Genomic DNA, 72,089 nt, shown 5'->3' on the forward strand with positions numbered 1-72,089 from the left:
GTATCCAGTACCTGGTATCGATAAGCTTTGATAAGCTCTGGGCTTATCCAGTACCCGGTATCGATAAGCTTTGATAAGCTCTGGGCGTATCCAGTACCTGGTATCGATAAGCTCTGGGCTCATCCAGTACCCGGTATCGATAAGCTTTGATAAGCTCTGGGCTTATCCAGTACCCGGTATCGATAAGCTTTGGGCGTATCCAGTACCCGGTATCAATAAGCTCTGGGCTCATCCAGTACCCGGTATCGATAAGCTTTGGGCGTATCCAGTACCCGGTATCGATAAGCTTTGATAAGCTCTGGGCGTATCCAGTACCCGGTATCGATAAGCTCTGGGCGTATCCAGTACCCGGTATCGATAAGCTCTGGGCGTATCCAGTACCTGGTATCGATAAGCTCTGGGCTCATCCAGTACCCGGTATCGATAAGCTTTGATAAGCTCTGGGCTTATCCAGTACCCGGTATCGATAAGCTTTGGGCGTATCCAGTACCCGGTATCAATAAGCTCTGGGCTCATCCAGTACCCGGTATCGATAAGCTTTGGGCGTATCCAGTACCCGGTATCGATAAGCTTTGATAAGCTCTGGGCGTATCCAGTACCCGGTATCGATAAGCTCTGGGCGTATCCAGTACCCGGTATCGATAAGCTCTGGGCGTATCCAGTACCTGGTATCGATAAGCTCTGGGCTCATCCAGTACCCGGTATCGATATCTGCTATTTTTTTTTATCATGAAAATCTGGAGCAAATCTTTGAATATATATTCTTTCAGAGCGAACGTTTTTAACACAAATCTTTGCTTCTGGGAGGGGGCGGGGGGGTCCCTGGAAATATATATTTTCAGGTTGAAGGTCCGCGGCCAATTACAGATATTTTTGGGCTCAGAACACATGCAGCGTCCAGGGTTCATGTACGGTTCATATAGCAGATCTATAGAACATGTTGTCCAGGCCTCCAGGGTTCATATAGTAGATCTGTTATCATCTACAGAACACAGAGTCCAGGCCTCCAGGGTTCATAATGTAGATCTACAGAACACAGAGTCCAGGCCTCCAGGGTTCATAATGTAGATCTATAGAACACAGAGTCCAGGCCTCCAGGGTTCATAATGTAGATCTACAGAACACAGAGTCCAGGCCTCCAGGGTTCATAATGTAGATCTACAGAACACAGAGTCCAGGCCTCCAGGGTTCATAATGTAGATCTACAGAACACAGAGTCCAGGCCTCCAGGGTTCATAATGTAGATCTACAGAACACAGAGTCCAGGCCTCCAGGGTTCATAATGTAGATCTATAGAACACAGAGTCCAGGCCTCCAGGGTTCATAATGTAGATCTATAGAACACAGAGTCCAGGCCTCCAGGGTTCATAATGTAGATCTACAGAACACAGAGTCCAGGCCTCCAGGGTTCATAATGTAGATCTACAGAACACAGAGTCCAGGCCTCCAGGGTTCATGTGGTTCATGGACGAATCAGTGGATCAAATCTTTCTCTCTTGACTCGTTCAACCATGAGATGGAAACTATTTAAATTCATATCATGATGTTCTTTCTGTGGTCTGACCGCTGTGGGGGGGGGGGGGGGGGGGGGGGGGGGCTGACCACTAACTGCAGGTTTCTCTGCCTTCCATCCCTCACAGCGCATTGTAACGCCATGCGTTGTGATCTACAAGCTCACAGCGCATTGTAACGTCATGCGTTGTGATCTACAAGCTCACAGCGCATTGTAACGTCATGCGTTGTGATCTACAAGCTCACTGTAACGCATTGTAACGCCATGCGTTGTGATCTACAAGCTCACAGCGCATTGTAACGTCATGCGTTGTGATCTACAAGCTCACTGTAACGCATTGTAACGCCATGCGTTGTGATCTACAAGCTCACAGCGCATTGTAACGTCATGCGTTGTGATCTACAAGCTCACAGCGCATTGTAACGTCATGCGTTGTGATCTACAAGCTCACAGCGCATTGTAACGTCATGCGTTGTGATCTACAAGCTCACTGTAACGCATTGTAACGCCATGCGTTGTGATCTACAAGCTCACTGTAACGCATTGTAACGCCATGCGTTGTGATCTACAAGCTCACAGCGCATTGTAACGTCATGCGTTGTGAGCTTGTAGATCAGCTATCTTGGCTCCCCAGGGACCTCTGGGGGTCCATGGACCACCTGGAACCTCCCCAGGGACCTCTGGGGGTAAGGAAAGGAAAGGTACTATGTTTACCCAGGGTAACTGGACTAAGGAAAGGAAAGGTTTACCCAGGGTAACTGGACTAAGCTCAAGAACTTGTTTACAGCCAGGCCCTGCTCATAGAACATTTCATGGTAGTGGTTCACTTCAGCGGTGGTCATTTTAACGTGCCGGTCCGGGGATACGAACTATAGCGACCTTCCGATATCAAGACCGCTCCGCAAACCGTTCGGCCACCGGACCTCTCCTGGAGAACTACCGACTTTGACGAAAAAAAAAAACAGATTCATGTAACTTTACCAAAATGTCACCCCCTTCAGTCCTGGAGTCGTGTGTGCACCGTAACCTCTGTGAATATGATTTTACAGTGTTTGTTTCTGCTAGAATCTTTAATAAATGTTGCAATAGTCAAATTTAAATAAATATGTGTTTGTCACTTTATTTAATTAAATCTGTTAATCACAGATAGTCAAATGAATAAAGATGAGTTATTTCTACTCTGCACATAATTATAATAACACTTTATTTAATTAACCTACCGTAGTCTATATGGTAAATATTAACAGTATTTAATTAACATTCTATATGGTAAATATATTATAACACTTTATTTAATTAACCTAGTCTATACGGTAAATAATAACACTATTTAATTAACATATTCTATATGGTAAACATGGAATAATAATAACACTAATGAATTAACATATTCTATATGGTAAACATGGAATAATAATAACACTATTTAATTAATATATTCTATATGGTAAACATGAACACTTATTTAATTAACATATTCTATAATGGTAAACATGAATAATAATAACACTATTTAATTAACATATTCTATATGGTAAACATGAATAAATAAGTGTTACTTTGATTCACTCTTTATATTTAATTACATCTATTAATCACAAACACTAAAGTCAGTGAAATGTTAATTATCCCTGAATAATAAACATCTGTATTTATGACTATATAAACATTATATAAGGACATACTTATATGTTTATTAGGACTATAAAGGTTTATAATGAATCATAATGATTAAGGTGCTCTATCTATTTCAATATAATTGTTAGGTTTATCACACACACACACACACACACACACACACACACACACACACACACACACACACACACACACACACACACACACACACACACACACACAGCAGTGCTGCCACCCCCTGGTGGATGGAAGTGGAGCCACAGGCCCGGGAAAGCTTGAATTATCCTCTTTCAATCTGCAAAGTGTTTGTTTCATAAACATTCACCGTAGACATGTTATAACATGTTATAACATATAATAAGCTAAGTGTAGACCAGGGGTGAGCAACTTTGACGATGGAGAGCGCCACTATAGTTCCACACTCACTCCAGAGGGCCACTATAGTTCCACACTCACTCCAGAGGGCCACTATAGTTCCACACTCACTCCAGAGGACCACTATAGTTCCACACTCACTCCAGAGGGCCACTATAGTTCCACCCACTCCAGAGGGCCACTATAGTTCTACACTCACTCCAGAGGACCACTATAGTACCACACTCACTCCAGAGGACCACTATAGTTCCACACTCACTCCAGAGGGCCACTATAGTTCCACACTCACTCCAGAGGGCCACTATAGTTCCACACTCACTCCAGAGGGCCACTATAGTTCCACACTCACTCCAGAGGACCACTATAGTTCCACACTCACTCCAGAGGGCCACTATAGTTCCACACTCACTCCAGAGGACCATATAGTTCCACACTCACTCCAGAGGGCCACTATAGTTCCACACTCACTCCAGAGGGCCACTATAGTTCCACACTCACTCCAGAGGGCCACTATAGTTCCATACTCACTCCAGAGGGGCCACTATAGTTCCACACTCACTCCAGAGGGCCACTATAGTTCCACACTCACTCCAGAGGGCCACTATAGTTCCACACTCACTCCAGAGGGCCACTATAGTTCTACACTCACTCCAGAGGGCCACTATAGTTCCACACTCACTCCAGAGGACGACTATAGTTCCACACTCACTCCAGAGGAACGCTATAGTTCCACACTCACTCCAGAGGGCCGCTATAGTTCCACACTCACTCCAGAGGACCACTATAGTTCCACACTCACTCCAGAGGGCCACTATAGTTCCACACTCACTCCAGAGGGCCACTATAGTTCCACACTCACTCCAGAGGGCCACTATAGTTCCACACTCACTCCAGAGGGCCACTATAGTTCCACACGTCTAAGCCGACTACTGATCAGTGGGTAGATTTTATTTGCGTTAACAAAGCAAAACATGAAAATGAAACTTCACAGAAAAACAAAAACAAAAACAAACAAATATGATTCGTCTCTAGAGGATAGCTGTACCGTTTCCCTTAACAAAATGTACGGTATTAAAAATGTATTCACTAATTCCGTGTGTTGCTCTTCATATTCTTAAGGATACTATTCTGTAATTAATTATCTACATGATTTAATTTAACAAGTACAGGCATCTTATGGTAAATGATATTCATCTTCATGTTATGATAAAGATTATTTTTCACACGATAGTAAAATAAAAAACAGACGCGTAGTAAGTGAACGCGGCTGGAAGGGGGCGATCTATTCACTGTGAAGTGAATAGACCCCCAGTGGTCCTTGAGGGAGTTCCAGGGGGTCCCCAGCTAAATGATAGTAAGGAACCAAATGGACCCTGATGGGTCTGTAACTCAGAGAGAGTTAAATTAACATTGATTTTACAATAATAAATTGGGGGGTCCCAGAGATAGAAATGCCATTAAATGGGGGTCCGTAGAACTAATGCAATGTCAAACTGGGGGTCCTTGTAATTAAACGGATTGAGAATCATTGCTAGAGCCGTAAGAATCTTCTCTTATGGGGGTCCCTGGCATGTCTCTTCAAATGGGGGTCCCTGGCATGTCTCTTCAAATGGGGGTCCCTGGCATGTCTCTTCAAATGGGGGTCCGTGGGGCTAATTAGTGTCCATTTGGGGGTCCTAGTTTGGGAACCACTGGTTTAGCCTATTAGATATTATTTGTCTCGTTTTACAGCAAAGTCACGGAAAAAAAACAAAAAAAACAATAAGACGTTTGGCATTAGGCCTACATAAAAAAAGTACCTGCATCAGTGTGAAGGGGCGGGGTTTAAAGTGAAGGGGCGGGGTTTATAGTGAAGGGGTGGGGTTTAGACCAATAGGGCGGGGCTTAGTGTTAGGGGTGGGGTTTGTAGTTTTCACTGTGTTTCAATTTGCGGTTCAGATAAATGTCACTTTATAGATTCATTGAAAAACTAAAATAGATGATTATATTCTGTATATGTTTTCTGTACATCTATAGTTTCCCCCGCGATCCGACTACGGATAAGCGGTTGAATATGGATGGATATTCTGTGTTTTCAAACACGGCAGCGACTGGCGCGCGCCTGGTAATTAAGTAGAAAGAAAATGTCAGTTAATTACTGACATTGTAAGTTGCCCTGAAAAATGAAAAGTCCTTGAGAAACTGCAGTGTGTGTGTGTGCACGCGCGCACGTGCCTAGCTTGCTTCTATTTACACCGTTAAGAGTTACATGAGGGTTTAAAGCAGCACTTATCAAAGGTTAGCTAGCAGAACGTTTCCTCTTTAGCCGATATATACGATTATTATTATCTTATTTAAATCTCTGCTACGTAGAAAGAGATGATTATAACTTGATTTAAATCTCTGCTAGAAAGAGTCCCGACATAAAAAACGAAAACAGTAAACAAAGCGTTCATTGAGAGAGTTGAGAATTTGAGATACCTGAAATTTCCTGTTGATTTTCTCAGCCTTGTTTTTTCTCCATGGAGGTGTAAAGTGGATCAACTCTGTGTTCACGTCAGAGGAAACCTATTAAAATAGCAGATCTACAAGTTCATAATGCAGCTTGTAGAAAATACGGTGCAAATCTTTGAATATATATTCTTTCTGAGCGAACGTTTTTAACTCAAATCTTTGCTTCTGAGGGGGGGCTGCCAATTACATAATACAGTAGTACTTTTTGGGCGTTCTTGATCAAATATAGTTTGAGAACCACTGATTTAATATTAGCTAAAAGCTAACTGGAGCGCAAGTTTTTCCGAAGACGATTCCCGTTTGACGCGAACGCAGAGTTGAATCTCTAAAGCCCAGCCCACTGAAAAGCCTGTCGGCCAATCAGTAAACTAGCTAGCTGGCTTAAATTTGCATATAGGACCGTTTGTTCATACACTGTAAAAAAAAAAAAAAAAATACAAATAAGGTAGAAGTACAATTCACAGCACTGTAAAAAATGAAACAATGTAACAGATAAAACCATCAGTTCAACATTTTAGCTTTTACGTTCTTATACACTTTGTTTAAATATGTAGTTCTATTTACAGACGGAGACGCAGTCATGGAAACCACTTCCTGTGGAGCACGGTAACCACTTCCTGTGAAGCACAGTAACCACTTCCTGTGAAGCACAGTAACCACGTCCTGTGAAGCACAGTAACCAGGGACGGAACTCCAAAACCAAGACCCCAAAAGATCTGATAACAGCTCATCCAGTACCCGGTATCGATAAGCTTTGGGCTTATCCAGTACCCGGTATCGATAAGCTTTGGGCTTATCCAGTACCCGGTATCGATAAGCTCTGGGCATGTGGAACAAACATGTGGGTCTAAAAGTGTATTGATACCTGTAGTGACTCCAGAGGGCCACTATAGTTCCACACTCACTCCAGAGGGCCACTATAGTTCCACACTCACTCCAGAGGGCCACTATAGTTCTACACTCACTCCAGAGGGCCACTATAGTTCCACACTCACTCCAGAGGACGACTATAGTTCCACACTCACTCCAGAGGAACGCTATAGTTCCACACTCACTCCAGAGGGCCGCTATAGTTCCACACTCACTCCAGAGGACCACTATAGTTCCACACTCACTCCAGAGGGCCACTATAGTTCCACACTCACTCCAGAGGGCCACTATAGTTCCACACTCACTCCAGAGGGCCACTATAGTTCCACACTCACTCCAGAGGGCCACTATAGTTCCACACGTCTAAGCCGACTACTGATCAGTGGGTAGATTTTATTTGCGTTAACAAAGCAAAACATGAAAATGAAACTTCACAGAAAAACAAAAACAAAAACAAACAAATATGATTCGTCTCTAGAGGATAGCTGTACCGTTTCCCTTAACAAAATGTACGGTATTAAAAATGTATTCACTAATTCCGTGTGTTGCTCTTCATATTCTTAAGGATACTATTCTGTAATTAATTATCTACATGATTTAATTTAACAAGTACAGGCATCTTATGGTAAATGATATTCATCTTCATGTTATGATAAAGATTATTTTTCACACGATAGTAAAATAAAAAACAGACGCGTAGTAAGTGAACGCGGCTGGAAGGGGGCGATCTATTCACTGTGAAGTGAATAGACCCCCAGTGGTCCTTGAGGGAGTTCCAGGGGGTCCCCAGCTAAATGATAGTAAGGAACCAAATGGACCCTGATGGGTCTGTAACTCAGAGAGAGTTAAATTAACATTGATTTTACAATAATAAATTGGGGGGTCCCAGAGATAGAAATGCCATTAAATGGGGGTCCGTAGAACTAATGCAATGTCAAACTGGGGGTCCTTGTAATTAAACGGATTGAGAATCATTGCTAGAGCCGTAAGAATCTTCTCTTATGGGGGTCCCTGGCATGTCTCTTCAAATGGGGGTCCCTGGCATGTCTCTTCAAATGGGGGTCCCTGGCATGTCTCTTCAAATGGGGGTCCGTGGGGCTAATTAGTGTCCATTTGGGGGTCCTAGTTTGGGAACCACTGGTTTAGCCCATTAGATATTATTTGTCTCGTTTTACAGCAAAGTCACAGAAAAAAAACAAAAACAACAATAAGACGTTTGGCATTAGGCCTACATAAAAAAAAGTACCTGCATCAGTGTGAATGGGGCGGGGTTTAAAGTGAAGGGGCGGGGTTTATAGTGAAGGGGTGGGGTTTAGACCAATAGGGCGGGGCTTAGTGTTAGGGGTGGGGTTTGTAGTTTTCACTGTGTTTCAATTTGCGGTTCAGATAAATGTCACTTTATAGATTAGTTGAAAAACTAAAATAGATGATTATATTCTGTATATGTTTTCTGTATATCTATAGTTTCCCCCGCGATCCGACTACGGATAAGCGGTTGAATATGGATGGATATTCTGTGTTTTCAAACACGGCAGCAACTGGTGCGCTACTGGTAATTAAGTAGAAAGAAAATGTCAGTTAATTACTGACATTGTAAGTTGCCCTGAAAAATGAAAAGTCCTTGAGAAACTGCAGTGTGTGTGTGTGTGTGTGCACGCGCGTGCACGTGCCTAGCTTGCTTCTATTTACACCGTTAAGAGTTACATGAGGGTTTAAAGCAGCACTTATCAAAGGTTAGCTAGCAGAACGTTTCCTCTTTAGCCGATATATACGATTATTATTATCTTATTTAAATCTCTGCTACGTAGAAAGAGATTATTATAATTTTATTTAAATCTCTGCTACGTAGAAAGAGATGATTATAACTTTATTTAAATCTCTGCTACGTAGAAAGAGATGATTATAACTTGATTTAAATCTCTGCTAGAAAGAGTCCCGACATAAAAAACGAAAACAGTAAACAAAGCGTTCATTGAGAGAGTTGAGAATTTGAAGATACCTGAAATTTCCTCAGCCTTGTTTTTTCTCCATGGAGGTGTAAAGTGGATCAACTCTGTGTTCACGTCAGAGGAAACCTATTAAAATAGCAGATCTACAAGTTCATAATGCAGCACTACGTGCTAGTAGAAAATACGGTGCAAATCTTTGAATATATATTCTTTCTGAGCGAACGTTTTTAACTCAAATCTTTGCTTCTGAGGGGGGGCTGCCAATTACATAATACAGTAGTACTTTTTGGGCGTTCTTGATCAAATATAGTTTGAGAACCACTGATTTAATATTAGCTAAAAGCTAACTGGAGCGCAAGTTTTTCCGAAGACGATTCCCGTTTGACGCGAACGCAGAGTTGAATCTCTAAAGCCCAGCCCACTGAAAAGCCTGTCGGCCAATCAGTAAACTAGCTAGCTGGCTTAAATTTGCATATAGGACCGTTTGTTCATACACTGTAAAAAAAAAAAAAAAAATACAAATAAGGTAGAAGTACAATTCACAGCACTGTAAAAAATGAAACAATGTAACAGATAAAACCATCAGTTCAACATTTTAGCTTTTACGTTCTTATACACTTTGTTTAAATATGTAGTTCTATTTACAGACGGAGACGCAGTCATGGAAACCACTTCCTGTGGAGCACGGTAACCACTTCCTGTGAAGCACAGTAACCACTTCCTGTGAAGCACAGTAACCACGTCCTGTGAAGCACAGTAACCAGGGACGGAACTCCAAAACCAAGACCCCAAAAGATCTGATAACAGCTCATCCAGTACCCGGTATCGATAAGCTTTGGGCTTATCCAGTACCCGGTATCGATAAGCTTTGGGCTTATCCAGTACCCGGTATCGATAAGCTCTGGGCATGTGGAACAAACATGTGGGTCTAAAAGTGTATTGATACCTGTAGTGATAGATAGTGTATTGATTCCTGCCAACCAGCGCTGTCCCGGGAAACGACATTACGCTTTTAAAGTGACGGTACACACATTAACCAGTTACGGCCAAGCTACACCAGGCATGTGTGCGTTTGACGTAAGCGCACTGCGCGCACAAAGTATGCGTGCGAAATGGCCCGGCTACACCAGATCTGTGGCGCGCGGCAGATTTGTGCGGGACCTTCCGGGAGGATATATAGATACGCATGCATGGGGGCATACGCACGTAAAAAAATTAGAACCGATCCTATTTTTAGAGCACGTGTAGGATGGCCCGCGGTATCCGTGCGTCTGCTGTAGCTGGTATCATTGACATATATTGGTCCTATCCAAACGCACTGTACGCGCGCAGTAAACTTATACGCATGCGCGCAAGATTGCCTGGTGTAGCTTGGCCGTTAACAGTTTCTTTAATATTATTTTATCGGTAAACTTCGGTCAATCGCCTTCTGAAAGACGGGAGTCTTTCCACAAAATAATGCTCGATAGTGGTCTGGATAAGAACCCGGCTCGATAAGCCTGATCAATAAGGTGCTCATTATCAATAAACATTAACCCATTCTGAACGGGAACCCATTTTGGTGTTAAAAAAATAGCAGATCTACAAGCTCGTAGCTGTAGGTCTGCTATTTTTGAAAAATCGAAGAACGACTGACAAAGAACCACCATTCTTCTGTGCGTTAGAAATTCTTAGAATCTGATCTCAGGTCAGAATGGGTTAAGGAGCTCCTGGCCTGGGCCGTGGCTCAGCGGTCCAGGCAGCGTGCCGCGGGTTCGACTCCCGATCCCGACGGTCACTCCCCCAAACCCATCTCTCTCCCGTTTCCTGTTTCCTGTCAGCCTCCATAAAAATATAAAATAAAGGCGAAAGCCACAAAAAAAACATAAAAAAATTAAAATTAAAAAACATTAAGGAGCTCCATCCCTAACAGTAACTAAGTACATTTACTCCAAGTACATGTACTTGGATACTGTGTTTAAGTGCATGTTTTGGAGTATCCGTACTTTATACTCGAGTATTCCCTCCTTATTTTGGAAGCTTATGACTTTCTCTCTAGGAAGAGAACTCCTTTTTTTGATTATCGATTTTAAGTACATTTAAAAGCATGTACTTTTTGGAGTATTTGGTAGTTTTTACTCCGCTAAAAATATCAGTACTTTTACTCTGAAGTACTGTGCTGCACCACCACTACTAAGACACTTTGTTGTTGTTTGTTTCCTGTCATTCGTCACCCGTCCATATATGGAGATATGGAGCTTTTTCATAGTTTAGTTTAACAATAATAAAACAAACAGATCGTTTTTAAACCGTCTCTTTAAGTGCTTGAAGTTGTTTTGGCTGCTAAAGGTCATTTAAAAGGTCACGACCTTTCGACCTCTTGGCCACGCCCCCCCCCTCCCCCTCTGTTCCCGTCGCTTTCCAGGAAGTGACGCCACGCGTCCAAATATGGTCTGTGACAGCTTCCTGTGTTTGTCCAATCACATCGTGTCTCTCATGTCTGTCGTCCAATAATATTCCGTCTCTCGTGCGTCCGTCACAAAACGCAGCGCCCAATGAGAACGCCGGGACGCGGCGCGGCGTCCAATGAGAAGTGTCCAGAAAACACGATGAAGTTCACCTGGCTATAAAAAATATCCAGATACGATAAACGCAAAGACGTTCATGTGTAACAGTAATGCTCCGAGTGTCGCATTCGACCAATCGGAGTGGAGATTATCTGAGTGTTGCTGTATTGCGTAGTGATATACGAGGTATAAACTGTGTGTGTGTGTGCGTGTGCATGCGTGTGTGTGTGTGTGCGTAGTGATATGTGCGTAGAGGTATAACTGCGTTGTGTGTGTAGCTTATATCTGACGGTTCATTTTAACAGCGGGCGACACCGTTGTTCGCCCGCTGTTAAAAACGTATAGGGTGAGGTTACATTGTGTCAAGTGATTGTAGTTTGTTCCTGTGTGTGTGAGTGTGTGTGTGTGTGTCGGCATCGATCTCGTTAATATAAAACAAATCATTTATTTACACGCTAAGAGTTCCGTCCAGATTCAAGCCGTCTGTCTGCTCTGGAGTTTCTGTGCCAACTAAAGAGTTTTCCTCTTTTTTTTTGTCAAACCCCTTAAACGAGTGGTTTTAAACCCTTTTCACATCAAGGTCCGTTATGTATTCTGCCACGGGCCGACATCATACCGACACCGATACCGGACCGATACCGGACCGATACCGGACCGATACCGATACCGGACCGATACCGGACCGATACCGACACCGATACCGGACCGATACCGGACCGATACCGGACCGATACCGATACCGTTGTCGTTGGATAAGATTTTGTCGTTGATCAAAATAACAATTCTTCTACATTCTCTAATTGTGTCGACTTCTGGTACATTAACCCATTCTGGGCGGGAACCCCTTTTGGTGTTTTACCCCCTCAGGCCGGGAACCCATATTTGGGTTCTGTACAGTATGTACAGTATTAAAAAAATACAAAAAAAAATTGATGCTGCTATATAAATATTTTAAGTTTTTCAGAAAACTTAGGTCAGGCTTTGGAAGGCGTTTTTAGAATCGGCCTTAGGCCTACATGGGTAAAGTCATGCAGATGTTTAACAATAATTAAAAAGCTGGAGGAAAGCTTCCGCTGGAAATAGCAGAAAAGAAAAAATAAAAGGAAAAAGACACGAGCACAGATAAGAGCCCTGAGGAACTCCTCGTTCAGCGCTTAAAGGGTTAAAGAGGTGGGCGTGGCACTCTTAACGAGCAGACAGACGGGAGCTGGCTGATGATTGGCTGTCTGATTGATCACAGATTGTCTCGAGGCAAAGATAACAATAAGATAGATTTATATTATATATTAATAATAATAATAACAATAAGGATACTGCATTGTTTGGTTTGTGAGGTTGTTGTCGGAGTGCGTGTGGTTCGTTCGTTCGTTCTTTCAGTAAAACATTCTCAGTTTCCGACGTGTCGCGTTGTTCCAAAGCTCGCTCGGCATTGTCGCCGTTTAGCGTAATTTTACGCCTTCAACCCACCTGCTGCCCCCTGCTGGACACAGAGCCAACCGCAGACTGCCGAGCCGGGTGGCGATCTTAGATGCTAAATAAATAGCGTCAATGCTAGCGAGCTAAAATGTAGCCATCCTTGCTCTAGAAAGCGCCCAATAACCATCTAAACCACCGGATAATCAGCAAAGACCTCCGAACATCGCGCTTTTTATCCAAACCATGGAGAGCTCCGTAGATTAGGAGTTATTCAGCTTTATAGTCAGCCTGTATAATGGGAGGTGGACGGCAGCTCCAACCCCCCCCCCCCCCCCCCCCCTCCAAAAAAATTAATAGAAATCAGCGATCCGGTTTGATATCAATAATAAAGCTTATCAGACGGAGCATTACGCCACAAGCAGTTGCCGGTTGTATTCCAACCGGCGGAACCTTCCGTCAGAAGCAGTACATTTGTTAAGAGGAGTCTGTATCGTGTGAAACATGCCGCGGACCGCGTAGACTCCAGGTTGAAGAAGACGAGACGAACGGCGTCAGAAGTGGACTCGACTCGAGCAAGTCGAGCGACGTCCGTCAGGGGCGATTTGGCCGTGGGAGTCGGACGTCCACAACATACGACACGTCGGGAGTGAGAATGCAGACGTAGTTTTTTAGTTACCTGTAGAACATTAAGAGCTTATCAGTTTTAAGAGTTGTTGTCATCAGTTTATCAGTTTTAAAAACATGTGTTTTTCGTGTGGTTTTGAAGGTAGGTGTGGTTTCTGAAATCACTGTTTGTTTGTTTGTTTGCATTGATTGTGTAGCTTTGATGTGAGGAGAAGGACTCACGTCCTCCTGTCCCCCTAAGGAGACCCTAAGGGCCATAAGGAGACCCCTAAGGGCCCTAAGGAGACCCCTAAGGGCCACAAGGAGACCGCTAAGGGCCCTAAGAGACCCCTAAGGGCGAGTCTGAAGTAACGCGTACATGTCTTTGAAGGTCCCTGACGTGAATCACGTGGTGGGGAACGGACGGAGGTATCTTGTGTTTCTGAACCTGTTGTTGTTTATTTGTGTAGTCGAGGTTTGTAGTACAGTTTGTATAGTTAGTATTTGGAAGTCGGCTTGTTGTGTCTCCTCCAAACTCCCGCCGGCTTCGCGGCCGAAACTGGGATGAATGAATGTCGAGGAAATACCGCTGGAGTGCCGAAGTGATTTCGGGCACCGAAGCGCCGACTCTAGGACGGTTAAATGGACCAATCGGTGTGGTCCGTTAGAAGGAGGAGACCTCTGCTCTCCTCCAGCAGCTACGCAGTGTTGATTTTGTCGACTAAAACTGTAACGAAGACTAAAATGTTAAGGAAGTAGTGACTAGTGGACGAGCGTTCCATAATGAGTCACGGATTTACCATGAAGCTTGTAGATCGGCTACTTTCAGCGTAAAGTGTCTAACATCAGCCGTTTACGACAGCATCAAGGCAACGAAGCCCGACTAAATGATATTTAGTCGACTTAAAACTACAACACCAAAACGTGACTAAAACTAAATGAAAGCTACTCAGGAGGAGAGATTATGTAAAAATAAAAAAATTGTGCAAAATCAACACTGGAAGGAGGTCAGCCGCGGGAGGGGGGGGGGTCACGGGGAGGTCACGGGGAGGTCGCGGGGTCAGTCGGGTCCGGTTGTGGAGACGCCCGAGGCTTGGGGCGTGTCACCCCCTCCTCCTCCTCCTCTAGACTCCGCCTCTTCCTCCTCCCGGCTGGGGGGTGACCCCGCCTCCTCCTGGCTCTGATTGGCTCCCCCTCCACCCCCGGCCCCTCCCCCTCCCCCCCCCCCAGCGGAGGAGGACAGGGAGGAGGTGGTGGTGGTGGTCTCCGGGGAGGCGGTGCCGGTGGCGCTGTGAGGCGTCTGCTGCTCACAGCGCTCCTGCTGGTGGGGAGGTGCGCTGCAGCCCGGGTGGTTCTTCCTGAAGTGCTGGTTGAGGATGGCCTGCAGAGAGAGGGGGGGGGGGGGGGGGGGTGAGCCAAACAGTCCTGTTAAATCATTGGTCAATAGGTTGAGGGGGAGGAGCCAAACTGTTCTGTTACGTCATTGGTCAATAGGTTGAGGGGGCGGGGCCAAACAGTTCTGTTTCTATGTTACATTACATCATCTGTAATAACGGAGGTCCATATATGGAGCTGGCCTGTTACGACATCATTCTGATGTCTGCATAGACTCCATATTTGGGCATAGACTCCATATTTGGGCATGCCTGACACTGTAGTTACCTGGAAGGGGAAGCTCTTTCCACACATGTGGCAGTGGAAGGGTTTGTTCCCGGTGTGTTTGCGGATGTGGTATTCCAGCTGGTCTTTGCGGGTGTATTTCTTGCCACACATCCTGCAGACAGAGATGGAACGTTAGGCTGAAGGGGTTAGGGTTAGGGGTTAGGGTTTAGGGTTACCTGCAGACAGACAGAGATTATGATATTTATCACAATGATTTTTTTGGGGGGAAAACGAAATGATTTCTACCCACTGTTGGATTTCTACTCAATGACTGTTGGACTAAAATAACACATTTTCATTTCTATTCACTATTCAGGACTGACAGACGAAGGGCGTGATGCCCATGTGCAGCCTCATGTGTCTGTTAGGGTTAGGGGTTAGGGTCAGGGTTAGGGTTTAGGGTTACCTGCAGACGAAGGGCGTGATCCCCATGTGGAGCCTCATGTGTCGGTCCAGGCTGCCCTTCTGGTTGAAGGACTTGCAGCAGTAGATGCAGGTCAGACGAGGGTTGTACCTGAACCACCGGCTGTCCCCGCCCACCTGCTCCCTCAGGTACTCCTCGTACCCGCCCACTTCCAGAGGCATAGGCTCCTCCCCCTGGCCGAAAAAAAAAAAAAACAGGAAGCAAGACGGAAAGAGGGCCGTTTAGTTTAAACACACAGACTGCCACCGGCGAGATATGTTGTCATTTTCGTATCGTTTTGTAGCACAACCTCAGTGTCGAGAACGTTCCAGAAGATTGTAGCACGACCTCGTTTCAGAACATACTGGTCAGCGTGAGTCATACATGTGATCGTTTCCATCAGAAATAGAAAAAAACTACAAACTTGAGGGTTCCCAGTGCTCCCTGCCTGTACAGCTCATCGTCAGAAAGCGTGTTTTAAGACATTATGTAAGCTGGCAGTTATTCAGTACGGTCTGGAGCAGTCTGGACTCCCACACAACATCAGGTGGGAACTTGCAGCCATGACTAGCAACAGCCAATAGGAACTGGCAGCCATGACTAGCAACAGCCAATAGGAACTGGCAGCCATGACTAGCAACAGCCAATAGGAACTGGCAGCCATGACTAGCAACAGCCAATAGGAACTGGCAGCCATGACTAGCAAAATCTGTATCTGAAAATATACTCTTCCTGGAGTTCACAACAAACATAACAATACATATAAAAGAACAAACAAACAAAACAAAAAAAAACATTCAAGACAATAAATAAAAGTTCAGAAAATCACACCTGTGTGAAGTGAGGGGCGCTAATATATTAAAGTCTACCTCATGTTGATTAGGTGATGTAAAACAAACATTAAACGCCATTAACAATAAAGAGACAATATGACGTAACGAGGGACATTATGACGTAAATGTTCCCTTCATTGTCAATGGCGTTTACTAAACAAACATTGAACTAAAGACAAACATTAAACCTGTTTATAGGAGGGGCTAGCACCCCTCAAAAACAAATAAAAGGCCTATTCATAGTCTGGATTTTCGGTGGTGAGCTGACCACCGCGACCACCGCGAAATAACGTTGAGCGGTGGTGAGTAAAGGCTCATACATAGTCTGCATTTTCGGTGGTGAGGTGACCACCGAACTACAACATAACGTCACTGAGGTGACCACCGAACTACAACATGACGTCACTGAGGTGACCACCGAAGTACAACATGACGTCACTGAGGTGACCACCGAACTACAACATGACGTCACTGAGGTGACCACCGAACTACAACATAACGTCACTGAGGTGACCACCGAACTACAACATGACGTCACTGAGGTGACCACCGAACTACAACATGACGTCACTGAGGTGACCACCGAACTACAACATGACGTCACTGAGGTGACCACCAAACTACAACATGACATCACTGAGGTGACCACCGAACTACAACATGACGTCACTGAGGTGACCACCGAACTACAACATGACGTCACTGAGGTGACCACCGAACTACAACATGACGTCACTGAGGTGACCACCGAACTACAACATGACGTCACCGCTCCATACCTTCTCTCTGTTTTTACTCACCACCGCTCAATGTTATTTCAGCCCAGGTGGTCACCTCACCACCGGAGCGGTGGTCACCTCATCACCGAAAATCCAGACTATGAATAGGCCTTAAGAACAGAGAGAAGGGCTGGAGCGGTGGCGGTGGTTTGCTCTTCACCGCGGCTCGTGACGTCATGTTGTAGTTCGGTGGTCACCTCAGTGACGTCATGTTGTAGTTCAGTGGTCACCTCAGTGACGTCATGTTGTAGTTCAGTGGTCACCTCAGTGATGTATGAGCCTTAAGCATGACAGTCCATTAAATGTGGTGCCGAGCGACAGCCTCCTCTTATAATAATACTAGTGTTTATACCTGTGAGCTGGGCTGGCGTGTTCATCCATTATAATAATAATAATAATCCAGTGTTTATACCTGTGAGCTGGGCTTGCGGTGTTCATCCATTCTGCCTGGAGACTCACTCTTAGCTCTGTGTCTGTCTGGGAGCACCACCACACTGCCTGTTGGACTACACACGCACGCGCGCGCGCGCGCACGCACGCGCGCACGCACACACACACACACACACACACACACACACACACACACACACACACACACACACACACACACACACACACACACACACACACACACACACACACACACACACACACACACACACACACACACACACACACACACACACACACACACACACACACACACACACACACACACACACACACACACACACACACACACACACACACACACACACACACACACACACACACACACACACACACACACACACACACACACACACACACACACACACACACACACACACACACACACACACACACACACACACACACACACACAAAAATCATTAAACCTACAGTGGTTTTTAAACTATTTCATGTCAAGGACCCCCAGAGTTATGTGTAATTGGTCGCCGACCCCCATCTGAAAAAATTTAGATATGTAAATATGTTTGTAGAATTACAGTACATTTCAAGTACAACTCAATACAACAACTGTTAACTGTGAGTGGACGACACCATAAAGCATTACACTTGTTTACAAGAGGGCCCACCATTTTCAATTCATCAAAACATTTAGACGTATGAATGTACACAGTCTATTCAGTCTATTCAATCATGAGCTGTCGATTATTTTATTTGGCTGATGGTCACTTTCTGGCATCCCTAACATACATACATACATCCATACATACATTAGGGCTGACCTTCGATCACGCTTTTGATGATCGATGCTTTCAAATCTCACATTAACCATGTGTTAAAAAAGGTTAACTTCGGAATAAATGCTTTATATAGATCCAGAAACTGCTTTTCACTCAGTGTACGTAAGAAACTGGCTTTGCAATTAGTACTTCCACTATTTGACTATTGTGATGTGGTTTACCAAAATGCCTCAAAATCAGATCTTGTGCCGCTTAACACTGCATACAATAGACTCTGTCGATTTGTCCTTGGCTGTCCTTTTCTCACACACCATTGCATAATGTATGAAAGACTTCAATGGACACCTTTACATATAAGAAGACACATGCACTGGCTTCAACTGGTTTTTAAATGTATCTATCTCAATTATCCTATTTACCTCAAACGTTATTTAACTTCTATCCCTTCAACACAACGTACCAGACACTCCACTTTATACCAGACACTCCGTTTATTTTAATGTTCCTTTGGTCAGTATTGAATTTGGTAAATATGCCTTTTCCTTTAAAGCCCCGTCAGACTGGAATACTTAACCAAATAACATTAGATCCATCTCATCATTCCCAGTTTTCAAAAGTGCACCGTCTTCCTACTTCAAAGTCTTGTGTTCTTGCTTTCAGTAAATATGCCATTATATCACCATGTTTATTCCTTTATTTAATTATTCCTTTATTTAATTATTTTATTTTATTTTGTATTACTACTATCATTATTTAATTATATTTAATTTTTGCACTCACTGTATATGACATAGAATCTTCATATTGTGCTACATTATATTATGGGATTCAAAGCCGTAATGAGGTTGTAGGTTTTCAAGGTTTCAAGGTTTAATGTTTTGTGTTTTGTGTCCATGTTAGGTGTATGTAATTTGTTTTGTTTTACTGTTTACATGTACAAAAAAGTTGTGACATGTATCTGTGTTGGGAGCCCCTCGAAAACGAGATGGTAAATCTCAAGGGGTCTTTTTCCTAATAAAGAAACTTTAATCATCATCATCGACGCTTCTAAATAAATTTGTTTCGATCGTCGACGCTTCGAAACCCAACGGGGGGGGGTTGTGGTGCGATGCGAGGCGAGCAGTGGCAGTGGCTTAAACAACGATATAGCAGAGAGAAACGCATGCTTGGATTGGTCTCATTTATTTTAAATGATAAGCAACAATTGTTGCTTTCGCCCAATTGTAGCAGCCTTCAGGAAAGCAGTGACGCACAAATAATTAGGCTTACAATAAAACATCCGACCGTAACGATGTACCGTACCTCTCAAATAAAAAAATATATAATCCAGAAATTGTAAACGAAAGGCATTTTGCTTCTCTTCAGATTGAAACTCAGATGTGAAAACACGGGAAAAAAAGCACCACCCGACCGTAACATGAACTCTTTATTTTTTCTTCTCCTCTTGCCGTAAATAAAGCGTCATTTAATCGAGGCCTTATTACTTTTGATGAATTGAACATGCAGGGGACCCTCTTGTAAACAAGTGTAATGCTTAAGTGGGTCGTCCAGTTAACAGTCTTTGTATTTAGTTTGTGCTTGAAATGTACTGTAATTCTGCAAACTGTTAATACATATTTCAATCAATCAAACTCACAGCAGCAATTGCGAGGCGCACGCATGCGGCTCACAGAGCAAACATAGACTGTAAAAAATATGGACAAAGCGTTCCGCGGGTCTAACATGAATGTAAAATGAAGCCTGTCTCTATGTGTCAGTCCTTGCCATGGAGGCAGCCATCTTTCTATATCCGGGCCCAGGCCCAGCTGGCCCATTGGCGGGACTTCCCCCCTTCTTCTTCGTTGGTTTTTATTTTGACTCGAGTGGGTGGGGGATCCCGTTCATAGACTGTAACGGTAGCCACGCCCCTCAGAACATGCGCAACTTTATGGTCATTTTTTTTATACATGGGACCATAATTTTCCAAAAAGAATATTATGACATTAGAAATGAGACTTTAAACTAGTGACTGGAAGCAAAAAGTATTCATGGCCATGTTTATTAAGGTAATACAGTCTAGGTGAAGTTAGGCCCAAATACATGGACTTCTATGGGGCTATGGGTTTTTATGGGTCCAGTGTAGGCATGTGAATCTCGTCTCATCTCACGATTCGATACGCATCTCGATGCACTGCCAGCGATACGATACATTAGAGATACATGGAATCCCCTGGCGATACGATGCGATACGATTCTCCCTCTTCCCGATGCGATGCGATGCGATAACCATTTAGTTCAAATCAATGCGATACGATGCGATTCACCCCTCTACCGATACGATTTGATGGCGATTCATCACAATAGAAAGGATTTATATTAAAGCTCTATTAATTTCCCAAAACATGTAAAAATGCATTACATTTAAATTCAAAGCAATTTATTGTTTTACTGTAGGTTAGTATTATAGCTCTGCATCTCAAACAACCCAACTTATAGAATTCTGTAAGTAAACAAAGGGTCTGCTCTCTGCTGGTTATTGTGGAATTGTTAGATTACTAATAATCATAGGCTATAGTATAATTATTATATCTCAAAGGTCAATTTGAGGTTTTGAGTATAGAGGTTTCAAGAGATTAAAATGTAATAGCCTATCGTTCATCAATTAATGTTACCAACATATAAATAGAAAAGAAACAAATAAACAAAACAAAAATTACAGGTCACACTTGTAGTGCTGTCAAACAAGTCTATGTCTAGTTTAATCTGCAACAGTTTTATAATATAATTGCCTATATGGGGGTCCCTACTTGATCTCTCACTCTCAGCTAAGTGGTCCTTGGCTTGACCTGAAAAACATTGAAGACCCTGTCCTGCATGTATTATTAACGTTATAAATACATAGCAGATGTACAAGCTCACAACACGTCTCATCCACGCCCCGCTGTGAGCTTGTGGATCTGCAATTTTAGGCGTGCGACACCGTCTTGCTGCAGAATATAAATAAGGCTTCTATCCCAGAGAACAGCAGGGGAAAGCTGGACAGTGGAAAGTTGCTGTGGCGTTGTTGTTGTTGTACACGTGTGTGCAGACTGCAGAAGCTTTCTTTAATTACAAATTGATAATGATCGCGACGCAGATTTGCGTCGGATAATCAGCAAGCACAGCTGTGGAGTGTGGATCATTCATTACCAGCAGTCCAGCACGCAGCGCTACAGTGAAAAGTCAACTGATCGACGGACAAAGCTACTCGGACAGCTATTTTATAAAGCTAAAGAGTGAAGGTGGTGCTTCTTGTTTAATGCGTGGGGCTCACTTCTGTTAGTCGCGGGTGCTATTATAGTCTGAGTCTGTCTGTTCTCAACGTGTCTCCTCTGCGGGAAGCACCCTCTGCACCGTCGTACGGTAGCTTCTGTTCACTGACTGTGGGCGCGTTCGGAAATACCACACCGGAGCACACTCTCCTATTAGTTTGCATTGCACAGTGGGCTCAGTGCGCTATTTCCGAACGCGCCCTGTGTCTGCGCTGCGACTCGCGAGAGACCTTTTTTTTTCTTCCTTTCTGATGGTACGTTGAATGCACCTCGGAAACACAGGATAGGGTGAAATTTACCATGAAAAAACGGTGCAACCACGGATTTTACCGATACAAGCACTCCGCGAACGATCCATCGAGATTTCACCCGTCAATTTTACCGACACACAGTGAATGAACCGATTCACTCGCATCGCGCACGTCATAATCGATGTATCGATACGTATCGATTATTTTCCACATGCCTAGTCCAGTGATAGCACCACAACAGGCCATTATATGAACTTTCATTTCCTTAGTGGCTTCACAAAATATCTGTCTGACTGCCCCCCTGGGAGCAAAGGAGGACTTGTCCAATCATCTGTTCGGTCTATATATGGTCCTACCTGTCTGTGTCATGGAAGCTGCTGGTTGGCTGAGGTGCTTTATTGGCTCCCACAGAGCTCCGCCCCCCCGACGTGTCAATCATCACGGCTGGCCCCTCCTCCTCATCCTCCTCCTCCTCCTCGGCCACGCCCCCTCTGCCTTCGTCCTGAGTGTCCGATCTTCCTCCTGATGACGATGACGACGATTATTAATTATGATTTTAACACATTTAAGACTGACAAGATTCTCATGTTTCTGTCAGTGACCGCCGCCCGAGAAGCAACGATTTGAGTAAAAAAAAAACGTTCGTTCTGAAAGAATATATATTCAAAGATTTGCGCCAAATTTCGACGATTATTTCTCAAAAATAGCAGATCTACAAGCTCATATAGTGCCGCACTCGGTGCCGTGCTATGATCTTGTATATCTGCCATTTTTCAATAGCTAAAGTATAACATAATGCTTGCAACACCAAAAGGGGTTCCCGCCCTGAATGGGTTTTAATTGTCTCCACCAGGCCGAAGGCAAGGGGGGAGAGTATGTTTTGCACTCCGTCCGTCCTTCTGTCCGTGTGTGTGTGTCCGTCCGTTATCAGCTAATCTCCGGCACCGTTAACCCGGTCCATGCCAAACTTTGCACACACACTCCCTGGATGCCAACGACGAACCTCTGCCCCAAATATTCCTCAACATCATTTACTTCCTCAAACCCTGTTCAAACCACTCCCTTCCAAAGAACGGTCAGGCTGCTGAACAGCTGACCTTGAACTGTATTGCACTGTTTTGTCACTTCACTTGCACTTTTCCTTTCCTGTTTTTTTTTTTGCACTATAGATGTTGTTCTGTGTGGAGTTTGCATGTTCTCCCCGTGTCCCCTAGGGTAGGCACCCTCACAAAAAACATGCAGTAATCCTGGTCACTAAACTGCCTCCCCCTGGCCAGCCGGGCGCCTGATGGAGGGGAAAGGAACTGGTTGGAATAACGTGTTCCTTCCACGCGCTATACGTCCAACCAGGGAAACTCCCCCCTGTCAGGTGTAAAGGAGCAACTTGGACACTCAGGCATGAAGGAAGCATGAGTTCAAGTCCGTTGCTCTCCCCTTGTCCCCCATATATGGGGACTAGGTTGGTCTCCCCTTGTCCCCCATATATGGGGACTAGGTTGCTCTCCCCTTGTCCCCCATATATGGGGACTAGGTTGCTCTCCCCTTGTCCCCCATATATGGGGACTAGGTTGCTCTCCCCTTGTCCCCCATATATGGGGACTAGGTTACTCTCCCCTTGTCCCCCATATATGGGGACTAGGTTGGTCTCCCCTTGTCCCCCATATATGGGGACTAGGTTGGTGGAGGGTGTGTATAGCCCAGGATCACATTAGATGATTGACACAGGAGTGAAAAATGGGTTACAAAATCTTGGGATAAAAATATATATATCTAAAAAAAAATAGATGTTGTTTATGTCCTGTGTATGTAAGACTGAGAGTGCTCTGAGCAAAATAATTTTCATTGTATTCATACTCTGTATCTACAGTATACACGTGACACCTGAACCTGAACCTGAAAAATAATAGAAAATGCTCGATAAGCCTGATCGATAAGCTGCTCGTTATCAATAACCAATAATCAGCGATCCCTCACCCATCCACTCGTCCTCGGTCTTGATGTGAACGGTGGTGTCCAACATGGCCGCCGTCTCGGTGCTATCCGACATGGTCTCCACGTACCACTGCCCCGCCCGGTTGATCCGGAGGACGGGAGCCACGCCCCCCTGGGGGGCCGCGCCCCCATAGGACCCGCCTCCTCCTCCTCCTCCCCCTCCTCCTCCTCCTCCTCCCGCCGAGCCCACGACCTCCTCCTCCTCGTCCTCTGGACTACGACTCCCAGCATCCTCCCTGGTAGCCTCGCCTCCTCTGGGACGCTGAAAACCGTTAGGTTTGAGTTAGTTACAGTACATTTATTCTTCTTCATCGTCGTCTTTATCCCATTCTGACCTGAGATCAGATTCATACCAGGTTTCCACTGGACACACACTGGTCTGATGAACCCATTCTGACCTGAGATCAGATTCTAAAAATGTCAGTCGTTCTTCGAATTTTTCAAAAATAGCAGACCTACAAGCTCATATCGCGCCACTCGGTGGCGCGATATGAGCTTGTAGATCTGCTATTTTTCAATAGCTAAAGCATAACATGATGCTAACACCAAAATGGGTGCCCGTTCAGAATGGGTTAACCTTAGAGTATATATGAACAGAGAAGAGATCCGAGTTCTCTTGCATTAAGTTGCTCAAAAAGCGCATGAGGCGATTTCACTCCTCCTTCCGGGTAGGAACAGATTGCATTCTGGGATGGATTGGCCCCAAACACATGAACGCGCTGCCGTTGACTGTCATTGCACGCGTTCACGTGCGTTCCAGGTGCGTTGGTAGTCAACGGACCGGCGCATTCATGTGTTTGGGGCCAACTGCAATACCTTAATTCGGCCACTATGTCCATTTCGCCTCAGGGTTTCCTCTGGGTGCCTTCTCTATTCATATATACTCTAAGCCTTTAACCCAAAGTCTGCCAGCATTTATTGATAAATTGTGAAATAATTCACGCCAGCATTTTTCCTTGTTCAGCTCTTATTTTGAAAAGCCACATTTCCAGACTTCCAGTCTTGATCGTATTAGAGTTTAGGGCTAAAATGTGTTTATGTCTCTGATGTCATCTATGATGTCATGGACACTTCCTTCCTGGACTACATGTTGTCTCAGTAAACAGCCCCTCCCCCCCTATCCACAAGGAGGAGCAGTGCACCAAAGCATTATGGGGATTGTAGTCCAGGAAGGAAGTGATGTCCATGACATCACGGAAACTTTTAAATACTAAAATAATCTACAAACACATTTTATTACCAACATAAAAACCCCAGGAAAGGGTTTCTTGTCTCCCAAACCTCATTAACACAAAAGTGGCATCACTCCCATAAGAACTACAATACCCACCTCTGAGCGCTGTGGACTGATGACACGTCTGGCCACGCCTCCTCTGACCCCGGAGCCCCGCCTCCCCGCCGTCGTAGCCGTGGCAACCACGCTGTCATCAGTGATGTCATCGTCCACGTCTGATAGGCTGATCTTCAGGTGGATTCCTGAACGCACACGCACACGCATGTGTGTATAGGCACGCACGCACGCACACACACACACACACACACACACACACACACACACACACACACACACACACACACACACACACACACACACACACACACACACACACACACACACACACACACACACACACACACACACACACACACACACACACACACACACACACACACACACACACACACACACACACACACACACACACACACACATACATAATGGAAACAAGTCTTAGTGCCTTTTCTAGTTGTATCCTCATATCAGTTATTTAATTGACCTGTGAATCACCTGTGAATCACCCGTGAATCACCTGTGAATTGACCTGTGAATTGACCTGTGAATCACCTGTGAATTGACCTGTGAATTGACCTGTGAATTGACCTGTGAATCACCTGTGAATTGACCTGTGAATTGCGTTCGTTCTACAAAATGGGAGATAAAAAAAACGTTAACATTTTCAAATACATACCTTCCAGGATCTGCATGCAGCAGTCTATATATTATAATAGTAATAGTAGTATTGTATTAGTTTATAATAGTTGTATTGTTGTTATCTACCTTCCAGGATCTGCATGCAGCGGTCTATATATTATAATTGCGAACGCAGTGAGCACTTACTATGAGACCTAGCAGATCATGTCTGTCTGTCTGTGTGTCTGTGTGTGTGTGTGTGTCTGTCCCACTATACGTCCAAATATGTGTTGCATCAGCAATCACTCAGCTCCATATATGGGCACAAAAGGGGCCAGGTCCACATATACAGTAACAGCAGGACAGACACACAGACAGACAGACATGATCTGCAGGGTCTCAGCTGCGTTCGCTTCCCGCGTTTGCGCGTCTTCCTGGTGCCTAATGACAGCAGCAGAACAGGTATAGCACAGGTAGAAAGCCAGGCCTACGGCTGCTATTGAGGTTCATGTGACACATTTGAGACTTATTGCTCTGCTTTGAAATGTCATTGTCATCATTACAGTGAACAGTCTAGCAATATTTACTGGTCTAGACAAAAATGTCTTTGACACAGTTTTAGCGAGTAGATTTTATCTCGCTAGGCAGAATTTCCTAGAAGGATGATTGCGAACGCAAAGTGAGCTGTTTCTGAACACATTCCGGAAGCATTATGTTATACTTAAGCACAGAGTGCCGCGCTGCGAGCTTGTAGATCTGCTATTTTAGAAACATCGTGAAAATGTGGCGCAAATCTTTGAATATATAATTATATATTCTTTCACAGCGAACGTTTTTAACTCAAATCTTTGCTTCTGGGGGGTCCCTGGAACAACATATTTTCTGATGGGGGCCGGTGGCCAATTACATATATTTTTGGGGGTCCTTGACATGAAAATGTTTGAGAACGGCTGACGTGGTTCATTTGTACATACTGACAGTACAGATGCTTCTATTCTTCTATTCTCGGTTCTGTTGTTCTATGAACCTCATTGTAGCCTACTCCTACTGTAACAAATCCCCCCATCCCGGATCAACACAGTTATAATCTAATAATAATACTGAGTCAGACCATCATAATAATAAAAATAAACAGACTGATGAAACAGTCATGAATACATGAGTCACTTTCCCAGTTCCCGCCTTTGGCCAGTGAAGGCTTGCGCCACTTCGAACCCACCACCTGAATACTGGATAGTGTCACATTTTAACGACTTGAAACACTTGTAGACACACCAATGTTTGCATTGGACGGAAGTGAGGAACTCAGAGAGCTTTAAGGTTTATGTGAAGAAAAAAGAGACACCGAAAGTGAGAAAGGGCCAGGCCATATACCACAACAGCTTGCTGTGTGGTGACTAAGACTTGAAATTACACATGGGAGCCTTGCAAAACCCCAGTGGCCTAGTAACACAATGGCCTTGCCCTAGAAATACACCAAATGTGACATAAAATGTAATAATCAAAGTTTGCCGCTCCATTTGCAACCCCTGAGAAACAAACAATAGAGCTACACTTGTGCTGGTGCCATTCTATTGTGAAGCCACATTATAAACAAAACAAGAAATCACACCCGTGTGAAGTGAGGGGCGCTCTTATCATCATCATCTCATTCCGGCCAATCACAATTTGTGTCCTCACTTTTGTCTTCAATGTTTGTGTTTACGCAATGTTTGTGTTTACACAAACTCAAAACTGGCCATTCATTGTCAAAGGCATTCAATGTTTGTGTTAGGACAATATTTGTACTTATACACAAACCCTCAAAGCTGGACATAGGAGGGGCTAGCGCCCAACTAATATCACAAATGTCATTCCGGCCAATCTCTTTTGGCCATGATGTAAATAGGTTTTCAACTATGAGCTTGTAGATCTGCTATTTTTCAATAGCTAAAGCATAACATGATGCTAACACCAAAACGGGTTCCCGTTCAGAATGGGTTAAGTCTTCTATTAAGGCATTTAGCACATGACAATCTCAACACTGAAACAGACGTTACACAATTCTTTCCATTTCTTTCAATACTATTATAATTTAGACAAAAAGAATAGCTGCTCTGGACTGGCATGGCACGATGTTTGATCCCCTCCTCCTTTTACAATCATTTTGCCTGCAAAAGCCCAGTTAAGGTGCATAACAGGAATTGTAAAATCTACTGGTAATTGGATTTTTTTTTAAGGTACCGTTCTACTTGTTTTTTCCACATATCAAATATGATCAGTAATAACATTGTATGTTATACCTGAAGTATGGGCAAACAGGGCAAAAAATAACTTTTTCAAATCTACAGTAGCAAAATGTACAGATTGGGACCTGCTGGTTGGATTCTCTAGTCCTTCCTAATTACAGAATAGCAAAACAGTCGTGAAGCAGATCCGACACATATCAGAACGCTGCATCAGGGCGTAGGAGTGGAAAATCTTTTGATTAGTGGACTTTGAAGTAGACAGAAGATATAAACAACTGCCAGCCAATCGATGCTTGCCACCCTTGCAGCACAAGCAGATGATGGCACTAATTGCGAATGCAGTGAGCACTTACTATGAGACCTAGCAGATCATGTCTGTCTGTCTGTCTGTGTGTGTGTCTGCCTGTCCCGCTATCCAAATATGGAGTGTGTTGCATCAGCAATCACTCAGCTCCATATATGGGCACAAAAGGGGCCAGGTCCACTCAGCTCCATATATGGGCACAAAAGGGGCCAGTGATTTGTTTGTTGTGGACCTGGCCCCTTTTGTGCCCATATATGGAGCTATACGTCCAAAACCCAAATATGTACGAGCTGCGTTCGCTTCCCGCGTTTGCGCGTCTTACTCGTTATTACTGTGTTGCAAGGTTTGAGGTTGCAAGGTCCTTCCAGAGCCTTCCGCCTCCATGCGTTGTACATTCAAGGGGCTGGTCCGGCCACATCCTTCCATCTTGGTTTAGAACGTCAAAGGATGTTATAATGGTCCCGATGTCAGTAGAAATACGACACTTTGAGCCATAGTGCTAGAACGCCCCCTCTGCATCTTTTATGGCCACATTTCCTGAGTAGCCACTAGGAGAGCGTTTCTTGTCCGTGTAGTACTTATAGGCAACCCCTCCGGTGATGATGATGATGACGACAAAACTAACCCCTAAAACAATCCACACGACTGCTCTTGGTGGGGGGGGCGGCGGGCTGGGTATCGGTGGATCTGGCACTAGGGCTGTAGTGGAATGAGGGGTGGTAGTAGTGGTGGTGATCGTCGTGGTGTAACGCTCTGTCGTCGTTGTAGTTCTAGGAGGGGTGGGGGGAGTCGGAAGCGCTCTGCATGTTGGAAGTGGAGGTGTCCACCCGCTGATTTCACACGTCGCACTGTCTGAGCCGCTCAAATCAAATCCAGGATCGCACCCGAATGTCACATGATACTTGTGTTTATAAGGTGGTGGAGAACCCTCAACCCGCCTCAGATGTGGGACATTAGGCGTTTCACATTCGACCATTATACATTTTGGAGGTGCCGGACGGAACTGCTCATCTTCGCAGTGTATCTGACTCGATCCATCGAGTGTGTAACCCTTATTGCATTTGTATGTGACAACGTCTCGAAAAACATAATCCTCAGTCACTGGACTGTATTTGCCGTTTAAAATGTCCTCTGGCTTTTCACATGTCTCCACATCACATCTTCCAAATCTGCCGTCCCAGTTCCCATAAGCTCCACAACTTATTATTTTTTGACCACCTACAAAATGGTGTCCAGGATTGCAGATTAACTCAGCCTTGTCACCAAACTGATTATATCCATCATCAAGATATACTATTCTTCCATTGTCCTGGTGCTCAATTGAGCTACAGGATCTCCTCTCGCATTTCATCGCCACAATAGCAGGACTCCAGGTTCCAGCGTTGCACGTCTGCTTCCGCACGCCCCCTCTCCATTGATAGCCAATCTCACACTCCCAGGTAGCATACGCCTTATCTGGAAATGTCTTTTTCCGGATATCGGCGCTAGTCAAAACTGTGTCTGGAGCTCCATCTTGGGGTCGGGAACAGTTTTGACCACCCTGTACAGCAAAGAGGACAACGCTGAGCGTTACCAGCAAGTACAAGAAGCCGCTCACGGCGACCATGACGTCTGTAGATCTTCTCTGCAGGAGGATTGGGACAGTTGTTGATTTCAGCAGTACTGCATATAGTACTGTATGTCCAGTGGGTTGTGGCTGATTTCAGCAGTACTGTATAAGTGTATGTCCAGTGGGTTGTACAGTACTGTATATCCAGTGGGTCGTGGCTGCCGCTTGCTGTCGCTGCCTGAATGAGGAAGGTTGGGTATAAGGTTGTCTTCTGCCCTCACTTTTATCCTCAATATGTATACTTTGCTCAGCCAATCAAATTATCGCTATGGGGTGATCAGCCAATCATCAGCCAATGTTTGTGTTCACATCACGTGACATCGTCAGGGATGGAGCTCGCTGATGTCATCAATATCAAGCCCATATATGGAGATCCCTGATGTCATCAATATCAAGCCCATATATGGAGATCCCTGATGTCATCAATATCAAGCCCATATATGGAGATCCCTGATGTCATCAATATCAAGCCCATATATGGAGATCCCTGATGTCATCAATATCAAGCCCATATATGGAGATCCCTGATGTCATCAATATTGGCAACTCTACATCTGACCTCAAACCCTTAGATCTCCATATATGGAGCTGACCTGTTCTGACATTCCATATGTTGATCCTTCCCCATCCATCCTTCCTCTTCATCTCTTGTCTCCCTTTTCACGGATACCTGTCCATTTAAACTCTAAACGGGCCAAGTTATTAGGCGAAAACTAGAGATCTCAACAGGCCCGAAAATGAAGATCTTACCCCCCCATGCCAAAGCACCAGCGCTCGCCCAGCAGTCTGCTGTCACCCAGGCGAATGCACACGAGCCGCGACTTTAGAGCGAGGTCGCTTCTCGCCCTCAGGCTTCTTACTGGTAGTAGTTGTTGTTGCGAATGCCGTGAGCACTTACTATGAGACCTAGCAGATCATGTCTGTCCGTGCGTGCGTGTGTCCCCCCTTTGTGCCCATATATGGAGCTACGTCCAAATATGGAGTGTGTTGCATCATGTCTGTCTGTCTGTGTGTCGCGCTTTTGTGCCCATATATGGAGCTGCTTTGGGGACTCCTTATATGGTTATGGCTGAGTCATGGTGACAACTTAAATATGTACGAGCTGTGTTCGCTTCCCGCGTTTGCGCGTCTTACTGGTAGTTGCGAACGCAGTGAGCACTTACTATGAGACCTAGCAGATCATGTCTGTCTGTGTGTGTGTGTCTGTCTGTCTGTGTGTCTGTCCCGCTATCCAAATATGGAGTGTGTTGCATCAGCAATCACTCAGCTCCATATATGGGCACAAAAGGGGCCAGGTCCACTCAGCTCCATATATGGGCACAAAAGGGGCCAGGTCCACATATACAGTAACAGCGGGACAGACACACAGACAGACAGACAGACAGACAGACAGACATGATCTGCAGGGTCTCAGCTGCGTTCGCTTCCCGCGTTTGCGCGTCTTACTGGTAGTAGTATTGTATTGTATTAGTTTATAATAGTTGTATTGTTGTTATGTACCTTCCAGGATCTGCATACAGCGGTCGATGTTGTTATTATGATAATAAATAATGTTTTCATTGTTATGTACCTTCCAGGATCTGCATGCAGCGGTCTATATATTATAATTGCGAACGCAGTGAGCACTTACTATGAGACCTAGCAGATCATGTCTGTCTGTGTGTCTGTGTGTGTGTCTGTCCCGCTATACATCCAAATATGGAGTGTGTTGCATCAGCAATCACTCAGCTCCATATATGGGCACAAAAGGGGCCAGGTCCACTCAGCTCCATATATGGGCACAAAAGGGGCCAGGTCCACATATACAGTAACAGCGGGACAGACAGACAGACAGACATGATCTGCAGGGTCTCAGCTGCGTTCGCTTCCCGCAAAGTGAGCTGTTTCTGAACACATTCCGGAAGCATTATGTTATACTTAAGCACAGAGTGCCGCGCTGCGAGCTTGTAGATCTGCTATTTTAGAAACATCGCAAATCTTTGAATATATAATTATATATTCTTTCACAGCGAACGTTTTTAACTCAAATCTTTGCTTCTGGGGGGTCCCTGGAACAACATATTTTCTGATGGGGGCCGGTGGCCAATTACATATATTTTTGGGGGTCCTTGACATGGAAATGTTTGAGAACGGCTGACGTGGTTCATTTGTACATACTGACAGTACAGATGCTTCTATTCTTCTATTCTCGGTTCTGTTGTTCTATGAACCTCATTGAAAACAAACAAAGATGTCTTATCATGAATACATTCTTCTATTTTCCTTCATTAAATTTGATTCTTATTTTTATCTGCATGGTGTATAGGCAACATTGTTTTGCAATATCAAAATGAAAGAATAACTTTATGCCTACTCAATAATAAACCAGTAAGACGCGCAAACGCGGGAAGCGAACGCAGCTGAGACCCTGCAGATCGATGTCTGTCTGTCTGTGTGTCTGTCCCGCTGTTACTGTATATGTGGACCTGGCCCCTTTTGTGCCCATATATGGAGCTGAGTGATTTGTTTGTTGATGCAACACTTTTGTGCCCATATATGGAGCTGAGTGATTGTGTTGATGCAACACACTCCATATTTGGACGTATAGCGGGACAGACAGACAGACAGACAGACAGACACACACACACAGACAGACACACAGACATGATCTGCAAGGTCTAGTAAGTGCTCACTGCGTTCGCAATCACTGCGTTCGCAATCACTGCGTTCGCAATTATGATTACATGTAAAAAAAAAAAAGAAAAGAAAAGGAAAACCGCTTATTCCTTTTCATACTTCTTTGCCATAGCAACTGGGAGCCACGGGAGAGGGCCTATAAGAGCCACATGTGGCTCTAGAGCCGCAGGTTGCCTACCCCTGGCCTAGAAATACACCAAATGTGACATAAAATGTAATAATCAAAGTTTGCCACTCCATTTGCAACCCCTGAGAAACAAACAATAGAGCTACACTTGTGCTGGTGCCATTCTATTGTGAAGCCACATTATAAACAAAACAAGAAATCACACCCGTGTGAAGTGAGGGGCGCTCTTATCATCATCATCTCATTCCGGCCAATCACAATTTGTGTCCTCACTTTTGTCTTCAATGTTTGTGTTTACGCAATGTTTGTGTTTACACAAACTCAAAACTGGCCATTCATTGTCAAAGGCATTCAATGTTTGTGTTAGGACAATATTTGTACTTATACACAAACCCTCAAAGCTGGACATAGGAGGGGCTAGCGCCCAACTAATATCACAAATGTCATTCCGGCCAATCTCTTTTGGCCATGATGTAAATAGGTTTTCAATGTAATGAGTCCTGGGATGCAGGGATGGTCTTTTAGATGAGTCCCAGGGACATTTTATGAGTCATATTTTGCCATTTTTACAAATTGCAGCCTTTAACTCCCATTTAGTTTTATATGGTTATATTCATGTAGAAAACGATTTTTATTATTGCGAAGACAGACATGCACACACACGAGCTGCGTTCGCTTCACGCGTCTTACTTGTTATTATATGTACTACTTACTGTACAGTAGTACAGTAGTGCATCCCATGCATGCAGAGGTCGTTGTTGTATTGCGTCCCTTGCGTTTTGGGATGCAAAATGCACCCTATTTTAATATCTTTAATGGCGTCTTCACTTTTCTGCCCTCACTTTTTTTTTTGTGTGTGAATGATTTACTTTATTCGAATAACACGTTAACAAAATCGAGATCTGAAAAATAAAGCTGCATTATATGCCGAAAAACACAATATGTATTGTAAATCATACAGTATATACTGACTCATGTAAGTTGCTAAAAATATAAAAAAGAAATAAAAGCCTTAGAGGCGAGTGCACACTTTTTAAGAGACCTTAAGATATCTACCAGGTATCTCAAAATATATAATAAATACAATCAAAATGAGTGATCTAAGTGGTCATTTAATAGAATGGCAGTGTGGAATATACGATTGCACTTTAGTCAAATAAATAGTCATCATTCATATCATCTATGAATTCACTTGGTGAGCAAGGTATTAATTAAATGACGGTGCAGCTAGGCCAAAATATAAGGGCCGATTCATACTTTAGATATATTTTAGAGCCGAATAAAAGTCGGTTCGGCGCTGTAGAGCCTACAATTTGACGTCATTTGAGGTTCGGGGGGGGGGGGGGGGGGGGCGGGTACCGTCCTAAAGTCGGCTCTTTGGTGCTACAGAAAATTTCGGACGAGCCGAAATCATTTCGGCACTACAGCGCTGAAACAGCGGTAAAATAGGAGTATGAATCGGCCCTAAGCCTGCTCACAGAACTATCCTCAATATGTACAAAGTTAAGTGCACATTCTCCCAATCCCACACATAGGCTTACACCTCAGATCATTCCAGTCTCCATGGAATAGTAGCCTCGATACCCAGGCTTTCATTTCGTCTGCGCGAAATGGAATAGTAACAAAATGGTATTTGACAAAAAAAGAAAAAAGGTCAGTGTTCACAGAAAGACGGCAAACTTAAGTCTTCTATTAAGGCATTTAGCACATGACAATCTCAACACTGAAACAGACGTTACAGAATTCTTTCCATTTCTTTCAATACTATTATAATTTAGACAAAAAGAATAGCTGCTCTGGACTGGCATGGCACGACGTTTGATCCCCTCCCTCCTTTTACAATCATTTTGCCTGCAAAAAGCCCAGTTAAGGTGCATAACAGGAACTGTAAAATCTACTGGTAATTGGATTTTTTTTAAGGTACCGTTCTACTTGTTTTTTCCACATATCAAACATGATCAGTAATAACATTGTATGTTATACCTGAAGTATGGGCAAACAGGGCAAAAAATAACTTTTTCAAATCTACAGTAGCAAAATGTACAGATTGGGACCTGCTGGTTGGATTCTCTAGTCCTTCCTAATTACAGAATAGCAAAACAGTCGTGAAGCAGATCCGACACATATCAGAACGCTGCATCAGGGCATAGGAGTGGAAAATCTTTTGATTAGTGGACTTTGAAGTAGACAGAAGATATAAACAACTGCCAGCCAATCGATGCTTGCCACCCTTGCAGCACAAGCAGATGATGGCACTAATTGCGAATGCAGTGAGCACTTACTATGAGACCTAGCAGATCATGTCTGTCTGTCTGTCTGTGTGTGTGTCTGCCTGTCCCGCTATCCAAATATGGAGTGTGTTGCATCAGCAATCACTCAGCTCCATATATGGGCACAAAAGGGGCCAGGTCCACTCAGCTCCATATATGGGCACAAAAGGGGCCAGTGATTTGTTTGTTGTGGACCTGGCCCCTTTTGTGCCCATATATGGAGCTATACGTCCAAAACCCAAATATGTACGAGCTGCGTTCGCTTCCCGCGTTTGCGCGTCTTACTCGTTATTACTGTGTTGCAAGGTTTGAGGTTGCAAGGTCCTTCCAGAGCCTTCCGCCTCCATGCGTTGTACATTCAAGGGGCTGGTCCGGCCACATCCTTCCATCTTGGTTTAGAACGTCAAAGGATGTTATAATGGTCCCGATGTCAGTAGAAATACGACACTTTGAGCCATAGTGCTAGAACGCCCCCTCTGCATCTTTTATGGCCACATTTCCTGAGTAGCCACTAGGAGAGCGTTTCTTGTCCGTGTAGTACTTATAGGCAACCCCTCCGGTGATGATGATGATGACGACAAAACTAACCCCTAAAACAATCCACACGACTGCTCTTGGTGGGGGGGGCGGCGGGCTGGGTATCGGTGGATCTGGCACTAGGGCTGTAGTGGAATGAGGGGTGGTAGTAGTGGTGGTGATCGTCGTAGTCGGAAGCGCTCTGCATGTTGGAAGTGGAGGTGTCCACCCGCTGATTTCACACGTCGCACTGTCTGAGCCGCTCAAATCAAATCCAGGATCGCACCCGAATGTCACATGATACTTGTGTTTATAAGGTGGTGGAGAACCCTCAACCCGCCTCAGATGTGGGACATTAGGCGTTTCACATTCGACCATTATACATTTTGGAGGTGCCGGACGGAACTGCTCATCTTCGCAGTGTATCTGACTCGATCCATCGAGTGTGTAACCCTTATTGCATTTGTATGTGACAACGTCTCGAAAAACATAATCCTCAGTCACTGGACTGTATTTGCCGTTTAAAATGTCCTCTGGCTTTTCACATGTCTCCACTTCACATCTTCCAAATCTGCCGTCCCAGTTCCCATAAGCTCCACAACTTATTATTTTTTGACCACCTACAAAATGGTGTCCAGGATTGCAGATTAACTCAGCCTTGTCACCAAACTGATTATATCCATCATCAAGATATACTATTCTTCCATTGTCCTGGTGCTCAATTGAGCTACAGGATCTCCTCTCGCATTTCATCGCCACAATAGCAGGACTCCAGGTTCCAGCGTTGCACGTCTGCTTCCGCACGCCCCCTCTCCATTGATAGCCAATCTCACACTCCCAGGTAGCATACGCCTTATCTGGAAATGTCTTTTTCCGGATATCGGCGCTAGTCAAAACTGTGTCTGGAGCTCCATCTTGGGGTCGGGAACAGTTTTGACCACCCTGTACAGCAAAGAGGACAACGCTGAGCGTTACGAGCAAGTACAAGAAGCCGCTCACGGCGACCATGACGTCTGTAGATCTTCTCTGCAGGAGGATTGGGACAGTTGTTGATTTCAGCAGTACTGCATATAGTACTGTATGTCCAGTGGGTTGTGGCTGATTTCAGCAGTACTGTATAAGTGTATGTCCAGTGGGTTGTACAGTACTGTATATCCAGTGGGTCGTGGCTGCCGCTTGCTGTCGCTGCCTGAATGAGGAAGGTTGGGTATAAGGTTGTCTTCTGCCCTCACTTTTATCCTCAATATGTATACTTTGCTCAGCCAATCAAATTATCGCTATGGGGTGATCAGCCAATCATCAGCCAATGTTTGTGTTCACATCACGTGACATCGTCAGGGATGGAGCTCGCTGATGTCATCAATATTAAGCCCATATATGGAGATCCCTGATGTCATCAATATTAAGCCCATATATGGAGATCCCTGATGTCATCAATATCAAGCCCATATATGGAGATCCCTGATGTCATCAATATTGGCAACTCTACATCTGACCTCAAACCCTTAGATCTCCATATATGGAGCTGACCTGTTCTGACATTCCATATGTTGATCCTTCCCCATCCATCCTTCCCCTTCGTCTCCCTTCCTCTTGTCTCCCTTTTCACGGATACCTGTCCATTTAAACTCTAAACGGGCCAAGTTATTAGGCGAAAACTAGAGATCTCAACAGGCCCGAAAATGAAGATCTTACCCCCCCATGCCAAAGCACCAGCGCTCGCCCAGCAGTCTGCTGTCACCCAGGCGAATGCATACGAGCCGCGACTTTAGAGCGAGGTCGCTTCTCGCCCTCAGGCTTCTTACTGGTAGTAGTTGTTGTTGCGAATGCCGTGAGCACTTACTATGAGACCTAGCAGATCATGTCTGTCCGTGCGTGCGTGTGTCCCCCCTTTGTGCCCATATATGGAGCTACGTCCAAATATGGAGTGTGTTGCATCATGTCTGTCTGTCTGTGTGTCGCGCTTTTGTGCCCATATATGGAGCTGCTTTGGGGACTCCTTATATGGTTATGGCTGAGTCATGGTGACAACTTAAATATGTACGAGCTGTGTTCGCTTCCCGCGTTTGCGCGTCTTACTGGTAGTTGCGAACGCAGTGAGCACTTACTATGAGACCTAGCAGATCATGTCTGTCTTTGTGTGTGTCTGTCTGTCTGTGTGTCTGTCCCGCTATCCAAATATGGAGTGTGTTGCATCAGCAATCACTCAGCTCCATATATGGGCACAAAAGGGGCCAGGTCCACTCAGCTCCATATATGGGCACAAAAGGGGCCAGGTCCACATATACAGTAACAGCGGGACAGACACACAGACAGACAGACAGACAGACATGATCTGCAGGGTCTCAGCTGCGTTCGCTTCCCGCGTTTGCGTGTCTTACTGGTAGTAGTAGTAGTATTGTATTGTATTAGTTTATAATAGTTGTATTGTTGTTATGTACCTTCCAGGATCTGCATACAGCGGTCGATGTTGTTATTATGATAATAAATAATGTTTTCATTGTTATGTACCTTCCAGGATCTGCGTGCAGCGGTCTATATATCATAATAGTAGTAGTATTGTATTAGTTTAGTTTATAATAGTTGTATTGTTGTTATGTACCTTCCAGGATCTGCGTGCAGCGGTCTATGATGTGCTGCATCTGCAGGAAGCTGGCCGCCGTCAGATAGCTGATGATGTCACACAGCTGGAGGCGGAGCCTAGAGAGGGAGGGGCTTATCGTTATGATGTCATCAATTTCGCGTTTAACGTTCCATTATGTAAACAAACACAATGTGAAGAAACATTAAGCCCCGCCCCCGCTGTGTTTCTATTGGCTGGGCTTTAAACAGCCCTGTCCCTGTTCATTTTCCTCATAGACTTTTCAGAAAGTATTTATTTAAAGACGTTTATACGCCGCGGACAAAGACAAGACAAGACTGTCGTGACAAATCATGACAACCAACACAATTTTCGGGCTGAACAATTTTTGTTTTTCTCCTTTGTAATAATTTGTTTGGTCCAAAATATTGTGTTTGTTGTCTGATTTGTAAAAATAGCATTAAGGTTACAGGTGTAACCATGGTAATATTAACTTACCTCCCGGTGTAGCAGAAAGGTTATGTATGTGACCACAGTAATATTAACCTACCTCCCGGTGTAGCAGAAGGGTTATGTATGTGACCACGGTGATATTAACCTACCTCCCGGTGTAGCAGAAGGGTTATGTATGTGACCACGGTGATATTAACCTACCTCCCGGTGTAGCAGAAAGGTTATGTATGTGACCACGGTAATATTAACCCACCGCCCGGTGTAGCAGAAAGGTTATGTATGTGACCACGGTAATATTAACCTACCTCCCGGTGTAGCAGAAAGGTTATGTATGTGACCACGGTAATATGAACCTACCTCCCAGTGTAGCAGAAGGACAGCAGCTGCTCGAAGACGCCGGGGTTTCGGATGACGGACAGAGACACCGTGGACATCTGAGACAACGACATGTGGTCCCTGAAGTACGGAGAGGACGCCGCTAGCACCACCTGGTGGAGGGAGGTATTATTATTATTATTATACGTAGAGGACATAGCACTTACCCTACCCCCTTAGATAGCATTTCTGTAGACTTAGATAGCATTTGATACAGACTTATAGCATGTTATGTAGACAGTACTATAATTGCATTGTATGTAGTCATCGCACGTCATAGTACATATATATAGCATAGTATAGTACTATATATATATTGTTTATATGTAGTTTTATTATATAGATATTCCACTGTTACTTTCTTAGCTTACGCATGTTTCATGATAAATGCTTTTTATGTGATGTATTCCCATGCTTTTTTGTTCTTGCTTAATGTAGGTCGCTCTGGATTAAGAGCGTCTGCTAAATGCCTAAATTGTAAATTGTAGGACACAGCTAGGGCTGTCACCATTACAAATTTAAGTTGGCGAATAATTGTCACAAAGATAACTGCGATTAACGATGTAATTGTGTTTTTGGGGCGTTGAACATTGGACAACGTATTAATAGAAGTCATGTTTGTGATGTCCTTCAGGGCTTCATAATCATGCTAATAACAGATGTCCTTCAGGGCTTCATAATCATGCTAATAACAGATGTCCTTCAGGGCTTCATAATCATGCTAATAACAGATGTCCTTCAGGGCTTCATAATCATGCTAATAACAGATGTCCTTCAGGGCTTCATAATCATGCTAATAACAGATGTCCTTCAGGGCTTCATAATCATGCTAATAACAGATGTCCTTCAGGGCTTCATAATCATGTCCTTCAGGGCTTCATAATCATGTCCTTCAGGGCTTCATAATCATGTCCTTCAGGGCTTCATAATCATGTCCTTCAGGGCTTCATTATCATGTCCTTCAGGGCTTCATAATCATGCTAATAACAGCTAACGAACGGTTCAACGGTTCATCGCTGATGGCGCTCATCAATAAGGGCCTTTCTCGGCCCCACCCCTTCTCACATTGTTTATATTGGGTTTAGTTTCCAAGATGGCCGGCAGCACCAGGAGGGGGTGGGGCGGAGGTGAGCGGGTGGGCGGGGTCGACATATGCCCCTTACTGGGCTGCGTTCAAGACACCTGACCTGTGTCTGAACACAGCCCCCCCCCCTCCCCCCATCTAACAAAATGTTTGGTCAAACCATATGGGCTACCATTGGAAATGCATTGGAGAGGCCATTAAACACAGACACAAGACAGACACAAGACAGGTGTCTTGAATGTGTGAACGCAGCCCAGTAAGGGCATAGGGTCGACCCGGCCCGCTCACCTCCACGCCACCCCCTCCTGGTGCTGTCGGCCATCTTGGAAACTAAACACAATATAAACAATGGGAGAGGGGGTCGAGAAACGCCCTTATTGTTTCATTCCTTTGATCTATTCTGACCCCACCCCTGTGCACCCCTGATTGTTATTCACTCACCAGTAAGACGCGCAAACGCGGGAAGCGAACGCAGCTGAGACCCTGCAGATCATGTCTGTCTGTCTGTCTGTCTGTCTGTGTGTCTGTCCCGCTGTTACTGTATATGTGGACCTGGCCCCTTTTGTGCCCATATATGGAGCTGAGTGGACCTGGCCACTTTTGTGCCCATATATGGAGCTGAGTGATTGCTGATGCAACACACTCCATATTTGGATAGCGGGACAGACACACGGACACACAGACAGACAGACAGACATGATCTGCTAGGTCTCATAGTAAGTGCTCACTGCGTTCGCAATCACTGCGTTCGCAATTATACAATGATGAGTCATTAATATTCATTCTCATTAGCATATTATAGTTACCTTGTGAGCCCTGAAGCTGTGACCTTCGACCTGCACGATGATGTCACAGAGCCGACCCTGAACCCTCAGAGAGTTGAGATGAGTCAGCACCGAGTTCCTGAAGTCTGGAACGTCCAACTGGATGGAGCTGACCCCATCCATCGTATATAGAGATCTGTGAAATGTATGCAACACAATGTGACATGAGTCAGCACCATACATCCAATAAGGAACGTCCTATCTGATTGACAGCCCATACATCCAATCAGAAGAGTCCTATCCGAAGGGTATATGCACAATAAGCTTAGGCTTCAGCCTACACACTGTATTATACTGAAAAATAGCAACCGAGTGGCGCGCTACAAGCTTGTAGGTCTGCTATTTTTTGAAGAATCGTAAAAATGCGGCACAAATCTTTGAATATATTAAATTCTTTCAGAAGACAGGCCTGTACTTTAAATACACTGTATTAATCAGTTTTCCCTTTTTTAAATGAGCAAAATAAATAAACTTAATTGAACAGTATGGTGGTGGTAAAAGTGGTGAAGTGGTCCTTTAATAGTTCATAAAGTTAAAGTAATTTAATAAACAAAGAAAAGTTAAAGAGTCGTTTTATAACTGTCTGCCTGGTCCAGCCATGCAGTTCATATTTAATCAAGTTAAAGTTAAGTGTATATAATTGAATAAACATAAAGTTAAAGTTGTGTTTTACAATTTAATAAACATAATGAAGTTAGTTAAGTTTATATGATTTAATAAACATAATAAACTAACTACCTGTCTGGTCCAGCCCTGCAGTTCATACAGTTACACTAATGTTTATATGTATATGTATTTTAATAAATATAATGACTGTACCTGTCTGCTCCAGGTCTGCAGTTAGGCTACAGTTAGTTAATAAAGTTACAGTAATGTTTATAAATGTATATATATTTCAATAAATATAATGACTGTATCTGTCTGCTCCAGGTCTGCAGTTAGGCTACAGTTAATAGTTAATAAAGTTACAGTAATGTTTATAAATGTATATATATTTCAATATAATGACTGTACCTGTCTGCTCCAGGTCTGCAGTTCCAACAGGAGGTCAGATGAGTTCACATTCAGAGGCGTCGGATTCCCACAGATCTATAAATCATCTGCATGCTGCTAGCATGATGTCTGCTGCTTCCATCAGATCTATGAATCAGATCTATAAATCATCAGCCTGCTAGCATGATGCTAGCATGCTGTCTGCTGCTTCCATCAGTCTGCTGTCATGATGCTAGGCTAGCTGTGCTGCATGCTGTTTATCAATCTAATAACTCATATATAAAACACTGTACCACTGCAGGCAGGCAGGCAGACAGACAGACAGACGGACGGACAGACAGACAGACAGACAGGCAGGCAGGCAGACAGACAGACAGACAGACAGACAGACAGACAGACAGACAGACTAGAGGGGGCTGTCAGTCAGTCAGTCTTTAAAACATCTTAACATTAATATAATGTTATCTAAAGATCAAAGCAGCAATAAGACATCAAACATCAAAGCAGCGCGGCTCCCTTTGATGTTGCAGACAGTGCCGGCACCGGCTGCAGGTCCGAGAGACGCCTCGCGCTGTGTGTGTGTGTGTGTGTGTGTGTGTGTGTGTGTGACTGCGTGTGTGTGTGTGTGTGTGCGTGTGTGTGTTAAGTCTCACTGTAAACACATTCTGCATACAGGAAGGAAGCGGGACTGACGCTGCACCCAGGGTGGCCAGGTTGGCTCTCTGACCGAGAGGGAAACAAGCAACAAGGGCTGTGAAAAACGGTACGGTATTCACAGTTTGGTGGCACAGGAGCGAAAATTATGTAGTCCCTTGTTGACATCCAGACAGTGTATTAATCGTTTTAAACTTAATCTGAAAACATCATAGGGTAGAAATAAGACACTGCTCGTAAACACTAGGCATACCATATTCTGAATTACCAAAAAGAGGACAAATGCGCGCGTGCATGTGTGCATGCATGTGCGCGTGCACATGCATGTCGTGGATGTGCATGTGTCGTGCGCGTTTGAATTAAATTAATTTGTCAAAAAAGTTTGGCTCCTAAATTTGATCAAATATGCTCTATATTAGTTATGTATTTATTTAAAGCAGTGGCTCTCAAAGGTGTGATCCAGGGACCCTCATGGTTCCTTGAGGGGGCTGATAAACTGATCAAAAACACACAGCGGTCCGTTTCAGAGTGAAACCTCAAAATAAAATCCCCCTAAAAAGCCATTGCACCTCGTCTTTCAACTTAAAAGTGGTTTCAACAACTGATCTATTACAGGAAGAAAAAAAAGACCAAAGTCGCTTATAAGAAGCAGACATGGCAACACTGATAGGAAGGGCCGGTGGATCTGGGAGGAAGGAGGCGCAGGGCATTGTGGGACATGTAGTTATTTGGATTGTACCCATCCATCAGTTTACAATGCTATTGTGTAGTGCAGTGGTTCCCAAACTTTTTCATGTCAATTAAGGACCCCCAAATTTACACTAATTAGCCTGTGGACCCCCATTTGACTAAAATGTATTTTGGCAGTCCTTAATGGTCGTAATGACTGATTTTACACTTGCTGAAAATAGCAGATCTACAAGCTCACAACGTGTTGCAGCTATACGGCTATTTTCAGCATGCAAACAAGTGTAAAGTGACTTATTTATCTTGTCCACTAGTCCCTTCCTAACGTTTTTGTCTAGTTTGTATTTGTTGACGAAATTGTCAATATATTTAGTCTTAGTTTTAGTCACCATAGCTACGTTTTCATTTAGTTTTCATTGGTGAAAAAAAGGCATGCAGTCGACGACCATTTTTCGTCATAGTTTCAGTCAACCAAATCAACAGTTCAACACCGCTATCGTGAAGCTAAGCCTGAAGAAAGTATCAAACATCCCAAATTCACATGAAGAACACAGGAATAAAATAACAAATAAAACTAAATCCTGGACTGTCCAACGTTGGCAGCAATACCTGGAGCTAGAACAGGCACAGGGTAGCAGGTGGATTCCAGCTCAGATACACAGGGTAGCAAAGGAAAGGTAGGCTAATATGTTTACCCAGGGTAACTGGACTAAGCTCAAGAACTTGTTTACAGCCAGGCCCTGCTCATAGAACATTTCATGGTAGGGGTTCAATGCCTTGTCCAAGAGGGCACTTCAGCGGTGGTAATTTTAACGTGCCGGTCCGGGGATACGAACTATAGCGACCTTCCGATATCAAGACCGCTCCGCTGCCTCAATCCAGCAGACAGTTGGATTCCAGCTCAGATACACAGGGTAGCAGACAGTAGACTAGCAGTTACATTAATGAAGTATTGCACATTTTGTATATTGAATATAAACTAACAAGCGCTTATCCGTGGCCGGGTCACGGGGGCAACAGCTCCACCAGAGAGCTCCAGACTATCGACACGGCACAAAAGGAAATCTGTCTGAGACAAGAAGGTCCTCAGTTCAACTCCCCCCCCCACACCCCCCGCTGAAGTGTCCCTGAGCAAGGCACTCAACCCTCACACTGCCTGTCCATCCTCCCTGCGAAGGGGTCGACTAATCAAGATGCTGGATGGAGCAGGAACTGAATTACCCCCCGTCGGGCACACACACACACACACACACACACACACACACACACACACACACGCATGCATGCACACACGCACATGTGCACGTGCACACACACCCAGCTGATCTAGATGTTCGGCGATTCATTATAAAAATAATTGTCCACTAACAATTCATATCTTTCACCTCAATCAGACACTTTTATTAATATTCATTGGTTCAAACACTTTCAAAGGGCCACTTTACCTTTACTCAAAGTATTTCAATTATCTTGAAACTTTGTACTTCAGTTAATAGTTAAAAAATCATCTAAATTGTTGTAACATTGTATTAATTATACTTCCATAACAACTTTTACACCTAATACTGTTGTTACTTTATAATACTGATGCTAATACTGTTAGCATCCTGCAGGGATTTGTACTCGTAACGAAGTACAGAGTACCTCTACGGTTAGCGGCGATGCTGCAAAAAGCGGTTAGCACTACAGGCTAGCGTCCAGGAAACAGCAGGCTGTTGACGGCAGCCATAGACATATAAAGGCTAGATGGCTCAGGGCTCAATGTTATGCTGCCCTGAGGTAAGATGGCCGCCACGTAGCGACGTCGCTCTCCATTGGCCAGCAGCTCGGGTGAGCCATCTAGCTTTCTTATACATCTATGGTTGATGGCAGGGTTAGGGTTAGGGGTCAGGTTAGCGGTTAGTGGTGGTGCTAGGCTACAGGGCTAACAGGTTAGCGGTGGTGCTAGGCTACAGGGCTAACAGGTTAGCGGTGGTGCTAGGCTACAGGCTAACAGGTTAGCGGTGGTGCTAGGCTACAGGGCTAACCGGTTAGCGGTGGTGCTAGGCTACAGGCTAACAGGTTAGCGGTGGTGCTAGGCTACAGGGCTAACAGGTTAGCGGTGGTGCTAGGCTACAGGCTAACAGGTTAGCGGTGGTGCTAGGCTACAGGCTAACAGGGGTCGGCCACCCGTCCAGTGAACAGCAGGCTGTTGATGGTAGCCTCTCTGATGAGGAGGAGGAACGGCCGGTTGGCCACAAACAGTTCTCTGTTCAGGTTGATGGACCGACCGACCGCTACCACCGCCGTGGCCGCTGCCGCTTCGCTGCCTTCCTCGTTCACCTGCACACACACACACACACACACACACACACACACACACACACACACACACGCACACGCACACGCACACGCGCACGCACACGCACACGCACACGCACACGCACACACAGACACAGGCACACACACATGTACACACACACACACACACACACACACACACACACACAGGCACGCACAGTGTAGTACTTTTAGTGTAGTTTTTTTTAAATATAATTTTTATCCCACAATTTTGTAACCCCTTATTCACCCCTGTGTCAATTTTCTAATGTGATCCTGGACTCTACACACCCTCCACCAACCTAGTCCCCATGTATATTAATAGTATACTTAAACACACCTCCAGGAAAGCCTTGTGGAAAGCGTCTGAGATGTGAAGTTCATTCCCATCGTCCTCCAGCATCCCTGAAACACACAGGTCAGAGGTCAAACATGGGTGTGATTTATTTTTATAATTCTCTGTCCGTGTGAAGTTAGTCTAGAGGTCAGGGGTCAAACAGGTCAGGTAGTTACCTGTTAGCCTAGCGGCCTGGGGGTCAAACAGGTCAGTTACCTGGTAGCCTAGCGGCCTGGGGGTCAAACAGGTCAGTTACCTGGTAGCTTAGAGGTCAGGGGTCAAACAGGTCAGTTACCTGGTAACCTAGCGGCCTGGGGGTCAAACAGGTCAGTTACCTGGTAGCTTAGAGGTCAGGGGTCAAACAGGTCAGTTACCTGGTAGCCTAGCGGCCTGGGGGTCAAACAGGTCAGTCAGACCCATGCTCTGCAGTTTGTCCTTCAGGCTGAAACTGTCTTCGATGCGGAAGCGAGGAATCTGCACCGACACCGTGACCTCTGACCTCATGCCGTCCAGCCATCTGGTCAGCCTGGTGAGGTCCAGAACTTTCTCTACCTTAAGATAAGATAAGATAAATATAAAACCATCCGGTCAGCATGGTGAGGTCCAGACCGTTCTCTACCTTAAGATAAGATAAGTTAAATATAAAACCATCCGGTCAGCATGGGGAGGTCCAGACCTTTCTCTACCTTAAGATAAGATAAGTTAAATATAAAACCATCCGGTCAGCATGGGGAGGTCCAGACCTTTCTCTACCTTAAGATAAGATAAGTTAAATATAAAACCATCCGGTCAGCATGGGGAGGTCCAGACCTTTCTCTACCTTAAGATAAGTTAAATATAAAACCATCTGGTCAGCATGGGGAGGTCCAGACCTTTCTCTACCTTAAGATAAGATAAGTTAAATATAAAACCATCTGGTCAGCATGGGGAGGTCCAGACCTTTCTCTACCTTAAGATAAGATAAGTTACATACAAAATTAAACATTAAATATTGTCCAGCCAACCTGACAGTTTGTGGAGGCCCAGACCCCACTCTATCTGTGGGCGTGTCTTTACCTGTGAAAGGGGCGTGCCTGTAGAAGGTGGGTGTGGTTCCCTGTGAAAGGGGCGTGTCTGTGGAAGGTGGGTGTGGTTACCTGTGAAAGGGGCGTGTCAGTATAATGTGGGTGTGGCTACCTGTGAAAGGGGCGTGTCTGTATAATGTAGGTGTGGCTACCTGTGAAAGGGGCGTGTCTGTATAATGTAGTTGTGGCTACCTGTGAAAGGGTCGTGTCTGCATACGGTGGGTGTGGTTACCTCTGAAAGGGGCGTGTCTGTATAATGTGGGTGTGGCTACCTGTGAAAGGGGCGTGTCTGCATACGGTGGGCGTGGTTACCTCTGAAAGGGGCGTGTCCTCTCCAGGCAGGATGATCACCATGGTAATGTCCTCTCCGCGGTACGGCAGCTCCAGCAGCTGGACTCCGTCGTCCAGGTAACGAGCGTAGCGGAACTTCCCTTCCTGGTACATCATGTGGACGGGACAGTCCCCGCCCCTTCCTCCTGAAGCTCCTCCCCCTCCTAGGTAGAACTCTGACTTGAAGACGTTGTCCTTGTCGAACTTACTCTTCCACTGGCCCTGGAGAGAGACAGACAGACAGACAGACAGACAGACAGACAGACAGGCAGACAGACAGACAGACAGACAGACAGACAGACAGACAGACAGACAGACAGACAGACAGACAGACAGACAGACAGACAGACAGACACTTAGCCATAGTTTCTACTAGAAATCCCAGTATCACATGATAATTAAAAACTGTCTGGGGTGTTCACATGAGAATTATAAACTGTCCTGCTAACACAGCTTTCTCCTCCCCTGGATAAGGATCTGTTGACCAGGACAACATGCTAACAACATGCTAACATGCTAATACCTTGAAGTATATGGTGTTGACGAGGACCAGCACAGTGTTGGGGTCTAGCGCCCCCTCTGGCAGAGTGTTCTGGATGCGTGCCTCCGTCTGGTTGGAGATCCACTCGTTGATGGTGAGCCGCGCCTGCTCTGGGTCCCCCTGGTGGGCACAGTGGGAATTACACCATGTTTAACCTTCCTGCTCTGGGTCCCCCTGGTGGGCACAGTGGGAATTACACCATGATTAAACGTCCTGCTCTCTGGGTCCCCCTGGTGGGCACAGTGGGAATTACACCATGTTTAAACGTCATGCTCTCTGGGTCCCCCTGGTGGGCACAGTGGGAATTACACCATGTTTAAACGTCATGCTCTCTGGGTCCCCCTGGTGGGCACAGTGGGAATTACACCATGTTTAAAGGTTCAAAATAAAGATTATCAAATCAAAATCAAAAGGTTTGAGAACCACTGCCACAGACGCTCTGGGTAATCATTACGTCTGATGCCCAGGGCGGAGACTGATCCAAAAGACCTTTCTCTGCCCCACCCCTCTCCCATTGTTTATATTGTGTTTAGTTTCCAAGATGGCCGACAGCACCAGGAGGGGGTGGGGCGGAGGCGAGCGGGCGGGGTCGATGCTCTTACTGAGCTGCGTTCAACCTGACTTGTGTCTGAACAGCTTGGATGGATGTGTTCTGCGTTAATATAATGAATAAATAAATACATAAAACCAATGGTTCAAGCCCATTAATTAGGATTCGAGTGCCAACCCTAACGAGCGAACGTTCGAACCCTGAATGTTCTGGGACAGCCTTAGTTCTGCCCCCCTCCCCCACATCAAACAAAATATTCGCCTACTGGTGCTGTCGGCCATCTTGGAAACTAAACACAATATAAACAATGGGAGAGGGGCTGGGGCAGAGAGGAGAAGGGTGGGGCCGAGTTTGATATCAGCGCACCACTACAGTCTAGTACAGTATGTATAGTTGACATAGATACTCCACTGTTACGTTCTTAGTTTATACATGATTCATGATAACTACTTTTTATATATGTGATGTGATGTATGACATGCTTTAGTTTTTGCTTAAATGTAAGTCGCTCTGGATCAAGAGCGTCTGCTAAATGTCTAAATTGTAATTGTAGGAGTGTCAGACACTCTACAGTCTAGGAGCGTTTGATATCAGAGACTCTAGTCTACAGTCTAGGAGTGTTTGATATCAGCGCACCACTACAGTCTCTAGACTGTATAGAGTGTCTCCTATAGGAGCGTTTGATATCAGACACTCTACAGTCTCATCACGGTCCTGTCGAAGTGTTAAAGGGACCTTTCTACTTTGTTTTTCTCCTTTTGTTTTGCAGGAGTGTCTTGTTATTTCTGCGTTTTCTTCGAGGTGTGTTCCTAGTCATGGCTGCCAGTTCCCACCTGAGGTTGTGTGCGAGTTCAGACTTCTTCAGACTGTACTGAATAACTGCTAGCTTACATAATGTCTTGAGGCTAGGACAGGAGTCTAAGACATACAGGTCAGATGGTCTGCTGTCTGCTCCAAAGAGGATTATACGATCTCCCATCCTGCAACAGCACATCCTAGACGTCAGGGACGGGCCTTTCCTCTTGGGCTCAACCTTCTTCCAGGAGAAGGTCTCTGGACTGAAGTTCCACAGATCATTGAAGGTCTGGTCATAGTAACCACCGAAAATGTACAGCTCTCCATTGTAGGTAAAGGCTGAATGACCGCAGCGACTTTCTGGTAGAAGCTGTGTAGAAGGTGTGTCCAGCCAGCGGTTGGTCTCTGAGTCAAACACTCTGATGGTGTTGTAGAAGTGGTTTTTCCCACAGCCCCCAAAAACAAACATCTTTGTCCCGATGATGGTAGAAGAGTGACATTGTGTAGCAGGAGGTGGAGTTCCTCTGGTGTTGATTAAAGACCAGACCATTGTGGTGGTGTCCAACTTGTAGATCTCATTAGTGTATCTAGTCAGGATGGGTCCAGCCAGGGTGGGTCCAGTCTTGGTCCATCCCCCATGAATAAACATGACCTTCCCCAAGACACAGGCTGAGTGGTAGCTCCTCCCCTTTGGAACGGTCCCAGAAACCTGCGGTTTGAACCATCTGTGGGCGTCGACATCAAATCCATAAAGCACATTGCAGTAAGAATAACCTCCCCAGAGGTAGACAGTATGTTCTATCAGAACAGCTGTGTGGCCGTAGCGCCTGGAGGGAACCTCAAGGTTAGGTTCTCCTCTTCCAGAGGTCACTGGGGTCAACTCCCTCCAGAGTAAAGTCAGTGTGTTGAAGACCTGCACATCAATCTGATCCTTGTGATTCTCGTCAGTTTTCCGTCCAAAGTAGTACAGCTCGTGTCTCACTGCTACAGCAACACCATCTTCCTTTGGTGATCCTTTCTGATGCAACGTCCAGGAAAACATCTTTAACACCACAGTTAATGGTGGATTGAAGTAAACCTGTCGGTTTCCTGCTCTGTAGAAGAATGAAGAGCTCAAGAGCCAAAGAAAAGGAGAGCCAAATAAGTATTCTAGATTCTAGAGCTCTTTGAGTCTTGGTGGAAAGAGTCTTGAAGATATCAGTCTTGAAGATAACAGTCTTGAAGATAACAGTCTTGAAGATAACAGTCTTGAAGATAACAGCCTGGTAGAGATCTGTGGTGAAGAGTTGAGTCTTAGAGAAGTTGATTGAATCTAAACTCTCTCTGAGGCTGCAGTGCTTTTCGATCATACAGTTGAGGTCACAATGACGACATGACATCAGGGTCCCCATATTTGGGTATGGCTGACCTGCTGGGAGTCCATATATGGATATAGCAGAATGTATGTATGTGTGTGTGTGCCTTTATTTGACCGGGAAAACTGGACTGGCAGCAGCGTGTTCTCTCCTCCACAGTGAGAACATGCTGAACAGACCTTAAAGTCCATAGATCAGTTACCTTAAAGTCCAGAGGCAGCAGCCTGGCTCCGTAGACTGTCTGGCTGATGTTCTGGTAGGTCTGGTTGAACATACCTTAAAGTCCATAGATCAGTTACCTTAAAGTCCATAGATCAGTTACCTTAAAGTCCAGAGATCAGTTACCTTAAAGTCCAGAGATCAGTTACCTTAAAGTCCAGAGGCAGCAGCCTGGCTCCGTAGACAGTCTGGCTGATGTTCTGGTACGTCTGGTTGAACATACCTTAAAGTCCATTGATCAGTAACCTTAAAGTCCATAGATCAGTTACCTTAAAGTCCAGAGGCAGCAGCCTGGCTCCGTAGACTGTCTGGCTGATGTTCTGGTACGTCTGGTTGAACATACCTTAAAGTCCAGAGATCAGTAACCTTAAAGTCCATAGATCAGTTACCTTAAAGTCCAGAGATCAGTTACCTTAAAGTCCATAGATCAGTTACCTTAAAGTCCAGAGGCAGCAGCCTGGCTCCGTAGACAGTCTGGCTGATGTTCTGGTACGTCTGGTTGAACATACCTTAAAGTCCATTGATCAGTAACCTTAAAGTCCATAGATCAGTTACCTTAAAGTCCAGAGGCAGCAGCCTGGCTCCGTAGACTGTCTGGCTGATGTTCTGGTACGTCTGGTTGAACATACCTTAAAGTCCAGAGATCAGTAACCTTAAAGTCCATAGATCAGTTACCTTAAAGTCCAGAGATCAGTTACCTTAAAGTCCATAGATCAGTTACCTTAAAGTCCAGAGGCAGCAGCCTGGCTCCGTAGACGGTCTGGCTGATGTTCTGGTAGGTCTGGTTGAACATACCTTAAAGTCCATTGATCAGTAACCTTAAAGTCCATAGATCAGTTACCTTAAAGTCCAGAGATCAGTTACCTTAAAGTCCAAAGGCAGCAGCCTGGCTCCGTATCCGTAGACAGTCTGGCTGATGTTTTGGTAGGTCTGGTTGAACATACCTTAAAGTCCATAGATCAGTTACCTTAAAGTCCATAGATCAGTTACCTTAAAGTCCAGAGATCAGTTACCTTAAAGTCCAGAAGCAGCAGCCTGGCTCCGTAGACAGTCTGGCTGATGTTCTGGTAGGTCTGGTTGAACATACCTTAAAGTCCATTGATCAGTAACCTTAAAGTCCATAGATCAGTTACCTTAAAGTCCAGAGATCAGTTACCTTAAAGTCCAGAGGCAGCAGCCTGGCTCCGTAGACGGTCTGGCTGATGTTCTGGTAGGTCTGGTTGAAGGCCAGACTCTTCTCTCCAAACAGCCGGTTGGCCGAGACCAGCTCCGTGCTCTGGTCCTTCTTCCGGTAAAGACGACAGTTGAGCTTAGCGAAGAAGAAGTGGACCTGGTCCGAGGTCTTCTCCTTGATGGTGTCGAACTCAAACACCTGTCAGAACAGAACACAATGTTTTAGTGGACCTGGTCCAGAACAGAACACAATGTATTAGTGGACCTGGTCCGAGGTCTTCTCCTTGATGGTGTCGAACTCAAACACCTGTCAGAACAGAACACAATGTTTTAGTGGACCTGGTCCAGAACAGAACACAATGTATTAGTGGACCTGGTCCGAGGTCTTCTCCTTGATGGTGTCGAACTCAAACACCTGTCAGAACAGAACACAATGTTTTAGTGGACCTGGTCCAGAACAGAACACAATGTATTAGTGGACCTGGTCCGAGGTCTTCTCCTTGATGGTGTCGAACTCAAACACCTGTCAGAACAGAACACAATGTTTTAGTGGACCTGGTCCAGAACAGAACACAATGTATTAGTGGACCTGGTCCGAGGTCTTCTCCTTGATGGTGTCGAACTCAAACACCTGTCAGAACAGAACACAATGTTTTAGTGGACCTGGTCCAGAACAGAACACAATGTATTAGTGGACCTGGTCCGAGGTCTTCTCCTTGATGGTGTCGAACTCAAACACCTGTCAGAACAGAACACAATGTTTTAGTGGACCTGGTCCAGAAGAGAACACAATGTTTTAGTGGACCTGGTCAGACGTCTTCTCCTTGATGGAGTCCGTAAGCCACTTCAGTGATGCTTACGGAACTCGACTACGTCTCGTTCCTGACCGCATAATTAGTAATATATTACTTTCATGATCTGCTCCAGGGTGTTGTGACAGGTCTTAATGTAAAGTAATATAATTACCATGATGTAATAAAGTAATATAATTAGTAATACATTACTTTCATGATCTGCTCCAGCGTGTTGTCGCAGGCTCCCAGCTTGGTCATGGCGAAGGCGGTGGAGACGCTGAGCGGAGACATGAAGATGTTGCTGTGGCTCCCCCTGGTGGTCGCCAGCTGGCGGTACAGAGCCAGCGCGAAGCGGCTGTTGGCTTTGGAGAGCTCCCAGACGCGCGGGTTGGTGGAGGCCGGGATCTGCTCTGCCGCCCCCTAGTGGAGAATACATGACATTACACTCAATACACTGTGTTCTGATGCCCTCTGGTGGACCTCAGTGTCTCGGTAAGCCCCTCCCCCTCACCTGGGTAGGCCCCTCCCCCTCACCTTGGTAGGCCCCTCCCTCTTACCTCGGTAGGCCCTTCCCCCTCCCCTCGGTAGGGCCCCTCCCCCTCAACTCGGTAGGGCCCCTCCCCCTCACCTCGGTAGGCTCCTCCCCCTCACCTCGGTAGGCCCCTCCCCCTCACCTCGGTAGGTCCCTCCCCCTCACCTCGGTAGGTCCCTCCCCCTCACCTCGGTAGGTCCCTCCCCCTCCCCTCGGTAGGCCCCTCCCCCTCACCTCGGTAGGCTCCTCCCCCTCGTCCTCAGGGCTGCGGTAGATGCATCGCGGCTCCAGCGACAGGTCTTTGGGCTTCGCCACACAGATGTCTGTCTGGACGCCACGGGAGGACGGACAGACGGACAGCACAGCCAGCAGCAACACACAGAGCAGCATCCTGACTGACAGAAAGACAGACAGACAGACAGACAGACAGACAGACAGACAGACAGACAGACAGACAGACAGACAGACAGACAGACAGACAGACAGACATTGAGGGGGGGGGGTAACATTAAAATAAACATGGTCATGCACGCACACGCACATATGTGGACCCAACAAATTATCTGTAATTGGCCCCATCTGAAACTATGTTATTCCAAGAGGGAAACCTAACCCCAACCCTCTCCCGACCCCCAGCACACCTCGGACCAATGCTCCGTCGGATCATAGTATGCCTCCCATTCCAGGAACCCTAAAACTAACCCTCAGATGCAAAGATTTGAATTAAAAATGTTCGCTCTAAAATAATATATATCTAAGGTTTGCGCCCCACATTTTCCCGATTTTTCAAAAATAGCAGACCTACAAGCTCATAGCGCGGCACTCGGTGACGCGCTATGAGCTTGTAGGTCTGCTATTTTTCAACAGCTAAAGCATAACACCATGCATGCTTTTAAACACCAAAAGGGGTTAAAAAATATATCTGGTGAAACAACTCTATGTATCTGTCACATGACAAACACAACCAGATCTGCAAGACTAACAACCACGTGCGAACGTGTTGTTAGCTTGTAGATCTATTATTTTCGTCACATGACGTAGAGTACGTATACATTAGTAGGACTGGATGTCGATGACAGATGCCTGAATGAACGATAACGTGTTCATGGAGTTCCCGTTATCAATACGCTTATCAAGCCTGTTATGGAGCACAGCGGCCGATGACGTCATGTTTAAACAATCAATACAAGAGGCGATCAATGCGGCCTGGCGGTGGATCAGCGGTAGAGTGGCCGGAAGGAAACCGCAAGGTTGCCGGTTCGAACCCTGTGGGCTCCCCCAGAGTCAGTGTGGAAGTGTCCTTGAGCAAGACTCTGAACCCCTGATTAGTACTGATGTGCAGGTTGGTGCCTCGCATGGTTTCCTCCGCCATCGGTGTGTGACTGTGTGTGAGAATGTGTGAATGTAATGCACAATATATGTAAAGGTGTGTGTGTGTGTGTGTGTGTGTGTGTGTGTGTGTGTGTGTGTGTGTGTGAATGTGTGTGTGAATGTGTGTGTGAATGGGTGAATGTAATGCACAGTCTATGTAAAGGTGTGTGAATGTGTGTGTGAATGGGTGAATGTAATGCACAATCTATGTAAAGGTGTGTGAATGTGTGTGTGAATGGGTGAATGTAATGCACGGTCTATGTAAAGGTGTGTGAATGGGTGAATGTAATGCACGGTCTATGTAAAGGTGTGTGAATGGGTGAATGTAATGCACAGTCTATGTAAAGGTGTGTGAATGGGTGAATGTAAGCGTGTTGGATTAAGACACTAATAATATAAATGTTCCATTTACCAATAAATAAATAAATGTATCCATTCTGGCACAAACATGTGGGTCTAAAAGTGTATTGATTCCTGCCAACCAGCTGTCCGGGTAAACAGCATGACGCTTTTAAAGTGACGGTACACACATTAACCATTAACAGTTTCTTTAATATTATTTTAACTTCTTCGTGAAAATTGAGATTCGACGTTTGAGCAACAGTCGTGCAGCGTTATACCCTGGAGGGATAGGCTGATCAGCGAGTCCAATCACATTAAATCATATAATAGTTATTAAGTAAATATAACAGCATTACAGACCTGTCGGTGTAGCCTGATCAGCACATGTAGTGAATTCACAGTGAAATATATAATTATTATAATTAATAATACAGTCTAAAGTCTATTATGTTATACTTTAGCTATTGAAAAATAGCAGATCTACAAGCTCGTAGTGTAGATCTGCTATTTTTTGAATAATCGGGGAAAATGTGCTGCAAATCTTTGACTATGTATATTCTTTCACAGCGAATGTTTTTAACTAAATTATTTGCTTCTGGGGGCGGGGGGGGGGGGTCCCTGGAACAACATATTTTCAGATGGGGGTCCCTGGAACAACATATTTTCAGATGGGGGTCCCTGGAACAACATATTATCAGATGGGGGTCCCTGGAACAACATATTCTCAGATGGGGGTCCCTGGAACAACATATTATCAGATGGGGGTCCCTGGAACAACATATGTTCAGATGGGGGTCCCTGGAACAACATATGTTCAGATGGGGGTCCCTGGAACAACATATGTTCAGATGGGGGTCCCTGGAACAACATATGTTCAGATGGGGGTCCCTGGAACAACATATGTTCAGATGGGGGTCCCTGGAACAACATATGTTCAGATGGGGGTCCCTGGAACAACATATGTTCAGATGGGGGTCGGTGGCTACATATACAGATAATTCTGGGGGTCCTTGACATGAACATGTTTGACAACCTCTGACACACATAAACGTGGTGTTGTTCAGAAAACTGTCAGGATTCAGAAGACAATATTAGTAGAATCGCCCTCGGGTCTAAATGTGTTAATAATAAACAGATTATATAATTGATAATTAATACAGTATAAAAGTAGACAGACCTGTCGGTTGATCAGTAGATGGTTGAAGTAGTGAAGTCACTGTAACAGGAGAGAGAGACAGAGAGAGAGAGAGACACAGAGAGAGAGAGAGAGAGAGAGACGGTGAGACAAACAACAGGTCAGTGAGGTCAGAGTTCTGTAAACCTCACCACAACCTTTGAAACATTGATTTAACTAAACACACAAAACACTGTCCTCTCTCTCTGTGTGTGTGCGCACGCGTGTGTGTGTGCGCGTGGGTGCGCGTGCGTACGTGTGTGACGGTGAGCGGAGAAGGGGGGATAGGATAGCTATGTGAGACTTTTGGCTGGTTTTGAAGACCAAAGCGAGCTGCGGCATTTTGGATCAATAAGGGCCTTTCTCGGCCCCACCCCTCTCCCATTGTTTATTATTGTGTTTTAGTTTCCAAGATGGCCGACAGCACCAGGAGGGGGTGGCCTTACTGCGTCCCCGTTTTTACTACCCACTTTCGCACCAGGAGGGGGTGGGAGGGGCTAGCCCACTAAAGCCTACTAAATTGGTCAATATAAGTAAAATAATTTAGCCTTTCCATAGGAGTATCCTTCTGTATTTGTCCAAGAAGAATACGGCCAGTAGCATATTTGAAATACCTAAAACATTATAATATAATTTACCTCAGAGAATGTTTTGATTCTGGATAAAATCATAAAAATGGTCTGTATGGTCTAATAATCGAATGGAATAAATGGATGATCAGATGCAGGAGTTTTCACGACTCTAACTGTAACTAGAGTCGTCACATGGACATGGACATGAGGAATATAAACACACACACATAATGAATATAAACACACATACATAATGAATATAAACACATACACACAATGAATATAAACACACACACATAATGAATATAAACACACACACAATGAATATAAACACACACACATAATGAATATAAACACACATACATAATGAATATAAACACACACACATAATGAATATAAACACACATACATAATGAATATAAACACACACAATGAATATAAACACACACACATAATGAATATAAACACACATACATAATGAATATAAAAACACACACACACACACATAAGGCCTGGACAGGAATATAAACACAAGACTTCATAATTACCTGCTCTGTAACGTAAGAAACAAAAGTGTGTTCTTACATCCTCCATTTCAGCACTGGGCGCCAAATTCACAACGCCGTTTACTCTCATATTGTGAATTTACGGACATTTACGAGGGTTACGTTCCCCCACGCGTGGAATTCATAATTTGGACTTGGCCGGCCGTGACGTTGGCGGACGTTGGTCGCTCGTTTCTACGTCAGCTCGGAGGGTGGCGTTCCAGTGATCAAGCCAAGGCATGCGTATATTTAATCAGAATGCTTTAGTCTTCATGCTGAGTCAATTAATAGTCCCCAAACCTCATATAAAATATCGACTATGTGCCCAACATTAAGTCTACGGGCTATAGTTCCACACATTGGAACTATCCCTGAGAGTGGGAGCACCGCGTTCACGTTGAGCTTGGAGATCTGTGCATTTTGCAGGCTGTGATACGACGTTGTTCACCCGAGGAAAGATCGTTTCTGTTGCCTTACATTACAATTTAGGCATTTAGCGGACGCTCTTAATCCAGAGCGACTGAAGCCCAACACACACGGGCTCCGTCCGACGCGTTGCCGCCCCGGCGACGCCCCGGCGACGCCTGGAAAATAGAACTGGTTCTGTCGGCGCGTCAGGCGAGGCGTCAGCGCGCGTCGGACGTCGCCGGTGTGCCATAGGTTCATTGAAAATAACGGAGGCGGCTGTTTTGACGCGCGGCGGTCGCAGGCGGTGTGGGAGAGGCCCTTTACATTAAGCAAGAACAAAAAAGCGTGGGAATACATCACATAAAAAGCATTTATCATGAAACATGCGTAAGCTATAAGAACGTAACAGTGGAATATCTATATAATGAAACTATACATATAAACTATACATATATACTATACTATGCTATACACGACGTGCTATATGGTGTGAAATGGGCGTGTATCCCAGCCAGGCCGTCAACGCCAGGCCATCCACACAGATTAAGTCGTTTCGCCACTTTGGGCGAACGACACCAATCGGACGGATTCATTACGCACTTCATTTACACCTGGTCGTACATTTCCTTCGTGAATCTGGTCCAGACAAAGGATCTGTGTGCGTGTGTGTGTGTGTGTGTGTGTGCGTGCGCGTGCGTGCGTGCACACATGTGCGTACAGAAAGGTGAAAGTCCCTCAACAGCAAAAAGTTACATCAAAAATGTTTTTCTCTCTTTTATTTTTATTTATTAACACAATTGTATTAATTATTGTAACTTTGGCACAATGTAAACACAACAGCATTGGTTACATCTTGTTTAAAATATGAATAAATAAATATATATATATATATACATGGAGTAAATGTTCATTTTGTCCATCATTTTCGATGATCCATGGGTCGGCGGTTCTAATCCCGGCGCCTCCTCCTGTCTACATGTGGAAGTGTCCTTGGGCAAAGACACTGAACCCCACATTGCTCCTGATGTGCTGGTTGGTGCCTTGCATGGTTTCCTCCGCCATCAATGTGTGAATGTGTGTGTGTGTGTGTGTGTGTGTGTGTGTGTGTGTGTGTGTGTGTGTGTGTGTGTGTGGCGTTGTGGAACAAACTGCAGGTTGAAAAGGCCCTCAGCTCTGAACTCGGTAGAATCTGCACCTGGCTCGCTGATAACAAACACCTGAATCCATTCTCTGTGGATCAAATATTAATCTCAGCACCAACGTAATCAATACAGTCGACCAAAGAACAAGATTCCTGTACAGGATCTCCTCATTGGTCGACAAAAACACCTTGAAGACCCATAACAGGAGCCCTCGTACAAGGTTTCTACACCTTGAAGACCCTAACAGGAGCCCTCGTACAAGGTTTCTACACCTTGAAGACCCTAACAGGAGCCCTCGTACAAGGTTTCTACACCTTGAAGACCCTAACAGGAGCCCTCGTACAAGGTTTCTACACCTTGAAGACCCTAACAGGAGCCCTCGTACAAGGTTTCTACACCTTGAAGACCCTAACAGGAGCCCTCGTACAAGGTTTCTACACCTTGAAGACCCTAACAGGAGCCCTCGTACAAGGTTTCTACACCTTGAAGACCCTAACAGGAGCCCTCGTACAAGGTTGTCTAAAGTGCCTCTCTCGAAGAGAGTCATATGGGTCCGAGACACTTGGTGGCGCTGGAGCACAGAACAAAACATAAACTCACGAGCTAATTTATTGGTTCGTGGAGCTGTCACTCAAGGCGGCGCCTCCGGTCCTGACCCGCAGGTATAAAACCGGTGGGCGTACACGCCGAGTCATTCCTACATTTTTCTGCGCTTGGATGCACACAGCACAACGTACCAAAGATTCACACCGGCTGTTGAAATTGTATTTTCCCGAAAGACGGACGCGTCTAAAACCGACCTGTACCGCGGGGATTCGCAGCCAAGAAGGTGTTTCTACGAGCTACTGCAGATAAGTAAAATAAGACTATATAACACAAGTGAGCCTGCCCGGCGGCTTGTTGTTTCTGTCTTCCCTCGCTACCCTCTAGCTAGCGTCGTTAGCTGTTAGCTAGCTCCGTCAGCCTGTCTTGGTTAGCTTCAGTGTTGCTGCCGCTCTTTTCTACCATCGCTAGCCTCTCGTTAGCCGCTGGCTAGCCTCCTCCTAGCCGTAGCCCGCAGCACTCGGTGACGACAACACTCGGTGACGACACCGACATCACAATCTACCGCAGGCGAGACGGGCCGCGGTCTCAACCCTTCCCCGCCCTCTCTCTCAACCCTTCCCCGCATTGGGCACAAGAAGCAGGCTTCTCTGGCTCCACATTACAAGGTAAGCCAGCAATAACACGTGCGTTAGCTCTCAGCCGTTGACTGAAAGCTGACCACCGTGTGCGTGCCGCTTCACGTCACCTTCCTTAGTAGGGGAGTTAAGTCAAAAAAATATTTTTATTTAGTTGAAGAGCTAAATAATAATAACAATATTTTTTATATATTAAAATACTAAAATATATATAAAATAAAGGGTTTTTGAGAATAAGCCATCTCACCATGGCTGCTAGGGATGACCACGAGGATGGACCCAGTCCAAGACTCTGTTTTAACAGGGTCTGCAACAATCTTTTGATCCCAGATGATCGCCACTCCATGTGCATGTACTGCCTAGGGTTAACACATGCCAGGAACGCCTTTGAGGTCGTGGGCCTCTGCCCGTGCTGCCTTGAGCTTACAGACAGAGAGAAGGGGCGCAGGCTGTCCAGGGTCAGGGCCCGCCTGGAGGGGGTTTCTGCAACCTCACGGGCCCTCCCCCCCCCCGCCCAGTCTGGAAGACAGCTCCCTGGTCCCTCCGATGCATCTACAGGCGCCAGGCCTCGTGCATCAACAGCTACACAGCGGCACGTAGACGGTCCCGGATACCCATCCCCTGTCAGAAAGGCCCCCAGGACCAACGCAAGCTACACCTCCTACGAGGCAGCAGCACTAGACGGCCCACGCCGCCAACCTGCTGCTTCTTTCTCTTTCTCTTCCTTCAGGACAGAGCGTAGCTTCGGCCTTCACTCAAGTGACGACCTGGATCGATGCCGTGACGACTACTGTGACGACACTCAAACCTACAGTCTCCCCAGGCCAGACTACGAACCCCTCCCTCACCCTTACCAGCTGCCAGCTGGTGACAGGTGGGGAGACTTCATGGATCGACAGTGTCCCATGGACGAACCGTACTCCGCCCAGGAACCTCCTGGAGAGTACAGGGTCCTAGACCAGGTGGGCTATGAGGACGACAGAGACCTGGATGCCGACGCACCAGCTCTCGACGATGACGAGGACGATGACGACAACTCATCTCACCGTGACCATGTCCTGGAAGAGGAGGCTCCTCCCCAGGACAATGGACCCCCTGAGGCCCCCGACGGGGCCTCGGCGGCTCCGCGCCCACCCGTCGAAGAATGGGACCTCACCGAGCTCCTACGCCAGGCCGCCATCAGATGTGACCGTGCTTGGCCGGAGGTGGCACCTCCCCCAAACCCAGAGGACCACTGGCCTGGAACGGAGAACAAGGCCCCCGCGCGGAGGACTATCCTCCCGCTGGCCCAAGGTTTCCACTCCACCTTCACGTCCAATTGGAGGGAACCCAGCCAGACCCCCCCCACTCTTCGCCATACCAAGGTGCCATTGGACACCATTGATATGCCGTCGGTAGGTCTTGGGGCGATGCCAACCGTCGGCTCGACAGTAGGAGCCTACCTACTGGATCCCACCGCCCCAAGCATCAGACCTTTGGCTAAGGAACCCACCCTGCCCACCAAGAGGGACAAGGACGCTAGCAGTGCTAGCAGTAAGCTCTTTTCCCTCATCGCCGCATCCGGCAAGCACCACAATACCATTGCGCTGCTGCAGGGCTCTCTCTCGGTCATACTCAACGGTATGGGTGAGTTCCCCACCCCCGACGAGCTTGCCGAGATCAAGAGACTCCATCAGGAGACGATAAAGTTTGTCTGCAGCTCCACAGCACTGGTCGGCAGGATGGGGACTGCAGTTATCATGTCTGAACGGATCAGATGGCTCGACGTCAGCCCCAAGCTCGACGCCACGGCCAGGAAGGAGCTACTGGAGGGCCCCATCGAACCAGGTGGCCTCTTCAAGGGGGCCCTAGAAAGAATGGCGCTTGCAGTAGAGCAACAGAGACCTGGCTGCGAGGCACTCGCTGCTCTCGCTCCTCGCCCAGTCCTCCTGCAACAGCGTGGGCAGCCCCCACGCACGGACCAGCGCCAACGACAGTGGTCCCAGCGACGACCAGACTATCGCGATGCGGGCCGCCAAGCCCCACAGCGCTCTCGCCAACCCAGGGCAGACCCGCCGGCGCTTCCACCGGGCGACCAGCCAACTGAAGGTAGGGGCAGACGACAGCAGGCCAACCGTGACCAACGCCGCCGACCCCCCTCCGCCTCGACCAGGCCCAAGAGAGGAGTCCCCAAGGCCGGCGGATCCCAGCAGCGGAAGTGACCCTCCGACCCCGTCTCCAAGGGAAGCGAGCTTGGACGCCTCCCAACCCCCCCACAGCCTTGGGCCTCGGCCTGAGTGTAGCAGCCCCGGGCTGCACACCGGGACCGCACCCAAAAAGGCTGAAGCTCGTGGCACAGATCCCCACCACGGGTGGGTCTGTCGCCGAGCCGCACAATGTTTGCACGAATGCACAGTGTCATGTTTTTTCTGTATTAAAGGCTTTGCCCAAAACAACAAAAAAACAACAAAAAGCACATTGTCGGGGGACCATGAACCCTCTGTTAGGGACAGCCGAAGCGCTGCCCCAAGCAGAGTGGTGGCATATGAGGCCTGTGGCGGGCTTAAACGCCACCAGGGAGACGGGTCATGGCGAAATTTTCTCTGGTCATCCGGTGGACACCACCTCCAGACGGGGTCTGGAGGGGATAAGTCCCTTGACCAAGCACGTAGCCCAATGGGAACGCTTCAATGCGTCCCCCTGGGTCCTACGCACATTAGCAAAGGGCTACAGGCTCCAATTTGCAATGAGACCCCCCGCGTTCAGTGGAATTCTCTTCACCGACTCGCGGGGCCAAGCGGGTCAAGTTCTCCAACAGGAGATAGCTTCTCTGCTGGAGAAAGGAGCCGTCAGAGAGGTGCCCCAGAGCCAATGTCACAGCGGGTTCTACTCCCGCTACTTCTTGGTCAAGAAAAAGGGGGGGGGGCTACGCCCCATTCTGGACCTACGGGCACTCAACGGTCACCTCAAGAAGTTTGCGTTCAAAATGCTGACGGCCAAGTCTCTAGTACGTACCATACGCCCAGGCGACTGGTTCACGTCCATAGACTTAAAAGATGCATACTTCCACATCCCCATCTACCCACCTCACAGGAAGTTCCTGCGGTTCGGGTTCCAGGGGAAAGTGTACGAGTACACGGTCCTCCCCTTCGGGATGTCCCTGAGCCCCAGGGTGTTTGTGCGCTGCACAGAAACCGCCCTCGCTCCCCTGCGTCAACAGGGCATTCGAGTGGCGAGCTATATCGACGACTGGCTCCTGATGGCCAGATCGAGGGAGGAGGTAACGAGGGCCACAACCAGAGTGTTGACCCACGTGGCCTCCCTAGGGTTCATTGTGAACTACACCAAGAGCATGCTGGTGCCTACGCAGTCGACAGACTTCATAGGCATCAAACTGGATTCAGTTGCGTATACGGCGAGGCTGTCGGCAGACAGACTCAACGACCTACTGAAGTGTGTGTCACTGTTCACACCGGGACGCACCCTCCAGTTACGCACATGCCTACGCATGGCAGGCATCATGGCGTCGGCCATTTCATTGGTACGACTGGGGAGACTGCACATGAGGCCCTTCCAACGATGGCTCGGGTCCCTGCACATTCCCACCAGGTGTGTGAACCGCCGTGTGACAGTATCTCCAGCCTGCACACTGGCGCTGAGGTGGTGGTCAGACAGACACAGACTGATGGAAGGGGTGCCCTTGGGCCTTCCCCTATCCAGGAAGATCGTCACCACGGACGCCAGCCTCTCGGGATGGGGTGCCACACACGAGGGCAGGTCAACCAGGGGTCTGTGGGACGCATACCTGAGAAGGACCGCCCACATCAATTACTTGGAATTGATGGCGGTCTTCCTCGCTCTGAAGGAGTTCGAACCATTTCTTCAGGGACACCACGTCCTGGTCCGAACGGACAACACGACGACGATGTCCTACATCAACAGACAGGGAGGTCTCACCTCGAGACGTCTGTGCACACTGGCACACAGGCTGCTGGTGTGGTGCGACAGTCGTCTCCTCTCCCTCACAGCATGTCACGTGCCGGGCCTGCTGAACTCAGCGGCGGACCTCCTCTCGAGGGGCCCCCTCCGCTACGGCAACTGGTCTCTCCACCCTCAGGTGGCGGACCAGATATGGCACAACTTCGGTTTTCCGGAGGCGGATCTGTTCGCCACAAGAGAAGACGCGAAACGTCCTCTCTTCTTCTCGCTGAGGGGCGAACCACCGCTAGGCCTGGACGCACTGGCGCACCAGTGGCCACAGGGTCTGCTCTATGCGTTCCCGCCACTGGAACTAATTCCGCATGTGCTGGCCAGAGTGAGATTGGAGGATGTCCAACTACTGCTGGTGGCTCCGGCATGGGGATCATGGAGGCAGGACGTTGTCCCCCTCCTTTACCGCGAACCGTGGCAACTTCCCCTGAGGCGGGACTTGCTCACGCAGGCCGGCGGAGAGATATTCCACCCACGCCCCCAGGACCTGGACCTATGGGTCTGGCCCATGAAGGGGCCGCTCTCGGAATAACCGGTTTGCCACAGAATGTCATCGAGACCATTCTGAGCGCTAGGGCAGCGTCTACCAGACGGCGTTACAACACAGCGTGGCAGCTGTTTGTGCGCTGGTGTTCGGAAAGGCCAGTAAGGATCCCCCCGTTCCAAGCCCCGGTGGCTCTCATTTTGTCCTATCTACAGGAATTCCTGGACAGAGGTCTAGGTTTGTCCTCGGTGAAGGTCAACCTGGCGGCTATTTCCGCCTACCACTTGGGCATAAACAACGGCCAGGTGAGCGAGCTCCCGCTGGTCCGACAGTTCATGAAGGGTGTCATGCATCTCAGGCCAGTTACTAGATCCCTGGTTCCAGCTTGGGATCTGACGGTTGTGCTGGATGCGCTCACAAGGGAGCCCTTTGAGCCGTTGGACGCGGTGGACCTGAAGTTCCTCTCTCTAAAGACCGTTTTGCTGGTCGCGTTGACGACAGCTAAGAGGTCGAGTGACATTCACGCGCTCTCAGTTAACGTGAGCTGCATGAGATTCAGTGGCGATGACACTAGAGTTACGGTCAGGCCGAACCTGTCGTTCCTGCCGAAGAATTTTCCCTCTGGCTGTGGGCCAGTGGAGTTGGTGGCTTTCCACCCACCGCCCTTTGCCTCGGAGGAGGATGGGCGGTTACATCGCCTGTGTCCAGTCAGGGCACTGAAACTGTACAAGGCCAGGACGGCCCCCTTCAGGAAGGGGGATCAGCTGTTCGTTGCGTGGGCCCCTCAAGCACAGCGGAAGGGGAAACCCGTCACGAAAGTACGGCTCTCACAGTGGATTGTGGAGGCCATACAACTAGCGTACGCTACCAGTGGAGTGGATCTCCCCGAGGGGCTACGTGCTCACTCCACAAGGGGAATGTCAGCATCCTGGGCCTTAGCGAAGGGCGTTCCTATACAGGATGTGTGTGCGGCGGCGAGTTGGTCGACTCCGTCGACTTTCGCCACATATTACAATCTCGACGTGGCTCCCGTGAACCTGGCCCATGCAGTTCTGGGAGCTGCCGCACGTTAGTCTGGTAAGACATGAGCCCTGCAGACTGCTGGGAGCACATAAGGCAGCATGGCTGTCGGCTCCTCTTGGGGGTCCCTTGACCGCCAGGCAGAGCCTGGTGGGGGTTCCTGGGATCCCGCCCTCTTAAAGGGGTTGCGTCTGTGGGCTGGGGAAACTTCCTGGGTAGCAGGGGACAGGTTTACTGTTGGCTTCCCAGGGTGTTTTCCCTCACCTCTCTATCAGTATTTTTTAGAATTTTTACCTGTTAGAGGGACTCTGGGCCGCCGGGTGTTGGCCCGACGGCCGAGAAGAGACCTTCTTTTGGTTAGCCAGGTCTGTGACCTGGCTAACCTTCTCAGTCTCCCTTGCGGGAGGGACGCACATTCACGTGATGGTGACGTCTCTCTGGAAAAGGGGGACCGTGGAGCGGTCCTGTCAGCCGGGGTGATCATACGGGAGTTTTATGATGACCCATATGACTCTCTTCGAGAGAGGCACTTTAGACAACTTCGGGTTACTTCAGTAACCTCAGTTGTATAAGTGACTCGAAGAAGAGAGTCATTGTACTGCCCGTCTGCTTTGGCAAGCGGCAGAAAAATGGTTGATAGGAATGACTCGGCGTGTACGCCCACCGGTTTTATACCTGCGGGTCAGGACCGGAGGCGCCGCCTTGAGTGACAGCTCCACGAACCAATAAATTAGCTCGTGAGTTTATGTTTTGTTCTGTGCTCCAGCGCCACCAAGTGTCTCGGACCCATATGACTCTCTTCTTCGAGTCACTTATACAACTGAGGTTACTGAAGTAACCCGAAGTTTCTACACCTTGAAGACCCTAACAGGAGCCCTCGTACAAGGTTTCTACACCTTGAAGACCCTAACAGGAGCCCTCGTACAAGGTTTCTACACCTTGAAGACCCTAACAGGAGCCCTCGTACAAGGTTTCTACACCTTGAAGACCCTAACAGGAGCCCTCGTACAAGGTTTCTACACCTTGAAGACCCTAACAGGAGCCCTCGTACAAGGTTTCTACACCTTGAAGACTCTAACAGGAGCCCTCGTACAAGGTTTCATCGACTATGCATGCACCTCTTGGTACCACAGCACCTCAAAGGCCCTTAACACTAGGCTCCAAACTTCCCAAAACAAACTGGTCAGGCTACTTGGCCTCACTCCCCGAACAAACAACTTAAGGCACAAAACCGCTCTCAAAGAGCACCTACGGACGGCTGCAGTTCAAAACTGGCCCCTATAAATTAGGTCAGATTTTCCACAATATTCTGTCACAAAGATGCAAAACGATATTAAACTATAATATATCCGATTGACTTTTATACCACTTAAATGGTATTAACCCATTCTGAACGGGAACCCGTTTTGGTGTTGGCATCATGTTATGCTTTAGCTATTGAAAAATAGCAGATCTACAAGCTCGTAGCGCGCCACCGAGTGGCTCGCTACGAGCTTGTAGATCTGCTATTTTTGAAAAATCGAAGAATGACTGACAATTTTAGAATCTGATCTCGGGTCAGAATGGGTTAATCAGACCAGTGTGTGTCCAGTGGAAACCTCGTATGAATCTGATCTCAGGTCAGAATAGGTTAAAGATCAGTTTCTCCAGATCGGGTAAATTGCCGATCAATCGATCGCTGACCGATCGACCAGAACACTTCTATTAAATAAAGAGCTAAAGATGATGTGTTTGATTGACAGGTGTCATAGAGACTAAAGATGATGTGTTTGATTGACATGTGTCATAGAGACAAAGATGCGTATGATTGACAGGTGTCAGAGACTAAATATGATTGACAGGTGTAATAAACACCTGTACGGTCCAGACAGGTTTTAAGTCGATCAATTCAGTATTTTAGAAAGATATTCATTTTATCAGCCCCGCCCCCACCACACCTGTTCCTGATTATTACATTATGATACAACACACTGTCTGTCTGTCTGTCTGTCTGACTGTCCTCGCATCCTATCTGGCTGTCCTCACTGCCTGTCTGTCTGTCCTCACAGCCTGTCTGTCTGTCCTCACAGCCTGTCTGTCTGTCCTCACAGCCTCTCTGTCCTCACACAGAGACACAGAGGAGTCAGGGTTCAACCCAAAGCCAGCGTAGAGCGGTTGAGGGAATGTGTCCTGGAAGGTGTACAGGTGAGTCAGAGTGTCCTCTAACACTCTGTAGAAGGACAGAGTCCCAGCGGGACGGTCCAGATACATTGCTACTCTGTTGGAGTCAGAGGAACGGATAGGTAGGACAGTCCTCTTACTATTGTGTCTGACAGAGTAATAGTTACCATGGTGACCATCTCTACAGAACAGACTCCAGGAATGTTCAGTCCATCCAAGCAGACGGTCCACTCTGTCTCCTTTCCTACTGATGTCTCCGTCAGTCACTCCTATCCTAACCTCTCCACTGAACTGTACCTCACTGTAGCAGCGTTCATCTAGACTCTCTGAACTCAGAACCTGAACCTTTCTATCAAACCTGTCGGGATGATCAGGATATGAATGATCCTGACAATCCTGACATGTCACTTTCCTGTTGTTCTCAGACAGAGAGAGGTCACAGTGTGCTGTGTTTGTGTCCAGAGTGAGATGCTGGGAATCTGATGAAAACACAATACAATACACATTAAATACATCATTCACTGAATGGGCAGCACGCACACACACACACACACACACACACACACACACACACACACACACACACTGAACATTTTTTATATTTTATATTGTGTCACTGACACAATATAAAGACAGACAGACAGACAGACAGACAGACAGACAGACAGACAGACAGACAGACAGACAGACAGACAGACAGACAGACAGACAGACTCACGTGTTGTAAGGAGTTGAGGTTTAGTCCAGTGTTCTCCTCCATAATTCACACTGTGGGAAGTAGAACAACAATGAATCAAGTCAAAACCTGCTGCTTAATGTCTCACATCGGCCTGTTTTAGTCCCACCAAATATTTACTAAACACATTTTGTCATCATTCTCCCACAGACTCTGTCCAAACATCACACACATTGTGTGGTCATGTGATTAAGACGCATCTCTCAGATTTGGATGAGATTGGCTTCCATAGTTTGCAGGAGTGTCAAAATGCTTCAAATCATTAACGCAGCGTCCGATTGGCTGTGAAACATTGCTGGCCCACAATAAGCTACCCGTCCTGGTGGAGACCTGTGTTCTGAGGAGCGTCTAGTTTAAACTGTCTTTCTATTTTCTATGTGTGTTAAATTATAGATGATGATGTCATTTATAAGAACACTGATACTTCTATCTGGACTTTATGGGTCCGCCTGGTCAGTTAAACATTCTACACTGTACTGACCAACATGGACACAGTCCTATAGTCTACTGACCAACATGGACACAGTCCTAAAGTCTACTGACCAACAGACACAGTCCTATAGTCTACTGACCAACATGGACACAGTCCTCTAGTAGACTCACTTGACAGTCTCCAGGGCAGCAGACAGCTTCTTCAGAGCAGAGTCTCCTAAGTGGCTGAAGTTCAAGTCCAGCTGTTTCAGCTGGGAGGAGGGGTTGGAGGTCACAGCTGAAGCCAGAGAAGAACAGCCTTCCTCTGTGACTCCACAGCCTGACAACCTGCAGAGAAATACACCTTTAACAAAGTGCTGTGTTGATGTTCAAGTAGAGATCCACACAGAGAGAACACACATTCTTTACCCCAGGATCTGCAGTCCACACTGTGGACTCTTCAGTAACGCAGAGAGCTGGAGCAGTTGTGATTCCGGCAGGCAGATGAAACTGAGGTCCAATTCTTTCAGATGGAGAAGATTAGAGCTGAGAGCTGAGAGCAGAACTTCAAATCCTGTCTGTGTGAAGGTACAGCCAGCAAGTCTGTAATTACACATGAAATATCTGGACTGAATATCACAGTTTTAGAGTAAAGACCCCAAGAGATGGAAAGAGAAGGCAGGAGTAATGTGAATACATTATCTTAAACTGAATATTCTGACAGGAAACAGAAAGCTAACTGACAGGAAATGATAATCCCCTAGCAGCCATGATGGATCACATATTGTAGTTACTGTACCGTAGCATTGATAATGATAATCGCCTAGCAGCCATGATGGATCACATATTGTAGTTACTGTACCGTAACATTGATAATGATAATCGCCTAGCAGCCATGATGGATCACATATTGTAGTTACTGTACCGTAGCATTGATAATGATAATTCCCTAGCAGCCATGATGGATCACATATTGTAGTTACTGTACCGTAGCATTGATAATGATAATTCCCTAGCAGCCATGATGGATCACATATTGTAGTTACTGTACCGTAGCATTGATAATGATAATTCCCTAGCAGCCATGATGGATCACATATTGTAGTTACTGTACCGTAGCATTGTGATGTGAGAGTGTGAACTAGACAACACAAACTCTGACCATATTATTATTGTAATCAGTGGGATACCATGATGTCAACTTTATTAACACTATTATTATTAAGAATCAAACTATAAATAATAAAACAGAACTAATGTAAATAATAATGTGACCTCAGTATCTCCAGATGACAGTTTGGACTCTTCAATGCAGCAGAGAGCAGGTCCATGGATGGATCCTCTATCTCATTATAACTGATGTCCAATTCTCTCAGATGTGAAGGATTAGAGCTGAGAGCTGAAGCCACAATCCCATACTCTGGTTCTTGGAGAGAACAGCCAACAAGTCTGTAAATGTAGATGATGTAAAATCAGTGATTATCAACACAGATTAGATCAAGTTCATGTTCAATGAAATTGACTATAAAGAGTAATGTAAATGTACTGTCTAGTTGGTCAGATATAGAGCGTCGCAGTCCCGCCCCCTTTCATGACGACATCAGGCCCAGGAAATTAATCCCGATGCATTTTTCCATTCATTTCAAAACGCATTTATTTAAAGACCTTTTAAGCGTCGTACGAAGCCAACTCTTGTCGTGACAAATCATGACAACACACACAATATTTTGGACCAAACAAATAATTACAAAGAAGAAAAACAACAAAAAAAGTGTTGTAACCTGCCGTTTTTTTTTCTTTGTTTGGCCCAAAACATTGTGTTTGTTGTCATGATTTGTCACGACAAGAGTTGGCTTTGTCCGCGGCGTAAACGTCTTTAAATAAATACTTTCTGAAAAGTGAACGGGGATTTATTTTCCGGGTCTCTCGAGGGGGCGGGGCTGCGACACTGTATAGACAGGTCATAAGAACAGTCTATTGACAGGTCATATAAGAACAGTCTAGTTGGTCAGATATTGACAGGTCATATAAGAACAGTCTATTCGGTCAGATATTGACAGGTCATATAAGAACAGTCTAGTTGGTCAGATATTGACAGGTCATATAAGAACAGTCCATTCGGTCAGATATTGACAGGTCATAAGAACAGTCTAGTTGGTCAGATATTGACAGGTCATATAAGAACAGTCTATTCGGTCAGATATTGACAGGTCATAATTATAAGAACAGTCTATTCGGTCAGATATTGACAGGTCATATAAGAACAGTCTATTCGGTCAGATATTGACAGGTCATATAAGAACAGTCTAGTTGGTCAGATATTGACAGGTCATATAAGAACAGTCTAGTTGGTCAGATATTGACAGGTCATATAAGAACAGAGAACCAGAAAACATAAAAGTGAAAGACAGATAATCTGCATTAATACTAGTGTGTAATTTACACGGATCTATGAATTTCAATTTATTTATTATTTTCACTTCTACAGATTGTGTCCAAATCTCAGAACGACAGGTACTCATGGTGTATGTCTGCAACAATGCAACTTAATGTTCCCCAGAGCATGGCTGCCCCCTAGTGGTGAGAAAATGAAACGTCCTCTAGTACCACACCATTACATTTACAATGTATTCATGTATCAGATGATCTGAATCCAGAGAGATTTACAGTAACAACACATGGTGATACATTATACATGTCATGAATCAATCATACATGTCATGAATCAATCATACATATCATGAATCAATCATACAAGTCATGAATCAATCATACATATCATGAATCAATCATACATATCATGAATCAATCATACATATCATGAATCAATCATACGTATCATGAATCAATCATACGTATCATGAATCAATCATACATGTCATGAATCAATCATACATATCATGAATCAATCATACATATCATGAATCAATCATACATATCATGAATCAATCATACATATCATGAATCAATCATACATATCATGAATCAATCATACATATCATGAATCAATCATATCATGAATCAATCATACATATCATGAATCAATCATACATATCATGAATCAACATAACAGTAGACTCATTAGATCACTTGTACAGTACAACTTTTTAATGTTTATCTCCACTAGTGAGACTAAATTAAAGAGTCTATGGTTTATCTCCACTAGTGAGACTAAATTAAAGAGTCTATGGTTTATCTCCACTAGTGAGACTAAATTAAAGTGTCTATGGTTTATCTCCACTAGTGAGACTAAATTGTGGACTAAATTAAAGTGTCTATAGTTCAGTTTTAGACTCAGCTTTAATAGAACTAGCCTTTATTTGCACTAGGCATGTAACACTAGACTGTACTATCACTATACTGTATTATTACAGTATACAGAGTATTGATAATGTAACACTAGACTGTATTACTGTATTATTACAGTATACAGAGTATTGATAATGTAACACTAGACTGTATTACTGTA

At 45.8% G+C, this 72,089-nt stretch overlaps 3 protein-coding genes across 3 annotated transcripts in view; all 3 read right to left on the bottom strand.

Moving 5' to 3' along the window:
• Nucleotides 1-14,389: 14,389 nt before the first annotated feature.
• zbtb37 (zinc finger and BTB domain containing 37) lies at nt 14,390-42,266 on the bottom strand. The gene is made up of 11 exons (XM_080769625.1): nt 41,777-42,266; nt 40,745-40,898; nt 38,837-38,967; nt 38,048-38,145; nt 25,134-25,279; nt 23,786-24,065; nt 22,168-22,333; nt 17,493-17,586; nt 15,472-15,662; nt 15,066-15,177; nt 14,390-14,784 (listed from the first exon to the last, which is right to left on the bottom strand). The coding sequence occupies exons 2-11, from the start codon at nt 40,883-40,885 to the stop codon at nt 14,464-14,466; spliced, it is 1,680 nt and encodes a 559-aa protein (XP_080625751.1). The 5' UTR covers nt 40,886-40,898; nt 41,777-42,266; the 3' UTR covers nt 14,390-14,463.
• A 2,966-nt stretch (nt 42,267-45,232) lies between these two features.
• serpinc1 (serpin peptidase inhibitor, clade C (antithrombin), member 1) lies at nt 45,233-53,495 on the bottom strand (the record flags this gene model as incomplete). The annotated part of the gene is made up of 8 exons (XM_080769626.1): nt 45,233-45,418; nt 45,756-45,820; nt 46,127-46,304; nt 47,129-47,368; nt 47,670-47,807; nt 51,763-51,978; nt 52,784-52,993; nt 53,340-53,495. 8 exons carry the CDS (start codon nt 53,493-53,495, stop codon nt 45,248-45,250), a joined length of 1,374 nt encoding a protein of 457 aa, XP_080625752.1. The 3' UTR covers nt 45,233-45,247.
• Nucleotides 53,496-66,890: 13,395 nt separating this feature from the next.
• The window catches only part of LOC308319643 (protein NLRC3-like), a 7,158-nt gene continuing 1,959 nt past the window's right edge, over nt 66,891-72,089 (bottom strand). Inside the window, exons 2-6 of the mRNA XM_080769751.1 lie at nt 69,896-70,069; nt 69,050-69,223; nt 68,813-68,968; nt 68,192-68,241; nt 66,891-67,952 (exon numbers count right to left, since the gene is read on the bottom strand). Of these exons, the coding sequence (XP_080625877.1) occupies nt 67,321-67,952; nt 68,192-68,241; nt 68,813-68,968; nt 69,050-69,223; nt 69,896-70,069 (1,186 nt within the window). The 3' untranslated portion in view covers nt 66,891-67,320. The remainder of the gene's footprint in view (nt 67,953-68,191; nt 68,242-68,812; nt 68,969-69,049; nt 69,224-69,895; nt 70,070-72,089) is intronic.

The sequence above is a fragment of the Protomyctophum bolini genome (genome assembly GCF_963924005.1).
Source record: "Protomyctophum bolini genome assembly, chromosome: 8".
Taxonomy (NCBI): Eukaryota; Metazoa; Chordata; class Actinopteri; order Myctophiformes; family Myctophidae; genus Protomyctophum; species Protomyctophum bolini.

Coding starts and splice junctions, on each gene's coding strand:
- zbtb37 (XM_080769625.1), bottom strand. CDS start 40,885: ATGGATGGGGTCAGCTCCATCCAGTTGGACGTTCCAGACTTCAGGAAC. Junction 24,066..25,133: donor TCAGTCCACAGCGCTCAGAG/GTGGGTATTGTA, acceptor AACGGTTTTCAG/CGTCCCAGAGGAGGCGAGGC. Junction 17,587..22,167: donor AGCTTCCATGACACAGACAG/GTAGGACCATAT, acceptor GTGCGTGTGTAG/TCCAACAGGCAGTGTGGTGG.